We start from the raw sequence: 72,089 nt of genomic DNA, 5'->3' as shown, positions 1-72,089 counted from the left end.
TTTCACATATTGTCACTAGAACTCATATGTATATTGTGAGCTTGAGGATGCAACAATTGTGGTAGATTAAATGTATTGATGCTATTGAAAAATCTAGAACCTATTGAAGAGTCTAGAGCTTAAAAGTTCGTGCAGTTGATAAATTTTATGGTCAATTGTAAGCTTCAATAGATCGACAACATTTTTAATTGATAAAATTTACGGTCAATTATAAGCTTCAATGGATCAACAATTTTTTTAGTTTCTTGCTTCCCTTCAAATTAATAGGTAGAAGGAAGTGGAAATGCATAGAGAAAATAATTGTAAATGAATCTCAAAGAAAGGTGTGAATCAAATGGTTTTTTGCCAAAAGTATATCAAATTTAATAGTCCCAAATTATTTTAATGGGTCATTTCCTTTAGAATCACTCCCTTGAGTTGATTGTTGGACATATCCATTCCCATTATGATGCAAATTTCCCTTAAAATACAGATATACATAAAGAATATATCTTGGATGCTTCTACTAGAGAAAATTTTAAGTGACATAAAATTAATTGCATCTAGAAACTAACATATTGCATTCAGAAATATAGAGAGTGAGAGCATTGATGTGCATAAGTTGTAGGTTTTAACCCGTACATAAATTACCTGCATACGAATTCTCAAAATAGAAAATAAACAATGGCGAGAGAATAAAGCATAAAAAAAGAAATACACAGAGATTTTCCCCTGGATCCCAAAACCAGGACTACTAGATTGATTTTTTATTATGTTCCTTTGAATGTTACAATACACACACACACACACACACACATATATATAAATGTCGAAGCATCCATAAAACCCAATTCATTAACCCTGAATTAGAACACAATTGTAGTTCCCTTGACAGATCTACAAAATACCATGGACAGAAAACCATCATGCCCAAAACCATGTGTGAAATCCATGCACAAAAACATAGGTAGGTCTGCTTACCTAATATAGGGTCCAAAAAAAATTTCCCGGGGCGCTGCCCCGAACCTTATGCAAGGGGAAGTCGCCCCCCCTGTGAGCCCCCAGGAGCACCCTGCACAACATACAGGGGGGTTGTCACTCCCCTATGACCCCCCTGCGCGTGGGGTAGTAGTGGAAAGAATATAACACAACCCAACATTCTCCCAATTGTTGTTTTCTTTCCATAGGGGGCCACAGGAGAGCTTAGTCATTGATACAACCTTGAAATGCCTATTGTTTCTCTACACCAAGAGGACTTCTCAGTGCTCACAAACTTTGTCAATGCATCTGCAGTATTCTTCAAAGTGTCCACCTTTACCAGCAACACTTTTTTCTCCTCAACCATATCCCTCACAAAGTGATACTGAAAATTAATGTTCTTTGTCTTTGAATGATAAGCAGAGTTCTTTGCTAAGAAAATTTCACTTTGGCTGTCACAATTCACAATCAAATGGTTCGTCGTGTTCGCCAGTCATTATCATTGACTAGTTCTCTTCAGAAATCCGTCTCAATCCTCAAGGAGGAAGGCAACTACATGCTTCAATTTTTATTGGTTTTACTATACTATATAGTCTTCCACATATTCACAGTTTCATTTCATACTTGGGTAGTTAGTTCATTTTATAGTTGTTCCCTCTATAAAAATATTATTTTCCATTTGCTAGATTCGCGGTCAATTTTGTATAAGTTAGTCAAGTGTCCAAACTCAAGCAGATGGCATTGTAATGTTCCCTATTTTTGTGAGTGCAAAATTCACTAAGGAGTTTTTCCAATTTTTGGTGATACTAAATAAAAAGGAGAAAATATTATTTTGTGGGAGAAAAATGGAAATTATTATTTTAATGAAGAATGGCAGAAAAGAAATATTTTATTAGTGAAAGGTGGGGACAACGAAATATTTTATTAGTGCAGTAGTTGGGCAACCTTCAGCTCAACGATTTTCCTACTTGGGTTTGGTCCTACTAGTCCATTGAGACAAGCCTAGGTGCACTATTCCACTATCTATTGTATTTGGCTTGCAAAAATATAATAAAATGGCTTAGAAGTTCTCCATTTGCAGTTTTTCTGTGGGTGCTTGATGAATATTTCATTTTTGTATTTTGTTGCATAGAATATTTTCTATTATCACTTGTATTTCCTATTTAGGATCATTACAGACATGGTGGAGTCATTTTTGGTCTTTTTGGTTAAAAAATTTGTCCTACTTTCTATACTATAGACTTAGTATAAAGAAATCACTTCATTTCAAGTTTGCTGAAGTTTTGAAAAATCTCCATTGTATTATCTTATGTAGTACTTTTAGATATCAATAGAAATATTTAGACATATTTACAAAAAAAAAAATCTTTAAGATTATAAATTAAGACAAAATGGATTTAAGGTTTGATATTGCGACAAAATGGATAATAGAGGAACTTTTACTTTTTGAGAGAATTGACATTCTGACAAAATGGATAATAGATGAACCTTATTTTGAAAGGTATCTAAGAATTGTGAAAAAAAATTGGTTCTGGAAAGTTTAAAGATGAAGAACCATATATAAAATTTTAACACCAAAAAGCAAATGTACCATATTTTAAGGTTGTATTTTTCGAGTTTCTAATATTTAATTTGCAAGATGTACACGAAAATAAGTTTTTGAATAAATACATGTTGCTAAAAAATAACCATACAATTTTAACATCAAAAAGCATATGTGCCATATTTTAAGGTTGTATTTTTAGGGTTTTTAATATTTAATTTGCAGGATGTATACGAAAATAAGTTTTTGAAGAAATACGAGTAGCTATTTTTTTTAACCATGCAATAACTAACGTTAACTATCGATGTTGTTTATTTGTTTTTTTTTTTTTTTTTCGAGAAAGGAAAAACAAACAAGTTTACAGGTTCTCTATGTCTCAAGCTACAACCTTATTAATAGTTATGTCCATCAATCATCTACTAATGGAAATCAAGAGATTGGGATCATGCTCGAGCTTTGTAGAGAACCTTGAAAATATGCTTTATAGAGAACCCTAAATTATTGTGACATATTTAGGGGAGCCATTAATACGGGGAAAGATTGTGGTAAATCAACTTTGTTGATTTTGGGTTATTAATTTAGGTTAAATTTAATAGTGGTATGTTTTTGTTTTTTTAATTAAAATTTAATGATATGATTTTTTTTTTTTTATTTATTTATTCAAGTTTTTGTGATCTATAATGAATTAAACAAATTTTATTTTTAATAAAAATATTTATTTTTCTTTAACATTTTAAAATACATTAATTAATTGAAAACAAATCCACTAACATTTCATTTACATAAATTTAATAACTGAAATTTATCATTTCGATATTTTTTAACTAATTTTTAAAATTTTCCATACTTTTTAATCTATTTTTATTTTTTTTTAAATAATATATATAAAAAAAAAATATTAGGGAAAAAAAAAAACCAAAATCATGCTTTCCAACAATATTTTAATAGATTGAGCTGGAGTATGTCATAAAACTGCTTTTATTTGGCTAAGGGCTCATTTTTCTCGGACTTAAGGAAACAGGGTAACAACCTAAGACCCAGAAGCATCTGGCAAGAATGAAAGCCTGCCCATTCATACCACCAATGGGTTGTTCTAGGTGGCGTGGTTTTCCTTGAATAAAGGTGATAAATCAGCCTACATTGGTGGATAATTGCTAGAGATGGCTATTATCACTGTTGGTTTGACAACTAAGTTATGATAAATTTTCCACCTTGAAAACAATACTTTAACTAATTAAAAAAAACAATAAGGTAATCAATCGAAGGATAGACACAAATGCAATGGATGAATATGCAACCAACAATGGATATAGTACTCCAGCATATCCCAAGGTGATTAACCAAGAACACAATAAAGTTTTCATGAGCCCAATTTCCTTTGCTGAAGTTGAAATGGTGGTAATGAACATGCCCACAAATAAAGCCCCTGGTCCAGATGGATTTACAACAGAATTCTTCCAGAAGTGTTGGGGATTTTTGGGCAATGAAATTCAGGAACTTGTGGAAGAATCACAGAGAATTAGGTCATTACATCCAAATCTCAATGCAACATTTCTTACTTTAATTATTAAAGTAGGTAAGTTGGAGAAGTATGATGGTTTCAGACTGATTTCTCTTTGTAATGTGATTTACAAAATCATATCCTTAGTTATGATTAACAAATTGAAGCCTTCACTTCCTTCCCTGATATCCCTAACCCAATATGATTTCGTAGAAGGATGACAAATTTAAGATGGAATCATAATGCTGTAGGAAGTTATAAACTCTTTAAGATCATCCAAACGACTAGTTATGTTCATGAAATTGGATTTATCCAAAGCTTATGACGATTAAGTTGGACATATTTAATACAAATTTTAAGGCCTTTTGAGTTTTCTCAACAATGGATAACCTGGGTCTTCTCTCTTGTATCATCAGTCTCCTTTTCCATATTGATTAATGGATCCCTCTTGCAAACATTTCATTCAACAAGTGGTTCCCTTGTCACCATTCTTATTCATTTTGGCAATGGAAGGTCTTGGTTAGATGTTTCAGAAAGCTAGCGAATCAAGATTCATCTATGGACGTTGTTTGTATGGTAAGGATCTCCTGATTTCACATCGACAGATTGTTGATGACACAATTTTATTTTTCATCCCTACCTCTAAAGAGTTGAAAAGAATATGTTGACTTTTGAAAATATTATGGAAGCATCAAGGATAGAAGTGAACATGAATAAAACACACATTTTCTTCTTTAACTGTTCGGAGATGGTTCAACCAAGACTAAGTAGAATGGTAGGCTTTAGCAGAGGCCAACTACCCTCCAAACATTTGGGAGTTCCACTTGTATTATATTACAATATGCTTTCCACATGGGAAGAAATTTTGGAAAGAAATCGTCACAAAATAAACTACTAGGATTTTAGGATGCTCAATTTCCCAAGTTGTTTAGTTTTGATAAAAGTAGTATTATAAGCTTGATATAATTATCAGCTTTTGGTAATGCCAATTCCAGTTATGATGTCAAATCAAATGAAATCAATCTGGACAAACTACCTATGGAAGGGAATAGTTAACAAGTGTGAGTGGGCTCTCATTGCTTGGAATAAGTTGTCTTACCCAAAGAAGTAGGGAGGATTAGGTCTGTGAGATCCCATTTTAATCAGTAAAGATTATGTAGTGAAGTTGTGGTGGCTTTATGTCCAAGGTGGTCCTAAAATTTTGAAACAAATATGGTCATGCAAATATCTAAATTTATGTACTCAGGCTGAACGATTGCATTTTCATGGAGACATCAAAGGTTCAAGGATATGGAACTGGGCATTTTAGACAAAGGAATTGGTTAAACGGTGTGCATTTTGGGAGATCAGAAAAGGGTTGACGACTGATTTTTTAGAGGAATCTTGGAAACAATATCCCATAATGCAAAGAAATGAGATATTGTAGTCAATCAATAACCTCTCACAAGCCCAAGGAACCTATAATGTAGCAGATTTCTGGAAGGAAATAGGGATTGATCAATTCTAGCATCAGTGGAAAACACAAGGTGATTGGGAACTATCAGGTAAATAATTTAAGGATAGACACAAGTGAAACGAATTCCATCTGGCGTTATAAAACATATTAATCTACATTTTATATAAGAAACATATATTAATATGGGGCAAACAATCATTGGGTACATTCACATTAAAGGAAGCCTACTCTATGTTATCGGAGCACTAGTTTCAAGAGCAGATTAAATTATGAAACTACATATGGAAGGATTGTGGCTAGCCAAAAATAATGACCTTCTTATGACTCATCTCTTAGGGGCGACTGCTAACAAGGGAGAGATTCCAAACAAAGGGGTTTGAGGGCCTGTCAATCTATTCACTTTGTTACCAGGAAGAGGAGACAATGCAACACCTATTACTCCTATGTTCTTTTTCCCGCAACTTATGGGATTCATTCAACAAATACTCTGATGCTCTACCCTGAATACTTCTACAATTAAAATATGGTTAGAATACTGGTTTGAGCGTAATATTAAGAATCCCACGATATCAAAAGCATGGAACCTAGCTATCGGTTTCTCGCTATGGAATATTTGGAAAGCGAGGAACCTTAGAATCTTTGAATGTAGACAGAGGCCTTTACAGGTCCTTCAAGATATTATCCTCATGAACATCAGAGAAATGATTATGTTATCTCCACCGACTGTAGAGGATTATGCTCCTAATGAGACCAAAACACATATTTTAAAACATTTTGACATCCCAAATAATTGGGGAGTCACTGATATCCCTAAGGTTGCAAGAAGAAGTTTATCTAGACTGACCTCTTTTATCCCACCCCCACAAGATTTCATAGACCTAAGTTTTGATGGTGCCTCTAAATGAAATCCAGGTAAAGCAAGTTATGGAGGAATATTTAGGGATGCTAACTCGAATTGACTAAACATTTTTTCTTATCCTGATGGCATGGACACAAATAACATGGCAAAATTTATGGCTCTTGAAAGAGGATTGTAAATTTCCATTCAAAAGGGCTACATATTGCTTCAGGTCCATGGCGATCCTCAACTAGTAATATCCTACATTATAAAAATGTTAATTGGAAACTCAGCGGATAGAATTATAAACAGTTGGAATTTGAAGGTGCTGACCAATAATATAAGTGACCTATTATCAAACTTTGATTATATAATACCCATCCAAAAGAGGCGGGAATCGAATAAGGTGGCAAATCACTTGGACAATTGGGGTAGTCTATAGAAACCTGCATCCATTGATGAATCATGGATGGAGATGATATGAAGGGATGAATTTCAAGCGGTAAAGTAGATGATAGAACATAACAAATCAACTGCCAAGGCCTACCTCCCCAATGGGGGTGTTTTTTTTGGCAGTTGATTTCCGGTTATCGAATTAACTTGATCCTGACATGCGTTTTTACAACATGGTGGCTACTCGAACATGTCATCTCACTACACATGTATTCATCATATGGGTAGAGGTTTGGCGACCCTCGAGGCACGAACTTGGCCCTACATTCTGTCACGCATGGCTTGTGTGTGGCACCTCCACGCTTTAGGTACATGGGCTCACCTATATAGGCCCTCCCAATTTAAATGTTTGCAAACAAGACTCAATGATCTCACGCACTTTGGGATTGGTTATAGGATACGAACGACTTGACAAACAAATTATACTCATTAATGAGTTCATCATGCCATAGTGCCTTGGGATGGTGAGGCACAGGTTCAATCGGGACCCTTGGACTAGGTCGTGCAGGTCTTATGGGTTTAAATTCTCTCTTTGTACTAGAATTCTCATGTCTGTAGTTTGTTATATAAACTGTTAGACCAGGAGGTAACTCCTCAAATGTAATTGTGTTATTCATTTAGGTTGTTTATTATTATATACAAGAGGAAGTGACTGTTCAGTTCATCTCCTGATGACTCTCCATTTCCTCTATTATTTATTTACGTTTAATTATAGTTGTTCACCCAATCCCTATGATTAGGTGTCAACATTCCCCCCCTTAATCTGAAGGGATGTTGGTGAGTCCAAGCATCATTCTGAATCTTTCAAGCTTTTCTCTTCCAAGTGCTTTGGTGAAGATGTCTGCAATTTGCTCATTACTGGAACAATGTCGAAGATGGATTGTTTTGGCCTCAACATGATGTTGAATCAGATGATATTTTATATTGATGTGCTTTGTTCGATCATGGAACTTTGGGTTCTTGGCCAACTTTATTGCCGAGGTATTGTCAATCATGAGTGGAGTCGATTGTACTTGTTTTACTTGCAAATCTTCAAGAATTTTCCTGAGCCACACAATTTCTTTTGTTGCCCTAGCTACTGCCACATATTCTACCTCTGTTGTGGAATTTCTTGGAACTAATTGTTTGCATGATCTCCAGGAGATAGCTCCTGATCCAAGACTCATAGCATAACCCAAAGTAGATACCCCAGTTTCTTTGTCTCCATCGAAGTCTGAATCAGAGTATCCAATCAAGCTGAAGTTGCCCACTTGTGTATACTTGATTCCAAAGTCTTGAGTTCCTTTCAAGTACTTTAGAACTCTTTTTGCAGCAAGACCAATGTCCCTCACAAGGATTTTGCATAAATCTGGAGAGGATTCCAACAACAAACGAAATGTCTGGTCTGGTAGTAGTTAGGTAGTTGAGACTTCCTACAAGTTATCTATATTTTGTTGCATCCTCAAATTATTTTCCTTCAATGGATGTGAGCTTTAAGTTTTGTTTCATTGGAGTAGTCAAAGGATTGCATTCAGTCATGCCAAATCTGGTCAACAGATCTCCAATTTACTTCGTTTGAGAAAGGAATATGGACTTTGGATGTTGAGTTACTTCAATACCAAGATAGTAATGAACATAGCCCAAATCAGTCATTTCAAAACCTTTCCTCAATTCCTTCTTTATGGATGCAATGTATCTCTCATTGTTCCCTATCATCAAAAGATCATCTACATATACCACAAGATATACAACTATTTTTCCAACCTTATTGACAAACAAAGTTGCATCATCAAGATCATAATGTTTTAAATTGAGTTTTAGAAGATGCTCAGTTAGTTTTTCATACTAGGCTCGCAGTGCTTGTTTGAGGCCATACAAGGATTTCACAAGTTTGCATACTTTATTTTCATGTCCTTTTACAACAAATCCTTTAGGTTGGAACATAAAAACATTCACTTTTAGATCTCCATTCAAGAAAGAAGTTTTTACATCCATGTGATGGAATTTCAACCCTTCTGAGCTGCTAGGTCAAAGAGTGTTTGGATGGTATCCCATTTTGCTGTGGGGGAAAAAGTCTCCTCATAATCGACGCCTTCCTTCTGTGAAAAACCTTTTGCCACAAGCCTGGATTTGTACTTGTCAAGTGAGCCATCAACTTTATACTTGTTCTTGTAGACTCACTTGCAACCAATTGGTTTGGTTCCTAATGGAGGATCAACCAGTATCCACGTACCATTCTTTATCAATGCATCATACTCCTTTTGCATTACTTCTTTCCATTCATCATGAGAAGAAACTTCTTTGAAGGAATTTGGTTCAAAATCTGTAGACAAATTCAATTCACAATCATAAGAAACATACATATCAACAAGTGAATCAGAGTCATCTACATCACCTCCATTTTTCTGGTTTGAATTTCTAGTTCCTATCTTTCCAACCTCATCAGGATGAACACTTTTAAGTGTCTTTGTCAACCACTTTGGGGGACCTTCTCAGATGGTCCAGGCTACTCTGTTGATTGAGTTGGGATTGAATCAAGATTGAGACTCCCAATTCTATCAATCACATCAGTCAAAGTATCATCTGTTGTTGGAGTTTCATGGAGGGGAGAGAGTGTTTCAGAAGAAGATTCCACAGGTTGATCTAGTATAGTAATCCCCCCTTCAAGATGTGGAATATGATTATCAAATTGTTGAAATGATTTTTGATTTGTGAATCTATCCAAGCGATCAAGTTTTCGCTCAACAACATTGTCAGTTTTGGATGATTCAAGAAAGATTACATCTCTAGATAAAACAAACTTTTTATTGACTTCATCATAGAGACGGTATGCTTTGGAGGTGTTTGAATACCCTAGGAAGATACACTTATGACTTCTTGCACCAAGTTTGTTTCTATGTACCTTTGGTATCAAGGCATAACATGTGGAACCAAAGACCCTGAGATGCTTTACTGAAGGAATGTGCCCATACCACATTTCATAAGGAGTCTTGTTTCTAATAGCATTAGATGGACATCTATTCTTTACATATACAACACATAGAACTGCATCAGCCCAAAACATCAATTTTACATTTTTGAAAAACATCATGGAGTGCACCATATTTAAGATTGTCCTATTCATTCTTTTAGCTACTCCGTTCTGTTGGGGATTATAAGGCATAGTTGTTTGATGTTTGATCCCATGTTAGCGAAGATAGTTTTAAAATTCATTTGAAGTGTATTATTTTCCATTATCAGTGCGAATAGAGCTAATATGAGATTTTGCATCATTTTCAATCCATGTATGAAAGTTCTTGAATGTTTGAAAAGCATCAGATTTGTTCTTCAATAAATAAACCCAACACATTCTGGTGTAGTCATCAATAAATGTCATCATATATTTATTTCCATTTGCAGAAGGAATAGGCATTGGACCACATAAATTTGAATGAATGAGTTCAAGTTTTATATGTTCTCTAGAATTTGAATCATGAAAAGACTGTTTGCTATGCTTTTGTAGAATGCAAGCATCACATTGTTTAAGTTTCCTAGGAATTGTAGGCAAACCAGTAACACCAATTTTCTTCAACAAGCAGAGGCTGTCATAGCTCAAGTGTCCAAATCTAGCATGCCATAATAAACTTAATGGAAATGTACCTTCTTCATAATTAGAATTGTATGAGAGATTTTGTGCCTGAGTAGAGGTACCCTGCAGCTTGAGAAGCCTTTCTTCTTCTATCCCCGTTAGACAAGTGAGTGGTCTGATGATTTTCTCACCTCAAGCTCGCCATCAAACATATGAATGGAGTGTCTTTGCTAGCGGATGTGGACCAAGGATAACAAGTTTCTCCTCAGCTTTGGGAGATATAAAACATGATGCAGAAGAAAGTTTGGAAGACCAGGCAATTTAAGCCTGATTGTGCCAAGCCCTGATGGCTTGAGTTTTGATTTGTCTGCAAAGTATACTGCTCCATCTACATTGTCAGTAAATTCTTCAAAAAAATTTCATCTAAAAGTCATGTGGCCAGTTGCCCTTGAATGAAGAAACCAATCATTTTTCCAAGAAGCAAGTGAAGCATTAAATAAGCCTTCATTTACTCCAATATTACAATGTGCCACAACATAGTGAGTGGATTCAGGTTCTTTACCTTTCTCTTTGTCATTAGTTTTACCTTTGGGTCGGTTTCTTTCCTTATCAATTCTGTCCCAAGGCAACTTGCATGTGGATGCATCATGTGTTCCATCTCTTTTGCAGCGTATGCAGTGAAAATCTAACTTTTCTCCTTGAGAGTGTCTGCCCCCCCTACCTCTGACATTTCTTCCTCTTCCTCTTCAACCACCTCTTCCTCTGGAAGAATCTTGAGCAAGATTCTTTTCTCTATGTGCAAGACACACAGCCTCTTCAGAAGACTGAGGAGCTGTCTTCTTCCTAAAAGCTTTCTCTCTTTCACCAAATTTTTTTACAAGGGAGTCAAAGGTAATATCTTTGAGGTTTCCATTTTCTTGTAATGACTCAAGATAATTTGAGTAAGTGAGATAAAGTGCCTTGAGAAAATATATTAGAGGAATATCCAGTTCAACATTAGTGACTTTGATATCATGCATAATAGATTTTACTTCTGATGCAAGAGCAAGAGGATCATCATTTTGTAATTCAAGGGTGAACAGTTTAATCATGAGTTGAACAACTTCAAGAGCAGAGTGTGAGTCATAGATTTCCTTAAGTTTTTGTAAGGCTTCGAAAGGATTTGAAAATGGCGAAATATGGTGACTCGCCTCTTCATTTATTGATGTTGCAATCAATGCATAAGCGTTGCTGTTCTTATTTTCCCAAATGGCGAATTCCTTGTCTGAGGTAGGTTGTTCTGGCTCTTTGTCTTTGTTTCCAACACACACTCCTTTCCACAACTCATTAAAAATGAGAGTGTGTTTTATCTTTCGAGACCATTCAGGATAGTTCTCTTTTATAGAGAGGATTATTCCCACAATGGAGATGAGTGAATGCATTATAAAATTTGAACTGGGCCCAAAATACCTGCAATAAAATTCATGTGTCTCTGCAACTAATTAATTTTCATAAAATTATATCCTTAAAAATTGCAAGCTCTCAAATATATCTTCAAATATATACTATCGTATAGCACCATACCTCTCACACCTTTAAAAAATACATCGCTCATTCCTTTAAAAATACAACATTCACACTCATACACTTTATGGTCTTAAAAAGGGATATAAAACATTATAAAACATCACTCACAAGTCGTTAATTATCCACCATTTGTAATGACCATATGCCCATTTAAATTTACCCTTGAATAACTTTAATGGAACATGGCTTCACGATTTATATAATACTGGCCTTCAAAATGATTAAGGGATAGGCATCGAAAAATAGTTTCACATTACCTCATTTCGTCCTACCTGGAGGCGCCATTCCAACCATTGAAAATGGGTTAACGCACAAGCTGGTTCTGCTCACTACACCATTCTATCCTTTGAACACAACACTACTCCAAGGTTGAACGATGCACCACAGATAGGTTGCGCAGGATTTAACATAGTTAGCTATCGCTCTTCGAGGTTAAGAGGTAATAACACATTTTCATGGATACATAGTGATGGAGGTGAAGGCGAAGAATAATGGTAGATATTTTCCAAACTAATGGGTTATGTGTATGACAGTATATAATGGGCAACGTTTAATGGGTAGCAACTGTGAGGGGGTAGTGGACAGACTGCAAAAAAAGTGGCAGAAGGGAGTTACAAGAGTAGAAAGGGATGCCAAAAATGGAGCTGGCTCTGATACCATGTCAGACCAGGAGGTAACTCCTCAAATGTAATTGTGTTAGTCATTCAGGTTGTTTATTATTATATACAAGAGGGAGTGACTGTTCAGTTCATCTCTCGATGCCTCTCCATTTCCTCTATTATTTATTTACACTTAATTATAGTTGTTCACCCAATCCCTATGATTAAGTGACAACATAAACCTTCCATGGCTCGTACGGTGGTGGGATTATGGTCACTTGGTTGTTAAAGATGTGGTAGCTCTTTCTATCCAGGCTTCCTTGAATCTGTTTAGAGGGAGACTAAAGCATATGGTAGTTATAGGGTCTGAAGGTCAATGTATATTTATTTACACTCCTATTCTTATGCCTTTTCTTTGTCTTCATTGTTCTTATTGTCGATTTCCTCATGACTAAGGGTCAAGTCTTAGCTCAATTTTCTTTGTTTTTTTCATAATACGGGGATAGGTCCATCCTTTGAACTTGTGGCTATTTTATCCTTGACATATTTACAATCCTTTGATCCAACCATAGTTTCATTCAATTATTTAGTGCTTGTTTGTGGGGTTTGGTATTCCGACTCATTCTTCATTTGATTTTGAAATTAGGTTTACACTTTTATAACCGTGGCTTTTGAATATTGTGACATTTCTAGTCCAATTACCATAGTGGGATTATGAAGGATATCACTTACTCTCCCTATGCTTCTCCACACCATCATTTTGCCCAATAATTCAACTACTTCTCTGTGTTCGGGTGATTCATGTTGGGTTGTGTTATATTCTTTCCACAACTAGCCCACATAGTTAACTGGGGGTTAGAGGGGGGGAGGTCACAGGGGTTTGAGGGGCACCCGTAACCCCACTTTATGGGGTCTGGGGCAACGCCCCAGAAAATTTTGGTTTTGGAACTTATGTTAGGTTGGGTGGACCCACCTATGGTTTTGTGCATGATTTTCACACATGTTTCTTAAACGCGATGGTTTTCGGTCCATGGTATTTGATGCTTTAGCATGTATAAATATGTATTGTAACATTGAAACGAATATAATGAAAAATCAAGCTGGTAGTCCCGATTTTGGGGATCTATGGGAAAATCTCTGTGTATATGTGTTTTATGTGTTATGCTCTCACATTGTTTATTTTTTGTGTTTTAGAATTTGTATGCAAGCAATTTTTGTATGGAGTTAAAACCTACATTTGGTATCATAGTTGTTTTGGCTTCAAGGGGACGCCTTTGTTGCTGAGGGGTTTCGCTCGGGCCTGTGGTAGACCCTGTTCAGTGGGAGATGCACGAGATCGATTCTAGTGGTGAAAGAAGATGGCGAGCAGTGGAAAGATAGAGATCGAGAAATTTAATGGTCAAAGGTTTGAGTTGTGGAAACTCAAGATGGAGGATCTATTGGTGGATAAAGATCAGTGGACCGCAGTAGATCCAGGTACTAAACCAACAGGAGTGTCCCATGAAGAATGGAAGAAGTTGGATAGGAAGGCAAAGAGCACAATACGATTGTGTGTCTCAGATTCAGTATTGCTGAATGCATCAAGGGAAGCTACGACAAAGGCTTTATGGGACAAGTTAGGGACTTTGTACCAATCTAAGTCTCTGGTGAATAAACTGTTCCTGCAGAAAAAGCTGTATAACCTGAGGATGAAAGATGGAGACTCGGTTACAGAGCATCTGAATGCATTTAATACTGTGGTAAGTTAGTTAGCATCTGTTGATATTAAAATTTTAGATGAAGATAAGTGCATCAGTTTGTTGTGTTCTCTACCAGATTCGTGGGATAGTCTGGTTATTGCAATAGGTAGCAATGCAACTGCCTTGTAGTTTGATGAAATAGTCTCAGCCTTGATGACGGAGGAGATGAGACGGAAAAATATGGAGAGCCAGAATGGTGATGCCTTGTCTGTACGAGGACGGTCCCAAAACAGAAACAAAAATAAGTCATCGAGTGGGAGATCTAAATCTAGAGGGAGATCTAAATCTCCAGGAAAAACTGTAAAGGTGGTGTGCTGGAAATGCGGAAAGGAATGCCACTTCAAAAGGGACTGTAAATCTAAAGCTCTTGACAAAGGAAAGGGATCTGATGAGGCTCCTTCTCCAAAGGCGAAAACCACCTCAGATGAAGGTGGGGATGTGTACTTGGCTTCTTCAAGTACACATGTAGATCATGAGGCTTGGTTGATTGACTTAGGTGCATCTTCTCACTCCACTCCCCATAGAGAGTGGTTTTGCGAGTATGAGAAATATGATGGTGGTGACGTCTTCTTGGAGGATGACAGGAAGGCTAAAATCGTTGGTCGCAGAAAGGTAAAGTTGAAGTTGCAAGGTGGAAGAGTTAGAACACTTCCGGGTGTTCTACATATTCCTGCTTGGCCAGAAATCTAATTTCTGTAAGCGAGCTAGATGACGCAGGTGTAAAAACAGTGTTCGAGAAGGATACCTGCAAGATGGTTCGGGGAGCACTGGTATTGATGCAAGGAGTTTGGATTGGAACTCTGTACAAGCTACAAGGTAGCACAGTTGTTGATGGGTGCATCGGTTTTGTGCTTCTTGAAAGTGGAGCAGAAAATCTAATGGTCTCTAGAGAGAAGACCATACTCTGGCATCAAAGGCTTGGACATATTGGAGAGAAAGACCTTCGAATACTTCATGGTAAAGGTATGGTAGAAGGTATGAGTAATAGCTCTTTGGATTTTGATTTCTATGAAAATTGTGTATATGGGAAGTAGAATCGGGTGAGTTTCCCCTCTGGTGGTAAGAGGGCGAAACAGATATTAGAGCTTGTGCATAGTGATGTGTTTGGAACTATGAAGGTTATGTCACTGGGTAAGTTTGTGTACTATGTATCATTTATAGATGACTTCTCAAGGAATACATGGATATATTTCCTTAAGAAGAAATCTGAAGTCTTTGATAGGTTTAAAGAATTTAAGGCTCTCGTGGAAAATCAGACAGAGAAGAAGATAAAGGTGTTGAGGACAGATAATGGTGGAGAGTTTTGCAACAAGGAATTTGAAGAATTCTGTAAGAACTGTGGTATAGCACGGCAGAAGACTACTCCATATACACCTCAGCAAAATAGAGTTGCAGAAAGAATGAACAAGACATTGATGGAAAGGGCAAGAAACATGCTCAATGGTGCCCGGTTAGGACAGGAATTCTGGGTAGAGGCGGTGGATACTGCATGTTACCTGGTCAACAGGTCACCTTCATCAACATTGGAGGATAAGACTCCACATGAGGTATGGACTGGTAAGAAACCCTCTCTTTCACATCTAAGGGTATTTGGATGTGATGCATATGTACATGTTCCAAAGGAGAAACGAACCAAGTTGGATAGTAAATCTGAAAAGTGCATCTTTATTGGGTATAAGGATGGTTTAAAGGGTTATAAAATTTGGAACCCAGTAACAAGGAAGGTGTGTACAATCGAGATGTGGTCTTCAGAGAGGTGAAAGATGTTATTAAACATGAAGTCCAACCAAAGGAACCTGAGAAGATAGAGTTTGAGCTAAAGGAGGAAGAATCAAACTCTACAGCAGAGGAGGGATCAGAAGATGAAGAGCCACAAACTCTAGCTCTGAGAAGATTAGTTCAAGAAAGAAGGTAGCTAGAGAGGTATAGTCCATCTACTTTCTGTTCAAATTTTTCTTTGTCTGTTACTGATGATGATCCTAGAACTGTGAAGGAAGCAGCGGATTCAGAGGATGGAAAACTCTAGAAAGAGGCCATGGTTGATGAAATCACATCTTTGCACAAAAATGAGGCTTGGGATCTGGTGGAGTTGCAAGCTGGGAGGAAACCCATTTGCTGCAAATGGGTGTTAAAAAAGAAGACAAATGCAGAAGGAGAAGTGGAGAAATACAAAGCTTGGTTGGTAGCAAAAGGTTATTCCTAGGTGCCAAGAATTGATTTTGGTGATATTTTTCTCCTGTTGCCAAGGTAACTTCTATTAGATTACTTTTATCTATTGTCGCTGCTTTTGATTTTGAGGTAGAACAGATGAATGTGAAGACAACATTTCTTCATGGGGATTTGGAAGAGGAGATCTGCATGAAGCAACCTGAAGGCTTTGCAGTGAAGGGTAAGAAAGAACTAGTATGCAAGTTAAAGAAGTCTCTGTATGGGTTAAAACAGTCACCAAGGATGTGGTATCAGAAATGTGATACATTTATATGGGGACTTGGCTTCACTAGAAGCAAAGCAGATCATTGTGTGCATTTTAAATTAATTGGTGACTGTGTTATTTATCTGGTCTTGTATGTGGATGATATGTTGCTGGTTGGAAATGACAAATAAATTGTCCAGGATTTGAATACCCAATTGTCCTCCAAATTCGACATGAAAGATCTTGGTGCTGCAAACTATATTTTGGTCATGGAAATTAAAAGAGATCGGGAAAAGAGGAAGCTCTAGTTAAACCAAAGGAAGTATGTCGAGACAATATTGCAGAGGTTTAATATGCAGGATAGTAAATCGGTGAAGGTTCCTATTCCTATAGGTGTGAGGTTATCTGTTGAACAGTGTCCCAAGACACAAGAAGAGGAAGAGGACATGTCCTATGTTCCATATGCAAGTGCAGTCGGTAGCCTGATGTATGCAATGGTCTGTACTAGACTAGACATTTCACATGCAGTGGGAGTATTGAGCAGGTTTATGTCAAAACCAGGGAAGGAGCATTGGACATCAGTGAAGTGGGTTTTGAGGTATTTGCGTGGCACTAGTGATTATGGTTTTTGCTACCAAGGAAGACCAGGATTGGACAGAGTGTTGGATATTCGTGGCTTTCTTGATGCAGATTGGGCTGGAGATCTGGATCAGAGAAGATCTACAAGTGGGTATGTGTTTAACCTATTTGGAGGTGTAGTTAGTTGGATGAGTAAGAAACAATCTATAGTGGCACTATCAACTACAGAGGCAGAATACGTGGCAGCCACTCATGCAAGCAAGGAAGCAGTTTGGTTGTAGAGATTGTGTTCAAGTATGGGGTTAGTACAGGAAGCTATCAGGATAGACTATGACAGCCAAAGTGCAATTTTCTTGGCAAAGAACCTTGCATATCATTCAAAGACAAAGCAAATTGATGTTCAGTATCACTTTGTGAGGGATATGATAAAAGACAAAAAGGTGTTGCTAGTAAAGGTGGACACTTTGAAGAATACTGCAGATGCACTGAAAAAATCTGTGAGCTTTGAGAAGTTCTCTTGGTGTAGAGAAACAATGGGCATTACAGGGCTGGATAAATGACTAAGTTCTCTTGTGGCCTGCTGTGGAAAGAAAACAATAAGTGGGAGAATGTTGGGTTGTGTTATATTCTTTCCATGACTAGCCCATGTAGTTAACTGGGGGTTAGAGGGGGGGAGGTCACAGGGGGTTTGAGGGGCACCCGTAACCCCACTTTATGGGGTCCGGGGTAGCGCCCCGGAAAATTTTGGTTTTGGAACCTATGTTAGGTTGGGCGGACCCACCTATGGTTTTGTGCATGATTTTCGCACATGTTTTTTGGACGCGATGTTTTTCGGTCCATGGTATTGGACGTGATGGTTTTCGGTCCATGGTATTGGATGCTTCGACATGTATAAATATGTATTGTAACATTGAAAGGAATATAATGAAACATCAAGCTAGTAGTCCCAGTTTTTGGGATCCATGGGAAAATCTCTGTGTATATGTGTTTTATGTGTTATGGTCTCACATTGTTTATTTTCTGTGTTTTAGAATTCGTTTGCAGGTAATTTCTGTACAGGGTTAAAACCTACAATTCAATACTATTGTCACATATTAGGGTTACCCCTGCTTTACCCACAGTATGCATAAATATGCATAAATCCATTGTCCCAGGAATTTAACTCCCTAAGGAGTCAAATCTTTAACTATGAACTCAATCACCCCGCTTTAAACCTCCTATCGGGAGTTAAATCAATCCTCAAGCCTTCATTTACCCTTTTATCAAAGCATTCCACAAATCTTCCTTATCAGGACTCGAAAACCCATCTGAACCTTAGTTAAGCCTTTTTAAACCCTTCATTAACCTTTAACTTGCATATATAACCTTTCCCTTCCTTACCTTTGGTTACATATTTTTTTAACACATAAATCTCGTATCGGTGCATGTTTCCTTATAAACTATTTACAAAGGAAAACTATGCAAACATACCCTTTTTCGCCTTCCGTACGGTTTATGCACAGATCCTGAGGCTATACCTCTATCGCAATCGGCTATCGACACTTTCATAGGTCACATTACATATATATATTATCATCCCTTTCCTTCTGATTTGCGACTATCCCTTTAAAACCGGAAAATACACTATCGATGCTTAATTCTTTACTATCCCGTTTACAAAGGAAAACTCCACCCAAACACATATAGCGGACTTCAAATTCATTAAACCCTTGACTATATTTATCGTTGGGTTTGGTTCCTTCGAGTCCTCCCACACTGTCACTCTGATCTCCATTTCCCCGATATGTGATGGCCGATTTAATCGTGACTGTTGATCAGGTTCACGATCCGACGGTCGACGATTAATTGCCCGATCACAATCGTTGAACCATTGCACTTAACTCTTCCGTTTAAAAGATATGACCTGACTTTGTTTACGGACCTGATAGGGTTCTAGACTATATTTGATAAAGTTCGGGTCCGCTGTTTATCACATGACAGATTGTGACACGATCTGATGGGTCCAACCTTGTGATTTAATTTGGGCCATTGATATTCAAGATCCGACAACTACTGTGTATCAATTCTTCAACCCTCCACTTATCTCTTCACTATGAATTTACACTATTTCTTCATTGTTTCTATGGGTTTTGGCTTTCTTCAAAGCTCTGGTCTCTCGTTGTTTTTAACTGCGCACTCCCTCTTGAGCTTGGATTTGATCCTTCTAATGGATTCAACACTCCATTTTGATCCTCCTGTTTACGTATTTCTCTGTGTGATCGTTGCACTTCACCTGCACATATATATATTATACAGAATAATATAGTTCGCTCGTCTTTCACCATTTGATGCTTACACTTATTCAATTTGGGATTAAATCTTTGTACACATATATATAAATCAATACATAATTCCAGAATGAGTCTCTCTATCTCTCCTCGGCCTGATCTTCTAATCTACTGGCCTCTGTCCATTATCTGCCCGTAGGCTTACAAACACTCCAATCTGCTACCTATATACCTATTCAACCTCTCTAACCCCTGTTCATGCCTTTTAGGCTTAAATTTATACAAAGGGATTCTAAAACCAATTTCTGGTTTAGATCCATAAACTCCTTAACCACATTCCTAAAATCTCTTTCAAATCCACAAAATCATGAATTGACCCCTAATCTAGGATTTACAATCAATTCTCAATCCTCTCATCACTCAACTATCCTAAATCTCTCATGTTCTCCTATATTCGAGAACATTTACAATTATACCTCACAATATTCAATTAATTCCTATTCTCATTAAAATCACTCAAAACATTAATAATTACATTAATTCAATGCTTTAGGAAACCAACTTCCTTGAAACACAAGACCCCCCTATTTCTACTAGAATACAATGATAATGTTGAGCTGGATGCTCCTGCATCAGACTCCCCACGTAAGAAAATTTATGACCACCTGGTCATAAGTCTGGATAATTGTTTCCTCCTAGATCCCAGAATTTATTTTGTAACTTATCTTTGCTTGTCAATTGTTTTATTGTTGTTGTTGTCTGCTGCTGTTCTCCAAGTCTCCATACCTTATGCTGCAATGCTCCACTTGCTCTGCTTTCATAGTCTACTACTGTCTTCCTCTTGTTGTCACTCCTCTCCTTTCTTGCTATTATCTTCTTCTGAGACACCTTCCCCATTAACCTTCTTATCAGTTCAATCTCTCTGTCTAGTATATCCTCAGTTTGCTGATTGTTTTCATCTCTTTATTGTTGAACTCTCATTCTTGTTTCCACCCTTACATCCTTACCCTCTTCTTTACTGTTATCTTGCACCTTTTCAGCTGCTGTGATATTTTCTTTTAGAACAATTTCCCACTTCTATTTCCTGCACTTGTCAACTTCTTCTTGATTATTATTTATGACAACTTCTTTGTCATCCTTCTTCAGCAATTTATCTTGAACATTTATCCTCAGCTCTTCCAACTTTCTCCTTTGAAAGTCTAATTCTCTATATAACTCAATTATTTTACTTGGAGTGAACTTTGGAAATTTTACACATTCTTCCATTGCTTCATTTGTGATTGACCCATCATCACATGGTCCTTCTTCCTCTGCTAAATCTTTCTTGACATCCTTCAGTAGATGGTCTTCCTCTTCTTCTTTCATTTGGTTGTACACCTGTGCCAAATATGTTCCAGTTTCTGCAACAAAATCTTCAGTCATAAGACAATCATTATAATAAAAAATATAAGGCTTCTGTACCTCTTCTTCCTTTGGCAACACTTCAGTATGTTGCTCTGATCTCTCTTCTTCTGTCAGCATATCAGTATGCTGATTCAAACTCAAAGAACTCTTGAGACTGTCATCTAGTCTCTCCTTCTCATCATCTGTTTCAATGATGTCTTTCAGCACTTGTCCACTATAGTGAACTGAATTTTTTCCAATCTCCTTGTCATATTCTTCTTTAAAAATTTCATCTTCTGGAAGGTATTCTTTCATGTTTTTGACAGCTTTAAAAGACTACCTATCTTCTTCTAAATGTGCAATCATACACAAATCACTAGTTTTAAAAATACAAGTCCTTTCGGTCTCACTTGATGCTTTAGTCATCAAGTCTTTTGGATGCTTTGAATCATTCATATGATCCAACTCCTCTGGCTCTTCATCACTTTCAAAAAGTAATGGCTACTTTCTAGTTTACACATCGAAACTTCAACATCTTCTTCAACATCTCCCTTTTGCTATAGCTCAACTCTTTTGAGCTTCTCTATAACCAGTTCAAGTTCCCTTAGCTCCTTTATTAACTGCATATTCACCTAATGATTCCTCTTCCCTTGTAGCCTCTGCCACTTCACTTTCTTTCTCATGACATAACCATATTTCTGGTCCATCCAATTTATTTGCAACATCTCCATTAACAATTCAAGATGAACTGCTATCGCAACCTTCTCCCTCTCATATGCTTCTTTACTTAACTTTCTCTGTTTGCCATTTGCCTTGGCATCTCCTTCCTTCTGTTCTTGGCTGTGGTTTCTTTAGAACCTCTGTTATGATTGTCACTAGTCATCATCCTCTCCATCTCTATGAGTTCCTCACTCACTTCACTATGAGCTGCACTAAAGCCTCTTCAACAACAAGTCCTCCCTGCTGCCACTTACCTCACTAAGCTCTCCTCACTCAGTCTTTTGGCAAGCAATTGGTTCTCTATCTCTGGAACCTCCTTTTGAGCAACATCTTTGCTCCTTGTAGGCTTCACTCATCTGCACCTTCTCAAGAACACAATTGTCCTCTTGTATCTCAACCAGCATGAAATACTTGGTTCTGACCACATTTTGCTTTCACTCAGAAACTCTTACCAAATTCTCTTATCTCTTAGCAGTTCTACCCATATCCATTGTGGAATTGCCTTTGGGAGTTGCAACAATACTTTTGCACTAATGCAAAGACTACAATTTTCCAATCTTCAAATCCAATTAAAGTAAAACCATATCATCTTACCTTCAAGATATCTGCCTAATCTTGTCCTCCCATTTACCTGCACTTTTTAATGGACTGTCCTTTCCACTAGCCTTCAGTTGTATCTTCAAACTCTGTTACTTCAAGAACTTACAAACATTCCTCTTACAGTTTAACTACTGTAATCCTGCTATAAAATTTCATTCATTCAATATCTGCTAATCATTAGACAAATTTACATACCTTCACCTACCTTTAGGATCTCAACATTTCTGCAAATCTATTTCAACAGATCTTCATTCTTCCACTATACAAATTCTCAATATTTAGCTTCTGTCATTTAGATTTAGAATCTGATTCTTCCTTCCAACCCTTCGGCTTTATCTTGGTAAAGCTTAACTATCAGCAACAATTCCTTCTTTTCTAAGTTTCCTTTCCACTCAGAAATAATTAACAGTTCCTTCCATTACTGCTTCTTAAGGCTTGATCTCCTTCTGTATGATTTCATAAGCATTCTTCATTCACCCTTCACATTCAATTGAATCTCCATTCTCCAACATCGTTATAGATTCTTTATGTTCCTGCAATCTCTTCTTAATTTTGCCTTACCTGCCTCTAAGAACTTAACTGTCCTTCTCCATTCTCCCAGCTGTACTCTGGTTGTTTCGCTATCAGATTAGAATCCGATCTCCCTTGCTTGCATACACATATTTCCAAATATCTTTGTTCTAAATTCCTTCAAAGAAACTTTCATACATAATTTCTTTGTTCACCTTATACCAAATGGTTCATTTATAATTCTGCTCTGATACCAAATGACGTAGGGTTACCCTTGCTTTACCCATAGTATGCATAAATCCATTGTCCCAGGAATTTAACTCCCTAAGGAGTCAAATCTTTAACTATCAATGGTTAAGGCCCCTTTATTATTTCCTTTGTATTGGAACTCAATCACCCTGCTTTAAACCTCCTATCGAGAGTTAAATCAATCCTCAAGCCTTCATTACCCTTTTATCAAAGCATTCCACAAATCTTCCATATTGGGACTCTAAAACCCATCTAAACCTTAGTTAAGCCTTTTTAAACCCTTCCTTAACCTTTAACCCGCATATATAACCTTTCCTTTCCTTACCTTTGGTTACATATGTTTTTAACACATAAATATCTTATTGACACATGTTTCCTTATAAAACCATTTAAAAAGGAAAACTATGCAAACATACCCTTTTCCGCCTTCCGTATGGCTTCTGCACAGATCCCGAGGCTGTACCTCTATTGCAATTGGCTATCGGCACTTTCGCAGGTCACATTACATATATATATATTATCACACCTTTCCTTCCGATTTTCGACTATCCCTTTAAAATCGGAAAATACACTATCGACACTTAATTCTTCACTATCCCATTACAAAGGAAAACTCCGCCTGAACATATATACTAGACTTCAAATTCATTAAACCCGCGGCAATATTTATCGTCAGGTCCAGTTCCTTCGAGTCCTCCCGCACTATCGCTCTGATCTCTGTTTCCCCAATATGCGATGATCGATTTAATCGTGACGTCGATTAGGTTCTATCCGATGATCGACGATTAATTGCCCGATCGCAATCGCTGAACCATTGTGCTTAACTCTTCTGTTTAAAAGCTCCGACTTGACTTTGTTTATGGACCCGATAGGGTTCTAGACTATATTTGATAAAGTTCGGGTCCATTGTTTATCGCATGATAGATTGCAATGCGATCTAATGGGTCCAACCTTGCGATTCAATCTTGCGATTTAATTTGGGTCGTCGATCTTCAAGATCCGATAGTTACTGTGTATCAATTATTCAACCCTCCGCTTATCTCTTCACTATGAATTTACGCTATTTCTTCATTGTTTCTATGGGTTCTGGCTTTCTTCAAAGCTCTTGATTCAACACTCCATTTCGATCCTCCTCTTTATGTATTTCTCTGTGTGATCGCTGCACTTCACCTACACACACACACACACACACACACACACACACATATATATATATATATATAAATATTATATAGAATCATATAGTTCATTCGTCTTTCACCATTCGATGCTTACACTTATTCAATTTGGGATTAAATCTCTATACATATATATAAATCAATACATAATTCCAGAATGAGTCTCTCTATCTCTCCTCGGCCTGATCTTCTAATCTACTGGCCTCTGTCCATTATCTGCCCGTAGGCTTATAAACACTCCAATTTGCTATCTATCTACTTATTCAACCTCTCTAATCCCTGTTCATGCCTTTCAGGCTTACATTTATACAAAGGGATTCTAAAACCAATTTTTGGTTTAGATCCATAAACTCAACCACATTCCTAAAATCTCTTTCAAATCCACGAAATCATGAACTGACTCCTAATCCAGGATTTACAATCAATTCTCAATCCCATCATCACTCAACTATCCTAAATCTCTCATGTTCTCCTATATTCGAGAACATTTACAATTATACCTCACAATATTCAATTAATTCCTATTCTCATTAAAATCACTCAAAACATTAATAATTACATTAATTCAATGCTTTAGGAAACCAACTTCCTTAAAACACAAGACCCCCCTATTTCTACTAGAATACAATGATAATGTTGAGCTGGATGCTCCTGCATCACTATAATTCCAATACCTTTCTGTGTTTGGGAGAGTCTACGCTCTTTTCATCATAAATCTTAGGGTTGTTGGTTGTTTTTTGGTGCTCATAGGAAAGTGTTTTGTTTGCAAGCATTACATGGCTTCTTGCCAATGCTTACCTATTCGACGAGGTGGTGCTTTGGGAGCGTCTTCCTTAAGGCACATGCGTCTCTTTGAGTGAGAGTTAGTTGTGAATTTCTTTGACGCTACTTCTTTAGAGGTCATAAAGGATATCCTAACATTGGAAGCTAAGGAATTTGGAGATCGTAAATATTTCTCCGATTCAGAGATAAGTGGAAGTAATGTTAAATGGATACCACATCCAAGAAAGTTTCAAAAAACAAAGAATCCATTTTCTTCACTCCATGACTCACCATCGCCAAATGGAGACATTGCTTAACATGGTCATTCATGATAAGCAAGTCAAAAACTACAAACTCTTTGTTGGAAAAGAGGAGATAAAACACATACTATGGGATATTAGATATAATCTTGATGATATAGTGGTGAGGTTGAGTTGCGTGGAATGTTCCATAGTGTTTGATTCAGATGATAATCGAGAAGAAGCAAAAATCATCAATGCAATGGCTATTAACACTATTAATCCAAATCTTGCTATGCCTCTAAACAATTCACAAGCAAATGATTCATCATGCTCGCCAGTTGTTATCATTGACTAGTTCTCTTTAGAAATCCATCTCAATCCTCAAGGAGGAAGGCAACTACATGCTTCAATTTTTACTTTGTTTTACTATATTATATAGTCTTCTGCATGTTCACAATTTCATTTCGTACTTGAGTAGTTGGTTTAGTTTATAGTTTTTCTCTCTATAAAAGTAGTAATTTCCTTGTGTTGGCTTCACGGTCAATTTTGTATAAGTTAGTCAAGTGTCCTATCTCAAGCAACTGACATGGTTGAGTCATTTTTGGTCTTTTTGGTTAAAAAATTTATCCACTACTTTCTATGCCATGGACTTAGTATGAAGAAATCACTTCCTTTCAAGTTTGTTGAAGTTTTAAAAAACCTCCATTGTATTATCTTATGTAGTACTTTCAGATATCAAAAAAAATATTCAAGCATATTTACAACAAAAAAAAACTTAAATTTCTAAATTAAGACAAAATAAATTTAATGTTTAACATTGCTACAAAATGGATAATAGAGGAACCTTCACTTTTTGAGAGAATTTACATTCAGACAAAATGGATAATAGATGAACCTTATTTTGAAAGTATCTAAGGAGCAATAAAGAATTGGTTCTGGGAAGTTTAAAGTTGAAGAACCATATTTAAAATTTTAACATCAAAAAGCATATGTACCATATTTTAAGGTTGTATTTTTTGAGTTTTTAATATTTAATTTGCAAGATGTATACAAAGAAGTTTATGAAGAAATACATGTTGCTAATTTTTTTCCAAATATAATATAAATAACATTAATTATTAATGTTGTTTATTTTGATTTATTTTTTCCCTTTTCAAGAAAGAAAAAACAAACAAATTTTTTATTCAATAAAAAATTGTTTACATCATATTATTAAAAGTTTAAATAAATATAAACTATAACCATAAAAGTTTCCTTGTACTATGATCATCCAAATTGTGGAAGTATTTCAAACTAATTGATAGACAACACAAAAATTGGCCATTTAAAAAATTTGGCACATCATTTTAACAAAACACAATTATGTCTCAACCTACAGCCTTATCAATAGTTATGTCCATCAATCATTTACTTGTAAATCAACAGATTTGGATCATGCTCGAGCTGTATGGAGGACCCTGAAAATATGCTTTGTAGAGAACGCTGAATTATTGTGAAATATTTAGGGAACCATTATTACGGGGAAAGATGGTGGCAAATCAACTTTGTTGATTTTGGGTTATTACTTTAGGCTAAATTTTTTTTTTATCGATAAAAGACTATCTAGACTATTATATTATATTTACATGTAAACTTTACAAACAGTGAGACAGGCTTTCCAGGGCCAGCAGTTGCACCTTGGATAGCTTAGCTTTGAAACAAAAAGCTCCCACGCAGGGGCAGCACCTACAGAACTTCCAAAATCACCTACAAGACTAACAGAGTCCCTCCAAAATCTAATCGCTGCTGGAGGCCCAGAAGACATGAGTAGCAGTGTGCTAAGGGGCCTCATTGCGCTTAACAGACCCATGACTGCCCACGCAGGGGCTTTCAACAGAAACTGACTGTGTGCCATGGACCGGCAAGAACCAAACAGTGTTGAAAATTGACAATAGACCCGACAAACATAAACCAGACAGACATAAGTATAAACTGCCAGCCAACAAACATAGTGATATCCAGAACCGACATACCCGCAGAAGCTTTAATCCTGGATTCGGGCTGAGAGAGGAGGGCGTGTGTTGAGTCGTGCTTCAGAGTCCTGGTCCTCGCAGAGACTTTTGTCTTCCACAATGTAGCACCACCCCTGCCCCTCAGGGACTCCTTCCCACATCGCCTTCCATTTGTCCTCAGCAATGCCCTGAGGTGCCGACCCCATTGGATTTGAGGTGCCTTGCATAATCTCCTTCCCCGAAATGCCTGCCTCAATCGGGGGCAACACAGCAGGGCTATCCTCACCAGAGCCTCCTGGAGGCTTCTCCAACGTACCCAGAGGATTTTCAGCTTCATTTCCTTCAGGGATTTTGGTGAAAAGAACTGAAATGTGGGCGTTGACTCCTGCATTGTCTGCTGAGCTGCCCAGAGTGAACACCACGGAGCCGAATGCCGGAAGCACTGGCCCTCCCTCGCTAGAGCTACCAACCTCCAAGAATTGCCCGGCTGGGAGTTGTGTGGCTCTTGCCCGCCTATGACAGTAGCAACAACAACAATGATGGTGTTCATCTGCTGCAGGGGGTCGAGAGGAAGATCCTCTCCATGGTCCCCGTCTGCTAGGCTGTCGCTCCCGTAATTTGGCCATGTCTTCTTCGCTGCCACCCTCAAATACCTGAGAGAATAGGTGAGAATAGGCACAGTGCAGATTTCGCCCCAATCCCCACACTGGTGCGACGAATTCTGAGCGACTTCCTCCTGCGAGAGAGTTAACACTTCTCGCTTCCAGTTGTTCCAGAAATCTCTCGAATTGCACCCCCTTCCTACAGCAGCAGCTTGAATTGCAGCAGCAAGAGGCTTCAACATCCACCGACCCGAAATTTCTCTGCTCTCGCACCCTTCGAACCTCGACATGCCAATGAACCTGCGTCGTCGCTCTGGTCCATTGATATTGTACTCCATTCCTTCGTTGCAGGCGTGCATTAACTTCCTTCTGCGCCACCATCGAAAACCTCTGCCTAACATTGAATGCCCATCGCTTCGATGCTGAGCCATTATACCTTGACGGCGTTCTACCATGGAGTCGTAAGGTTAACACGGGGCGGCACATGCTGGGCATGTGGCACACCCCCCCTTGACGTATCATCACCCGCATCCGGGGTACTTTAGGCTAAATTTAATAGTGGTATGTTTTTGTTTTTTCTAATTAAAATTTAATAATATTTTTTTTCCCTTTAACCTTTTTAAATATATCAATGAATTAAAAACAAATCCAATAACATTTCATTTATATAAATTTAATAAGGGAAAGTTATCATTCTTATATTATTTTCCATATTTTTAATCAATTTTTTATTTTTATTTTTTAATTAAAAAAATATATTAAAGAAAAAAACAAAAATTAAAATTATGTTTTGCAATAATATTTTAATAGATTGAGCTTGGAGTATGTTCTAAAACTATTTTTATTTGGCTAACAACTTGTTTTTCTTGGACTTAAGGTAAGGAAATACGCTAACAGCCCAAGACCCAGAAGCATCTGGCATGAGTGAACACCTGCCCCATATCCAGAAGCATCTGGCACGAGTGAAAACTTGCCCCATATCCAGAAGCATCTGGCACGAGCGAAAACTTGCCCCATACCCAAAGGCATCTTGCATGAGTGAAACCCTACCCCATACAGACCACCACCAGGTACTTAAGGTAAGGAAACATGGTAACCGCCCAAGACCCAAAGGCATCTGGAAGGGGTGAAAACCTACCCCATACAAACCACCAACTGTTATTCTAGGTGGCATGATTTTCCTTGAATAAAGGTGATGAGTCAACTTGCATTGGCTGATAACAGCGAAAGATGGCTATCCTCACTAGTGGTTTCACAACTAAATTATGATAAGTTTTCCACCTTGGAAAAAAATAATACTTTAACTAATTAAAAAAAAATAATGCTTTAATCGATTTAAAATAATATTAAAAGAAATATATCTTAAAAAAAAAATTCTCAAATACATTTTTCCAACAAAGACTGATCCAGCAATTGCGTGTATTAGCTGGATCCGACTACGTCATTTATAAAATTGCACCCCCGCCCCATGAACTCGCCTTGTAACCCGTTAACCTTGAAAATGATTCCCGATCACGAGATGACAGGGACTCTAGAATCTTCTTCATGGTGTGGAGGCGCCACCGCTGCTTCCCCTTCCCACACATTTTGGATATTGTCAACGCGTCCTCTTGGTTACATCATTTCCTACCAAAGATCTTCCCACATATGGGATAGTGCCACCTCCTCTTCCACGTCACATCATTTTCCCAATTATCGGATGGTGCCCGTTCTTCCTTTTTGTGACGTCATTTCCACAAACCATTTTTCTACGAACAATTTAAATTTATAATATTTAAATTGAAATTGATTTTATTTTAATTATAGAAATAAACGAAAATTTTATTACGTGTAATATGATATATGAAGTGATTAAATACACTTAAAGAGTTAATGACAAACTTGTAAATGAGCTAATAGAGTCTAATTTAACTCAAGCATGGAGATGTACAAAACGATGAAGACTAATGAAAAAATTAGATTCGAAAGAACCCTTTGCATGATTGTTATTGTATTGGAGAAAGAAATGGAGGTTCAACGATATAATTTTATTATTTTTTGTTAAGATTATCCCTTACAAGATTGTCCTACTGTTATGAGAAAGAAACGGATCTCAAACGATGCAATTTTATTATTATTTTTAATAAAATTATTAATAAAAAAGTTATAATAAATCTATAAAAACATGTGTTAATAGCACAAGTTGGATAGGGAAAGAAAATATGTTCTTTATATTAATTCAAGAACAATCATAGAAATGGGGATACCATATTGACATAGTAATAGAGATGGCCTTCCAAAGCTCTTTTTGGGATCATGATATCTTTTTCGAAACTCTCTTAAACTTAGAATAATAATAGAAATGGGGATACTATATTGATATAGTAATAGATATGGCTTTCCAAAGCTCTCTGGGATCATGATATTCTCTTTGAAACTCTCTTAAACTTAGAATGGCTTAAGTAATATTACTTTTTATCTAACAACATAGAGAGGAAATTTGGGATAAGCTTGCATGAAGTGGATTTTAAAACTTCGTAACAACTAATGATATAACATTGCATAAATTGTTTTTTGAAAAATCATGGAAGATCTAGTTTATATAGTTTTCTAAAGGAGGAAATAGAGAGAAATGAAGCTCTATGTCAAATCTTAGCTTATGACTTTGCATTTTGGCCATGGATGGTTATGCACTCTCCATTGGGTGAAGAAAGTAGACTCATATGATCCATGTTTGACCATGACATTCAATGGGCCACATAATTTGTTGTGTTTCAGTGTAACAAAAAATGTGTGCATATTATACAATTTTCCACATAGTTATGAACACCATGATCTAAGAGATACAATGGTCCATTTTTATCAACTTAAAGTTTGACCTTGACCCTCTCACTTAGAGTTCCTTCTTAGCTTTTCAAGCTTCTATATATTGATTGGTACACATTTTTGTCATTTTATTATGGTTATCTATGACTAGTCAATTATATTTTTTTTCTTTTTTCTTTATTTTATGATGTTGGATATGAAAAGTTAACAACCATCATGTTGAAAATATTGTTTTGAAGCTTCAAGGTTTTTAAGGAATTATCATTTCATTTTTAATTGCAAGATTTGTGTTTTGTTCCTTTGGGGTATTACATATAGGTGTTTTTGATATATCTTTATTGTCATACATTAAACTAATAACAACATTTTTATGTGGATCAACATCAAGATGTGTTTGATATATATTTAACAAGATACACTCAATATATTTTTGGTAAAAACTTCTTTTGTGCTAAATGTTTTATTGTAGCAAGAGAAGTTTGGTTAAAATCAACTTTATCATCCTTCCCATAGTTAATGTTAATATTTTATGATCTAAATTAAATGACTAGTAGGTCAAAGTGGACCTTATCATCATTTGGCACTAAAAAATTGAGTATACACTTTGCTTAATGAAAATGAAGTGTATGAGATCTTGCACAACATCCTAATCACATCAATGAATGCATAATTAAGACCATTAATGAGTTATATGTTAATAATTAAAGCACAAGAAAAACACAATAAAAGACTTTGGTGGAAAATGATTTAAGCCATATTTAATATATTGTATTGATATTTTGATATGAATTTATAATACATGAACTTGATCACTTATAAATCTCTACTTCTCACTGACAAGTCATTGGTGGATTTCGATTTGCCTGAGGTAAACAATTTTCATACTGATTTCTCTTCCTTGGCTGTCATATGCAGATTCCATGGATTTTGGCCTAAAATAGATGCATTAAGACAATGGATTTTCTCCACATGGACAACAAACTGTGACATCCTATTGTGCTCCAAGGGTTTCTTTATTGTTAAATTTGACACGGTCAAGGAAAAAGAATTCGTCCTCAATGAGGGGCCATGGTTTTGGGGCAATGCTGGACTCTTCATGACCCCCTGGTTCCTTGGTTTTGACCCCTCCTCTATGGTGATTTCCAAAATGCCGGTATGGGTCAGGCTTCACAACCTCCCATTACACTTCTGGTTCCCCAAAGTTTGTGAAGCAATGGGGAATGCTATAGGTAAATACATCAAGCAAGACGTGGAAAGAATTGCAAGGTGCATACATACATTTTCCAGAATCTGTGTGGAGGTCGATCTTAGTCAAGGGCTACCTGACAGAATAATTCTAAACCATAAAAACACTCAGTGGAAACAACCACTAGAATATGAAAACACAGCCTACAGGTGTTGTGGCTGCCAGCAAACAAGACACCTCCATAATAACTGTCCACAAGTCAAAAAAGAAAACATAAGGAACAAGAAACAAGATCACAAACGAAGAGGCTGGCAATGCACAGTGAATCTAGAAGAAGAAACAGAGGACGAGGAGGTTGTTAACCCCACCCCCCCCCCCCCCCCCCCCCCTCCCCACCAGAATAGGATGATGAGCCTATTGGGGACAATGCCACGGCATCCACCCCCACAACTAACAATCAGTTTCACAAGTCCCCAGAATCCAGAAAAATTGCAGAACGGGATTTGATGGACTCTCTGCCGGAAAAGATACTAGACTTTGTGGACACTAGCGGAGCTAAAAGACAACATTCTCCTGATCATTCCGACACAAACAAGGATAATCCTTGCATTATGGAGGACTCTTCTCTCGTACTTTTTTCACCCTCACAGCCTCTGGGGAGTGGTGAAAGGTTGAGAAGAAAAAGGGGAGGAAAACATAATTTCCTCCCCATCTGTACTATATTTTCTATTTTTTTCTGTTTTGTGCTGCTTATCACATATGCACTTTTGCATCTACAAAATGTAATTTTGTTATTATTAATAAAATTACGATTTTTCCCAGGGGTAAAAAAGTCATTGGTGGATCATGACAACACCTCATTTATAGATAAGGATAAAAACTCATAAGTAGGTGGTATCAAACTTTGTGATTGCCTAGGGACTCACATTCTAAAATTCACTCCCTTCAATCACAAGTCTAAATAATTATACCACTAAGACAACATGAACTAGTATCATCTTCAATCTGAAACTTTTGAGTTGAGTTTCAATGAAGATACGTTTGAAAAACTACCAATATATGGAAGTTGAATAATTCATTTGGAAGTGAATAGTTTCCATGTTTGAACACTCCTATTCTTCTAATTAGCATACTAATAATTGATTTGATTGATTTGAGGAGACCATTTGTTATGTTCGTGTTCCTAAAATATAATTGTTTTTTCTAACCCATAATACTTTGAATCCTAAATCCTAGCTATCATAATTGATATCCAATATTTTCCCCTATCAAGTGCAAGGTGAGAAGTTTGTTGAAGGGATCCAAATTGAAGGGATCCAAACTTAACTTTGAATTTTTCTATTATTCAATAGTTCATAGTTGAAGGGATCCAAGCTTGAGCTTTGGATTCTTTAAGTGGTGGTTTTGTTGGTTGACCACTAATGATATTCACTTGATTTGGTGGTTGTTGGTTGAATACTAACTATCTTCCATTGATACTGGTGGTTTTTGGTTTACCACTAGCCATTTTCACTTGAACAATGTGGTGATTTTGGTTTACCAATAATTACCTCCACTCCTTCTCTTAAGTTGTGTGAGAGTTTCATCATTGTACTCCCCTCCTTGAAGGTATAAAATAGTATGTTTTCATCAATTTTCTCCCCACCTTGGAGTGTGAAGAGTATTTTGTTTTAGTCATGTTTTAATTTCATAGAGCATGTAAAATTGGAGCCAATTCACGCCCAAAATCATGTATAATAATTCTTTGAAAGTTTATTACTTTGGTCATTTCTCCCTTTTTTTGTGTCTTTACCTTTATTTTGACTAGAATGTAAGAATTATGCAACTTCTTTTCATGTTGATTCCACCTCTAAGAATTGATCCATCTAAATGTTCTTTTTACTTATTTTTATTCTTCTTTCAAAAATTTTCGAAGAGGTGATTTGTCTTCCCACTATGAAGACAAGGACGGAGATCAAAACATTATGTCTTCATATGTCCAATTTTTTGATAATGTTGGAACTTAGTACCAAGATTCTTAACTTTTTCAAGGAATCCTACCCTCACAAATTGAAACAGAATGGAGTATTAGGGACATGAAAGCTATTTCATTTTCAATATCTAAATCCATATCATTATTTCTTGAATGATAATTCTTCCTAAGGTGTGGCAATCATCTTGTAAAGGTAATTTTGTAGTTCTTAACATCAGCCATCTTAATTATATCTTGTGTGTCACAAGTCACATCCACCATTTGTATGAGCTCATTTGTATTGCATATTACACCAATCTTTTTCATTAGAGCTTCTGTGTCACAACTTCCATCAACCATTTGAATTAGATCATTTTTTGAATGTCTTTCATCAACCATGCTATCATATATATATATATATATATATATATATATATATATATATATATATATATATATATATATATCTATATATATATATATATATATATCTATATATATATCATTTTTAAAATATCTTTGAATTAATTTCCACTCTAGTTCATCCATCAATTTATCTTCCATAATAGTTTGACCATGCACTTCATGGTTGTACTCTTGCAATTCCTTGATTTCCTACGAGATATGTTATAAATGCTACCCTGGTTTACCCATTTTTTATTTTTCACTTGTCACACTTACTTATACTTGTTTCTTTTATATCATGTTTTCCTAATTTTATGTCTCAATAGGGTGACAAGTACTACTAAGAAAGCACTCCAAGTTGTGATGACAATGACTTGACTCATTTAACCTCCTTATTCATATTTCAAGTAAGTCATTTTTTTTTAACAATTTTCACAGCTGACTTTGAAAGAGTTTTGAAACTTTATCCTTTGTACAATTGAATGCTCAAAATAAATGGTTTATCTTTCATGCATAAATCAAATAAATATTACTCTTGATGCATTTAGTATTTCTGTTTAGTGTCAAATATTTGAAATGACACATAATGTTTTGCCAATTTACAAATATGGTAAGTTTGAAAATACTATCACACATGAATCTCAAGGCAAGGTGTGAATTGAATGGTTTTTTCCCTGAAAGTATATCAAATTTAATAGTCCCAAATTATTTTAATGGGTCATTTCCTTTAGAATCACTCCCTTGAGTTGATTGCTCAACATATCCATTCCCATTATGATGCAAATTTCCCTTAAAATACAGATATACATAAAATATATCTTGGATGCTTTTACTAGAGAAAAAATTAAGTGACATAAAATAAATTGCGTCTAGAAACTAACATATTGCATTCAAAAATTTAGAGAGTGAGAGCATTGATGTGCATAAGTTACATGGAAAACTAAAAATAAAACGTTGGAGGTTTCATGGTTTTTCTCCATCCATGTGGAGTGTACACATCTAAAGAGAGGAATGAATGTTTTAAATCGGCATGATGTGTAACATCACATTCCTTGTACACAATTAATATGCATGACTAAATCCCATTTCATCCCATGCACTCAATAACCATCCTATAACTCATCTAGGTCCTTTCTGTTTTGGAGTCTAATGCTTGGAGCCTATTGATAAATGTAGTCATTCACTTTAACTGAATATAGAAATGTATCTCTTTTCCTATTATTGGTTAGTAGTGTCTCTCTACAAATTGTTGGGGGTTTTCTTGTGTTATCTAGGTTCTTGAATTATTCCTCCAAAATCTTAATATTCCCTTATAAGCAATTGAGTTTTAAAACTATATGATGTCTTCTACATAAATATGGAGCACTAAGAGTTGGTCGTAGCTCCAAATATAAAAAATACAAAAAAATCTTTGATAAACTAAAATAACCATGGATTATGTACATATGTTGATACCATAAGAAGTAATCAAATCTTTTGAAATAATGTATTTTGTTGGGTGCAGGAATGGCAATTAAGCAAATTCCTTTTAGCACTTAATTTGTCAATCCATGCTTTTGTACACTTTGAGGCATAACACAGGAAATGCCAAGAAATGATATGAACCTTCTCTAATTGTAATCCTACTTCTTTGATTACAAATTGCAGAATCGAAAGGATAGATCACACGGAAATGAATACCAAGAAAACTATGGTGGTGAATGAAAAGAATGTGCTTTGCAAAAATTCAAATAAAGGAAACTACCAATTCATCATGAAAAATCTGAATCAGTAAAATAACTATTTGAGATTCCCTTCAGTATGGTTGTAAGATAGGAGAACGATCCAACAAATTAGGATGCTTGCCTTCCTTAAGACCTTCCTTCCTGTACCAAGCTGTCGTTCCTGTACTGCAATAAGGTTCCTGTACTGGAGCAAAGCTTCTATACTGGAAGTATGTATATTAGGCCCTTACTAAAGACCTTGACCTGCATACAAGAGCTCTGAGCCTTTGTACTAGAGCACTTTGTTCATGTACTCAGAATGTAGATTCCTCTACTAGAACAAAGGTTCCTGTACTAGGAAACCAGAGTTCTTGTACTTGGTTCCAAAATCTATTGCAAGAAATAAAAGTGTGTTAACTAAGGAAAATAAATGCAAGGTGAAAACAGAAATGTAAAGTGAACTTCTATAATCAAGATAATCATTAACTAATCTCATGCTCAGAAATGAAAAGTGCTTTCACAGGCAAAGGAAATTTCTATTGACATAAGAAACAATTTTACTTGGAAACTACTTTGACTCAAACATCAACAAGATTTTCCCTGAGATGTCTGTTTACTGAATAAATTAGATCTGCAACCTTATACAAATAGTCATTTTCACTCAAGGAATCCTTCTAATAAATTCAATATTAAGTCCAGCAATGAGTGCAGGTGCAAACCCAAATAACATAACAATGTTTTAGTGAAAGCTTATGGACATTAATCAAATCTAAATCTGAAATTGAATATTGGAATATGCTTCACTAAAAAGCCAAAAGCTATTTACAAAAGAATGATAGACCTGTAAAAATAAGACTGACTGGTTGCAATGAATAAAGGAAACTTTCAATATTGCTGAAAGGAAAACACACTAGTGCAGGAAGATAGATGTACATTTTCTTTGTAAAGAAAAAGGCAACACACATTTGCAAGAAAGAATGTAACAAAATACACGTGAATGAAAATGAACCACGCACACACCTGGATCCAGATCACACATCTTGCAAGAAATTAAAGTTCGTCGGTTATAGAAAGAATCCAAACGTGATCTGTTTCACTATCCTTGCATAAAAATAAATCTAAGACACCTTTAATAAAGGGAGAACGAGCTAGGTTGGATGGGCCCTAGCTAACCAGCTCGTTTCCCTGTAACGAAATGGAAACTTCAAGTGCTCAAATGGAGCATCACAATGATATCGAAATAGAGAAATTCACAACTGGCATGTTCCTTTGTATTAAGTTTCAAAAAGAGAAAATACACATCGTGGATCCCCGATCCAGCCTAGAAATGGTGATACTCAGAGATTATAAATAGTAGCAAAAGTTTAATACAACATCGCTCCCTAACATCTACAGATAAACCCTATTAAATAAATACTTTGACTCTTGGCCGTAAAAAAATAGAACAATATGACATATTAAGCTTTTCAAATGTTCGCAAAAAGTTTAAACAGGGGTTTTGCAACCGACGTCCTGCCTTCATATCCCGCTTTATTCTCTAAACTCTGAGCCCAGCGAGGAAACTGATCTCTTAGCAAGAAATCCACGTGGTCAACTGAGATGTCTCATCCATAAGCGGTGAGTCAAACAAGGAATCGAAAGCTACCTCGAAAGTGCAAGAACGCTAATCGATACAAGTATGATTCCTACTCCAATCCAATATTTCACATAGATTAACACTTTGCTTTCATCGAATTACTTAGGAAAGGAATATATATTAGTTGCAAAGACATTTTAAGATATGAAACCTATAAATGAATGATTAAGTATGTTGGAAATAATACTGAGATGGGGGGGGGGGTGAATCAGTATTATCAAATCAATAATTTTTTCATTTCAAAATCAGATTTATATACACTACTTTAGTGAGGGAACTCATGTGTGCACGAAATTGTTCTTAAGGCAACCAACATATATCCATTGAACTTATGATTCAGTTAATTCATCATATTTTGATCTTTAATTAGTGAATCAGTACTTTATTAACCATTAAACAGTAACCATGTGTAGTAATAACAAAATAAACCATCACACATAAGCAACACACATGAACACCAATATTTAAGGTGGAAACTAAATGCGGGGGAAAAACCACTTGTTGTTTTCGTGTCTGTCTTCTTTTAGTCTGAGATCTAACATAGGAAAAACCTATCTACAATCTTGTAGTGGTGCAGACTCATACCAGTACACAGGCACACACTTGCAGAAGGCTACAACCTTCTATCGTTCTCCATCTTCTACTGGAAGGGAGCTACAACCCCCTAGCTCTTGTATTAGCCTATATGTTTACTAGTACATAGGTGCCAACCTACAAAAGGCTCCAACCATCACTCATTCTTTAGCTTCTACTGGAAGGGAGATCCAACCCCCTAGCTCTTGTACTAGATGATATGTTTACTAGTACGTATGTGCCGGCCTACAGAAGGATCCAACCTTCACTTGCTCTCTAGCTACTACTGGAAGGGAGCGCCAACTCCCTAGCTCTTGTACTGGTCGATATGTTTACCAATACGTAGGCACTTTCCTATAGAAGGTTCCAACCTTCACTTGTTCTCTAGCTACTACTAGAAGGGAGCTCTAACCCCCTAGCTCTTGTACTGGCCGATATGTTTACCAGTATGTAGGCGCTAACCCACAGAAGGCTACGACCTTCTCTCTTCCTCCAGGGAGCACGTTTCATAATTTTTTAGACTCGATACCCCTGGTACACAACAACACACTATGAAGGCCACGTTTCATCAAATTTTCACACTGGACCCATCGGTAACATTGAAGCTCAAAATCAATCACCACTACAATACAACCAATCATTGAAACCCATCAACACTGAAGCAAATCACAATCAATCAATCTGAACAATCAGATCATTGTCACCATAACGCAGAGTTGAACCCAGAACTCTGCATCAAAAACGATAACCAACTACAACTTCAAACATCATATTTCACAATGTATACGCTACCTAGAAGTGTTAAACCAACGTGTATACATGCCTTCACAAAGGTGAACCAACGTATAGATCTAAGATTAATACTTATAACTTCATAGCTATTCCAGACTTCATATATACTCATATCATAACATATAAAGGATAAAACATGTGTTAGTAATCAGATCTAGACTATCCATTATCAGACCACATAATGATAATTCATTTCAGATCTTATGATCCTGATCCATCATTAGATCTCATCCATCATCGACCACTTAGGTGCATACTTAGTTCAGATCAAACAAAGTGCCAGAAACCTATTTTCTTTTGATCTAACTCTTCATAATATATTCATTACTTGCACACCTAGCCCTTTGATCTTCTCCTTCTTATATACTTAGATCCTTTTCCAATACCTCAGACCAAAACCATATTTATGTTGCTGGTATTCTTTGATGGTATCAATATTCTTTTCCGCGCTCATTACCATGGGTCAATACCATGGTAAGAACCCCTGGTATTCATTATCCTTAATTTTCTATTATGAAACCAGCTAACAAAAAGATAGAGAAGATAGATAAACGCCTTAGAAATAAGCCTCTTCGAGGGGGCAACCTCCTTTACATTACACAAATGAACAATTCTTGGATGATACAAATGATAAGACCTCCTTTCTATATATAGGAGTCTAAGGGGTCATAATATAATCAGAGCCGACATAACAATAATAATGTGAGGGCACAATAATAACAATAGTGGGCTTCTATGGGGCACAATAGTAACAATATCATAAGGGGGTTGTACTAATAACAATAAGGGGTTACCCAATACTACATGCACTTAAGAAATGGCGACCTTACCCAATGGGAAGACACTTCAAGGTAAAAATGGATCATGATAGTCTTAAATACTTTTTAGAACAAATATCATCTTTAGAAGAACATAAAAAATGGGTCACAAATATGTTGGGTTATGACTTTGACATCATCTATAGAAAAGGGAGCAAAATTTTGTTGCAGATGCACTCTCAAGAAAGGATGAGGATGTGGAAGCAATGTTTTATGTTATTTCTATTATCAAACCATATTGGATAAATGAAGCAAGGGATGAATGGAAGAAGGATGAAGAAGTGTGGCCACTCATTCAAAAGTTGCAGAAGATCCCAATTCAAACAATATTTCTAGAACTTGAAGAGGAAGGAAAAATCATATTGGAACTTGGAGCAGTCACAGAAACAAGAACCTGACAGCTACGGAATCGATCAATTTTAGAGTATCTCATCAAGTGGAAGAACTTACCTACTGAAGATTCCACATGGGAGGATAAGAATTTTATAAAGAAGCATCAAGAACTACTCAAGCGTTGAGGACAACAATTTTTGAAGGAGAGGGGCATGTTAGGTCCCTATACTACTAGTGTAACCCCTTATTGTTATTAGTACAACCCCCTTATTATATTGTTGTCAAAACAACTATTTGGATCAAGAAATATAAGTATCATCATGTACCAAGGTCTTTTAATATAATGCTAACAATGCATTATAAGAAACATATGCTCCCCCTGAACCTGTGCCAACTGTTCACTGTCAAATCTGATCATTGCATTTGTTAATGAGAATCATCAAGGAAATATCATCAACCAATTATTCATCAAGTTATTAACAACTTATGAGGGCCAAAAGCACTTCTACATATCATCAACAGACTGTAATCATCATCAATCATAACAAAAAAGATAATTGATAATTGACTGAACCATATCATACCCCTTTTCCTGAGTCTATCCCACTGCTTCTTCATCAAACCAACATATACACGATTGTGCAGCTTCTAACTCGCGTATATACGTGACTTTTCTTCATGATAATTGCGTATGAGAATTGGAATACTGAAGTTTCACACTTTCAGATCCCCCTGAGTTTGTTATGTCTGTATACTAAACTATGCCACATCTTTCTGACTATACTTCCTTCTTCTTCCATACCTTGGAGTGTGATCATGTTTTCTCCTTTTGGTATGTTAGTCGAAGTTTGCTCCTACATTCTTTTGCTAGATGCCCAAACTTGTTACAAGCATAAAATCTTATATGTTTCATATTTCCTCTATAGCAGTCAATGGATTTGTGACCAAACATATTGCAAGAAAAACAATATCCCTTAAAGTACCTAGAAGCTGAGGATCTTTCTATGTGACAGTTATTAGCTTGAACCATTCTACTTCTGCATCTGGCTGCAACATGTCCAAAATTATGACATATAAAACATTCAAAATGATTCATTAGAGGAAAGAACCAATAATCACTTCTATAGTTAGGAGTAAATGATTTTCTTTGAATTTTCTTTCCTTGGTTGTTGATGGGGTTGACCTCTTATCTCCTGGTTGATCATTTTAGAATTTGTATTAGAGTTCCTTGCCTCATCTTGTGAGCTAGATTCACCTTCAAAAGTTTCATGAAAACTATGACGAGTTATGATGGTAGGAGACCTTTGAATACTAAGAAAATTATCCAAAATATTAGTACTATTTTGAAATCATAATAGTTTATCCTTTTCTTCTAATTTACCTTTTAAGATATTTACTTCAACCTGATATTACTTTTCCTTTTCCAGATATTGCTTCTTCATGATTTCTTCAGCCTTTATTCCTTCTTCTACTTGTTTCCTTAATTTGAGAATCTCATTTTCTTGTTCTTCATATGCTTGAGGTAGTTCTTCATTCTGCTTATTTGAATTTTCAAGATATTCTTTTAGAGAGATGATCTCAGCTTCAAGAATTTCATAGTAAATGGATGTATCTTTAAGTATTTTGATTGTTGTACTCTTTTCATTTACTTCATTTCTTAATGATGTCACTTCATCCTGCAAATTTTGACATTGATCGTCCTTTTCCTTGTACTGCTTCCTTACTTTGTTTCCTTCCTCCAACTAAGATTTTAATATAGTAACTTATTCTTTGAAGGCACACTCCCTTTTTCTAAATAGATCTTGTTGATCTCTAATTTTATTTGTGAGTCTTTTAACTTATGCCTCTATGTTTCTTTCACTATCACTTTCAATATCTTCAACATTGCATGAACGGAGAAAAGTATCACCAGAATACCAAAAACCAGTACCTGATAATTCTTTTGCTTTTTCATCTTCATTCTAAGGTGATCCTAAATTTGAATATTTGCCTCCACCTAATAGCAAATCATCTCTAACACCGTCACTATTGCTTTGAGTCGTCTTATTATTTTGAGTTGCTTTCTTCTTTTACTTCTTTCCCATTCTCTCCATGGATCTACTTCAAGTGATCAAGCTTCTGCCAAAGGACCTACTCTGATACCAATTTTTGGAAATAGTAATGAGAGGGGGGAGGGGTGAATCAGTATTATCAAATCAATAACTTTTTCATTTCATAATCAAATTTATATACGCTACTTCAGTGAAGGGAACTTGTGTGTGCATGCCACTATTCTTAAGGCAACCAACGTATATTTAGTGAACTTATGATTAAGTTAATTCATCATATGTTGATCTTTAATCAGTGCATCAGTACTTTATTAACCATTAAACATTAACAATGTGTAGTAATAATAGAATAAACCATCACACATAAAAAACACACATGAACACCAAGATTTAAGGTGGAAACCCAATGCGAGAGAAAAACCACTTGCTGTTGTCGTCTCTATCTTATTTTAATATAAGAAAAACCTATTTACAATCTTGTACTAGCACAGACTCATACCAGTACGCAGGCACCCACCTGCAGAAGGCTACAACCTTCTCTCGTTCTCCAACTTCTACTAGAAGGGAGCTACAACCCCTAGCTCTTATACTAGATGATATGTTTACCAGTACATAGGCACTGGCCTACAGAAGGCTCCAACCTTCACTCGTTCTCCAGCTGCTATTGGAAGGGAGATCCAACCCCCTAGCTCTTGTACTGGCCTATATGTTTACCAGTACGTAGGCGCCAACCTACAGAAGGCTCCAACCTTCACTCATTCTCCAGCTGCTACTAGAAGGGAGCTCCAATCCCCAGGCTCTTGTACTGGCTGGTATGTTTACTAGTATGTAGGCGCCGACCTACAGAAGGTGCCAGACTACAGAAGGCTCCAACCTTCACTCATTCTCTAGCTACTATTAGAAGGGAGCTCCAACTCCCTGGCTCTTGTACTAGATGATATGTTTACCAATACGTAGGCGCCAGCCTACCGAAAGATACAACCTTCTCTCTTCCTCCAGGGACCATGTTGCATAAATTTTTAGACTTGATACTCCTGGTACATAACAACACAATATGAAGGCCACATTTCATCAAATTTTCACAATGGACCCATCAGTAACATTGAAGCTAAAATTCAATCACCACTTCAATACAACCAATCACTGAAACCCATCAAAACTGAAGCAAATCACAATTAATCAATATGAACAATTAGATCATTGTCACCGAAACACAGAGTTGAACCCAAAAATCTGCATCAACAACCATAACCAACTGCAACTTCAAACATCATATTTCATAGTGTATAAGCTTCTTAGAAGTGCCGAACCAGCATGTATACGCGCCTTCACCAAGGTGAACCAATGTATAGATTTGTAGATAAATACGTATAACTTCACATCTATTCCAGACTTCACATATCATAACGTATAAAGGATAAAACATGTGTTAGAAATCAGATCTAGACTATCCATTATCATACCACATAATGATAATTCATTTTAGGTCTTATGATCTTGATCCATCATTAGATCTCATCCATCATCAACCACTTAGGTGCATACTTAGTTCAGATCAAACAAAGCACCAGAAACCCATAACATGCATATTTTCTTTTGATCTAACTCTTCATAAGATATTCATTACTTGCACACCTAACCCTTTGATCTTCTCCTTCTTATATACTTAGATCCTTTTCCAATACCTCAGACCAAAACCATAGTTATGCTGCTGGTATTCTTTGATGGTATCAATATTTTTTGCCACACTCATTACCATGGGTCAATACCATGGTAGGAGCCCCTAGTGTTCATTATCCTTAATTTTCCATCCCATAAGCGCTTTTCCTTCAATGAAAGTGCATGCATACGTATATGCTCCTTTTTTCTGTGAACCCACGTGTATATGGTACTAAGACAAGGTTAACCACCATATACTTCTGAAAACATTCTCTTTCTTCAATCTCTGGAGTCTGATCTATAATCCTTTACTGTTACCATTGAATTGACCTGTTGCACTATCATACACCATTGAATCTTTTATGGGTATCATATTTGTGAGTTACCATCAAGGACAACACTTGTATCATAATGCCAAAAAAGTACATGTATAACCTTTGAATATGAAAAACATAAGAGGAGAGCAGGAATGTGTGCAATTGGGAAAAAGTACAGGAATAGATAGGCCTTTAGGGTTAAAACAAGGGTTAAGGTGGTATGTTTGGGATAGGATAGAGACCAAAAAGTGGGAAAATTCTAGCCACCAACATATTTGTGAGTACAAATACTTCACTAATAAATTAATCTACCTTTAAACATATCTAAACCAAATCTATGGTACTCATAAACTAGAGCTACTCATGAATCCAAATTAAAAAGATCACTTTGATACTTGGAAAATAACTTTTTGATTTTAATGAGATCACTATTGTTTTTTCTTTATATGTTCAAAACAATGTAGATATACAATTTTGTTGGAATAGGTAGCTATTGTAGCGGCTACAACCACCCTCCAAAATTTTTCCTTAGCTTCGTTTTGGAGCCTCCCTACCAACCTTTCATAGCACCATGTCTTGCTTCGTCAAGTACACAAGCTTCAATGATTTTCTTACAGAAAGGCAGTCTGTCTATCAAAGCTTGATGCATCCCCTCACAAGCTGTTTCTCTAGACATGGTCCATTTGCAGGCTCAACAACTCCATCAAGAAATTGCATAATTCTAGAGGGTAACTAGCTTTCCCTCTAGAAATTGTGCAATTCTATCTATCTGCCTGATGGGTTCCAGAATTGCGCAATCCTGCTAGCTAATCTTCATCCAAAAAATTGTGTAATTCCTCCCAACAGGGATGCTTAGCCAAGGAATTGTGCAATCCTAGGCAGCAGTCAGCTGCTCTGCCCATAAATTGTGCAAATCTTCTGGGCATCCATCCCAGCTCCCTTCCAGAAATGCACATTTTTTCCCAGTGGTTGAGCAGGCTCTTGCATGAGCAGTTGGGTTGGCCAGTTCCACCCGGGACCAAAGAAACTTGACTTTCATGCATAGCTTGTTTTTCTTGGAATAACAAAAGGCAACATGCAAAAGGCATCCCTTGATTCAGGGAGCTAGCTTTAGCAGTTGGAGGTTACATGCAAAGACCATTTTAGAATCTTTCCTCCAAGTGTCACTCTTTCCTAGATTTGTGGCATGTACATCGTGAGCTTCAAACTTATTTATTCGATTTTTCAAAGATCATTTCTTCACATTGATCTTGGAGCTCTGAAATGCCACAACACATTCAAGACTCTTCGACACATCCAGCTCAGTTATTCACGGGTAAGTGGTCCCAACTTGTCTTTTGCAACATTTCTGTCGCTTTTTGCCCGTAATTGATGTTTCAAGATATTGCATTCCTCCTAAATACAATCTTCACACTCTTGAAGACCTGCAATGCAACTCTTTCTTGGAGTTGTTTCAATGACCTTCATGGCAACCTTGGAACTTTCTCCATAAGCTTGTCCATAGCCAAGACCCAACTACTTAGGCCTTTCCTCAACCATTATTGGTTCAAAAATACCTTGTGCATGCTTTCCCAAGCCCTTTCCTTCATAGACCATCTTGGACATTAGCTTGGAACCTATGCCTCTAGTATGCTTTTCAAAAGAACCAATATAAGCATTCTCAGAGGAATTTTAAGATAAACTGGAATGGTTTACCTCTTCTTCAAGCTGATACTTGACTAAGGCTTCTTGGGCAACAAAGAGTTGTGTCTCCAACTCATGCATCCTTTTCAGGTTCATATTTGCAATATGAAGTTGCCTCTCCATTTCCTGCAATTTGTCAGAAAGCAATTGCTTCTCTTCCTTCATGGAATTCAACTGCTCTCTAAGTCTGTTGCTCTTCCTTCCATCCTCATACATTTCTCTCACCATATCCATCATGGTGGACAATTCTTGCTTCATGTCTTCATCAAAGAGTCTTGTGATGAAGAAAGAAGAATTCGAGGACTCACTTGTAGAAGTTGTCATTATACCAATGAACAAAAGAACTTCAACAAGATTAATAAAGAGCTTATTTCAACAACCTTTTGCAACAAACCTCTTGTGCTTTAAGGACTTCCTTGAGGTCCTTGGGATAGAAGAATGCCTTCATCCCTTCTTCCTTCTTTTCCTTCCTGGACTGAACTATCAACAACTTTCCCTTCACCTATGCAAACTCAGAAAATAGTCAGTCTGCAACATGCATACATCAATAAGACAATCAATCCTTGACTACCCAAACACCTTTCAGACAAGAAATCTTTGCTCTATCAATCAAGCATTCTGATATAACCTCCTTTGAAAGTGGGTTTAATCAAACTTAAGCTTTGATACCACCTGATCTGAAAATGGGGCGCTTAGGCTTCTTGTCCAACTTACAAGAACCTCTCCCACTCCCAAAGATTAAATATTCCCAAGTCTTATTGATTAACCAATGCGGAATTAATAAGTGCTTGATACTAAGGTGTATGATAGTATTTGTTTTAAACTGTTCAGGTGTTGTAAATTAATGTGATGAAACTGATATATAAATAAATATAACAGTAAATAATGCAGCAATAAAACAAACACATAAGGCAGCAATTTAACTTGGATTTCACCCAAAACTCTTGGGCTATGTCTCCTTGAGCTCTAGTCAACTTGACTAGGTTCTCTGGGATTATGGAAAAGTCATTTTTACAAGCTCTTGGCTCAACTCCACAATTTTACATAGAAACGATGGGTTTAGACACCATTTTATCCCTCGCTCTTGAAGCTCTCAACATTCTGGCTCTCAGCTCTGGCTCTTCGGCTTTGGCTCTTGCTCTTTACTTTGGCTCTTGGCTTTGGCTCTTGGATCTGGCTCTAGCTCTTCGGCTCTGGCTTTGGCTTTGGCTCTTCGGCTCTGGCTTCTTGGCCCTCTACAACCTTCAGCTCTCTGGCTTTTCACTTGAACTTCAAGTGACCCCAAAGGCTCCCTCAGCTGCTCTGCATAATAGCTCTTCGTCTCTCTCTACTCTATCGGCTCTGCAACTACTTTTAGCATTCATCTTGCTCTCAATTGAGCTCTCTGCCTCCTTTGAGGTGAGCTTCTGGCTTTTTGGCTTCCCCAGCCATTTCTCTGTGTGCAATCATCCTTCTGTGGCTCTTTGGCTTCCCTGCGCATTATCTGTTCGACTGCCATCTGGCTTTGTGGCTCTATGGCTTTAAACACATAATTGTTTGTCAAAAACACCCACCTATAGCGTGCATCAATGATCAGGAGTTGTTACGAAGGGATCATGCCCATTTCTCTGGCAAAAACCTGCACAGAGAATTTCCGAAAAATGCATTATCGGGCGTGATTTCGGGACCTGAAATTCCATCAAATCTCCCCTATAACCCTCTCGGGTCCACCATTAGGCGTAATATCGCATCGCTTAAACATATGGGCTAAATTCCTAATACATGGGAAATACATTGAAAAATCAAATTCCTGGACTTCAAAAATTATAGAATCATGCCTTATATTTCATCGAGTCTGCCTTTTAAATCACTATCACATCCCCACTGTTGATCTGGGAGATCTGGATCCAACAGCTAAGGTTCATTTCGGGCGGCCCTTTCATACAAGGGTTAACCACCCGATAAGGGTGGTTTTCTCTCTCCTTAGCCTAGACATGTGGCAGCCAATGTATGGGCTTAGGCAGAGCCCGACCAAAACCTCTTATGGCCTTCAATCCGCCCAAAATCCTGCCTGTTTCGTGATTTCCTTTGTATTTTAAAAATACATTAAAACATGGAAAAATCTCATAATTGGATTTAGACGGATTTGAAATAATATGCATTTGCATTTTAGCACCCCCTTTGAGTCTAGATTCATCGCATCGGCGCATCCCTTCACTTTTCGTTTATTAAATGAAATATGCGAAATACATAGCAAAATGCCATTGGGAGGATTTTAAAATATATCAACTATTGCCTGTAGCCCTGTCGGCTCCGACCATCGCATCACATATATATATATATATATATATATATATATATATATATATATATATATATATATATAGCACCTCACCTTTGTGTAGCCCTGATTGCGATCCACCGATATCGGCGATCGTGATATCGCATCGGCTCGGGGTCCCGCCTTTGCCTTGTGGTATCGCCGATTGCGATCCATCGATTTCAGCGATCACGATATCGCATTGGCCCAGGACCTTTGCCATGGGTATACACCACCTGCCTCCAATCCGACCCATTGATCCAATCATCGGAGGTCGCTAATCAGGGGTGCCTTCCCCTTTTCACTTAGATCCGCCTTTGACCTCCTCCGATGCGATTTTCTTCATAAAGCCTTTTAGGCCATTTTTAAAGGATTTTGCCTCTTTTTCTAAGGAACAAGGGGAAACTTCCTTTTGTGATAACTTCTCCATATGAAGTTTGTTTTTGCCCATTCAAGTTTCGTTGGATTCAGAATGAAGAGATCTCTGCAATGAGACTATTTTGAGAGCAACTTGCGACTTTCATTTTCCTCTCATTTACAAAGGATTTGTGCCATTTGGCACATTTTACCTCTTATATGAAGTATTTTAGACTTAGAAGTTTATCCAGGATCCATTTTTGGATCACACATTATTCTGCAAATTTTTCCATGCATGAAATAGGCAACTAGATAATGAAATTATGTGTTCTTAGCTGCTTGAAAATCTTTCTCATTTGACTTGATTAATGGATAAATGCTAGTGATTGATGCAATGAAGGAGTTTCAATAGTGCGGGGATATCTCATGACTAGCAGCCCCAAACTAAATTCATCCATCCATGATCATCAAAAGCCACTAAGTCCCTCACCCAATCCATCATTCCATAAGAACAACTTTCCAAGGTTGTTGAGCAAATCCAACCATCTTACAAACTCTGTTTTGAGCTCTGAAGAAGTCCTAGTCACAAAATTGCGTTGTTTCTCCCACCATTCACCTTCCCTAAGCCCTACACCACCTTCCAAATCACTCCTATTGCTCTTGGCTAGATCTTGTAAGAATACTGGGGATCCTGTAGGAGAATTAGGACATCCTGTAGGATGACCTGTAGTGGCTTGTTTTGAGGCCGAATTGTGGAAAAGGCATCTAGGAAGATAGGAGAAGACCCCTACTTGCCTCCTAAGCCATATGACCTTCCACCACCACCTCTAACCCACCTGCCACATCACCAAAAGTATTTAACATTCACATTTTCACACAAAAAAGACAAAAAGGAAAAAGAGTTATTGTGTTCATTTACATGCACACCAGTAGAATGTTTGGTTATTTCAGATTTCATGCCTAGGACAGTAGGATTAGACACATGTTAACTTAGCATTCTTTTGAAGTAAAACCTCTTAGCATTTAGTTAGATGAATGGTGTGTTTAAGCATTTGATTTCAGACTTTCATTACTACAGTAGACAATATTTCAATTAGTGAAAAATTCCCTTTTTATCATTGGTAATCAAGCTTCTTTTGTATCAATAGAAGGATAGTTTGAGAAACCATAGTGGTATATCGCTAGCTTAGTAGAGAAAAAGAGTGGACCCATTGCATCTTCTTGTGTATACAACATTGTCACCTCCAACTTTGTATGAACCCCGGGTTGATAAAGTAAAGTTGGTAGCCCCAGAAGTTGCAGCATTCCTGCTACAAAACTAGTGCTCATCACTTTTTGGCATCGTTTTCGGGGAGGTGTCTAAGTAATATGTGGCTTCTGCTTCTTTCTTCCATTTCTTATTTTTGACATTCTACTATTAGCTTCATTTCTACTAATTGTAAGTTGGTTTTCTTTCTTTTCCATTCTGCAAGTGATATTTCATTTAACAGTTAGTTTCCATTCAGTTTTTTATTTCAATTCTGCAATTAGTCTCAAAGCTTGAAAAACCACAAAACAAAACAAAAACACCTCTTTCATGCTTCATAGGAATAGTGATAACTTAGGAAAATTTCTACCAAATACCCCCACCACTTCAAACAGCCAACCTTCCCTCTTCTTCAATGGTTGTGAATCGAAGGACCCCTTAGGCGAACAACTAGAGATTTTCGAAGACCCTACATGGGGAGAATAAGAAGGAGAACCCATTCCAACTGACCTAATGGCTGAAAATAGGAATGACAAAGGAGATAGAAAAATATTTGAGGGTGCCTTTCCCATCAGAGAAACTAACGGGGATACTAAGATGAAAAACATAATCCCCTCTGCTCTTCCTCATTTTAATGGCCTGACCTCAGAATATCCAGACACTTTCTTGTTTGAGTTCGTTGTCATATGCATAACTTATGATTACACCACTGATGAGCAGAAGTTGAAATTATTCCCATCTACTCTCAAGGATGTAACTCTATGCTAGTTCATCAATTTACTTAGGGATAACATCACAACCTGGGCTCAGATGCAACTAGCCTTCAAAACAAGTATCAAGACTACTAGAGGAACAAAGACACTAAAGAGGAAATTTTTAGGATGACCTTGGGGCATGATGAATCCCTAGAGGATTATGAAGAAATATTCCAACTTAGCTACAAAAGGGCCAAGTGCACACTTGATCCTGAATCACTGAAGCTTGTCCTACTTTAAGGGGTAAGGGAAGATCTTCTGGATACCCTAAACCTGCTAGCAAGAGGGGACATCTACCAGCTACCCTATGAAGATATCAAGACTGTCTTTAGGAATCATTCTAGGGCAGCTAGGAAAAATGGTAGGGGTAGTCAACCAATGGCCAGTCCCTCCTCTTCCAACACATCCACAAAAGCTGAAATTGGAAATATGCTGGAAGATTTCAAGAGTGAAATGCTAAAAACCCTTGCCCTACAGATGGACACTATGCACATCGAGAGAAATCAAGAGGAAGCAGAGAGAGAATTAGCCATCTTCTACCCTAGATGCACAAGGAGGCACCCTAGGAATGACTGTCCATTAAACCTGATTGAAATCTGCTCGGTTTGTGGAGAAAACCACTCCACAGACAAGTGCCCTTCTCTAACTGGACTAAAAGTTGTGTATCAAGGAATTGAAGGGGTGATTGAATAGCTCTGCTACATAAATCAAAGGAGACCTCATGGGCCTCATCCATACCAGCAGGGCATGCAAGGGTCATCCCATGCATATTACAACCCTAACCAGAACACGTCCATTCCCTCTTGGGCCCCCCTACTCATCCCTCTTGGTCTACACCTCCTCCTTGGTCTTTTGCACCTCAGTACTATTCCGATCCAACCAGCGAGTCATTTCATCCATATACTCTACCACAGCCTCAGTGGAATAAACCATCCCAGGGGTGGAGGCCCCCATACAACAATGTTCCAGATTTATTGCCTTCACCTCCTACTCAACCACAACTTTTACACCCTGCTCCACCTAAACAACCTCAAATGCCTGCCCAGCCAAATCTGAACCCGAACAACAGATAGGCACATCAAGTATACATTGGAGAGACATCCTATCCTGCTTATGCTGTGGAGATTCAGGAAATCAACCTAAGATCTGGGAGAGTACTTCTGGACAACCAACCTCCACCTCCACCTAGGGAGAGTGAGGAGGAAAGAGAGGAAAGCATGCCTAGAGTGAATCCACCACCCTTTCCTGAGAGATTAACTCATCCAGTCCAGCCTACCCCAGAAGAGAATGAACTTCTGGGTGAATTGAAAAATCTGTGTCAAAATTCCACTTCTCCAAGCCATCAAGGATGTGCCTATTTACAACAAGTTGATTAATGAGAAGTGTTTCAAACATCGAGGGAGGTGAAAAAGAGACACCCCTACCATTAAAGTCATTGGATAGTTGTCTGACTTAATGCTAGGACAAGTAATTTGCCCAAAGTATTTGAACCCTGGAAGCCGTATAGTAGATGTGCACATCAATGGCACCATTGTCCCGCACACTTTGATTGATCTTGGGGCTGCCATTAATGTAATGACTAAGGACACAATGCTCAAACTCAATCTCCAAGGCTCATGAAGAAAGACCACAACAATCTTGCAACTTGCAGACCATTCCACAGTAACCCTTGAGGGGATTGTTGAGGATGTAATGGTATCCATTGACTCTTGGGAGTACCCTGTAGACTTCCTAGTTCTCTAGCCTAAGGCCAAGCTTACTGGTTATCCTCTCATACTTGGGAGGCCTTGGTTAGCCACTGTCGATGCCTACATTAGTTGTAGGGCTGGAAATATGACTATCACAAATGGGCATCTGTCTAAGAAGTTGGTCTTGTACCCTCCTGGTTAGCCATCTCTAAAACATGACTTACCTTTATGGCTAGAAGAGGAGGAAGAAGATGAAATATACTTAGCCCAACTCTATACCCTAGAATCTGCCATTGGAGGACGACAACCAGATGAAGATGATTTTATTGAAAACATACTCCAATGTCCAACTCCTAGCACCTTGTCCTTAGAGGAAATAGTAAAGGAAACCAAGAGCAACCATCAGATTGATCTATGCTTAGCTGATTCAAAACCTACCCATGTCAAAACAATACAATTCAGCCCTGAAAGAATTTTTAAAATCAACCCCTCTCTTTCTGTACACCAAGAAGAAAAGTTATGCAACATGTTAAGTGAACATCTGGATGCCTTTACTTGGAGCTACAAGGAAATGAAGGGAGTGCACCCCTCGGTGTGTACTCACCACATTTATATCAAAGAAGGTTGAAAACTAGTCCGACAACCCCAAAGGAGAATGAATCCAGCTCTCAAGGATATAGTCAAAGAAGAACTACAAAAGCTGTTGGATGCAGGATTCATTTACCCTATCTCATATAGTGAGTGTGTTTCTCCTTTGCTGTTGGTTCCAAAGAAAAATGGGAAGTTGAGGATTTTTGTCGATTATAGAGAGTTAAACAAAGCAACAAAGAAGGACCATTTCCCTCTACCTTTCAGTGATCAAGTGCTAGATGGCCTGGCAGGAAAAAGGTTTTTCTCTTTCCTACATGGGTTCAACGGGTACAATCAAATCCATATTAGCCTAGAGAACCAGGATAAAACCACCTTCACCTGTCCTTAGCGTACTTTCGCTTATAGGGTCCTTCCTTTTGGCCTATGCAATGCCCCTGCCACTTTCCAGAGGGCAGTCCTGAGTATCTTTGTCGAGTTAATCCATGACACAGTAGAAATTCATATGGATGATTTTACACCCTATGGGTATGATTTCCAGGAGGCTCTATCCAACTTGGGTAAGGTGTTGAACAAATGCATTGAAATGAACCTTTCCCTTAGTCTTCAAAAATGTGAGTTCTTGATGACTCTAGGGATTGTTCTAGGTCATTCAATATCCCAGAAAGGACTATAGGTGGACCCAAATAAGATATCCATCATCTAAAGGGTCCCACCTCTGCAAGAACAGAGGGATGTTAGAAGTTTTTTAGGTTTAGCTAGGTATTATAGGAGATTTATAAAATACTTCAACAAGTTATCTTCTCTTTTATTTGGGTTATGGGCCAAAGACTCTAAATTTGTAGGGTCAAAAAGCTGTCGAGAGGCCTTGGACACCCTAAAGGACAAGTTGACCACTACGCCTATTCTCCGAGGCCCAAATTGGGCCCTTCCTTTCCATATACATGACGATGCCTCTCACAAAGCCATAGGAGTAGCTCTAGGCCATATAGATGAAGAGTTACCTTATGTCATTTACTTCATCAGTAAGAATTTCTCAAAGGCCGAAATGAACTATACAGTGACTAAAAAGGAGCTCCTAGTTGTTGTGCATTCACTGAACAAATTTAGGCATTACATTACAGGTTCCCAAACACTTGTACATATTGACCATGCTGCAATTAAATACTTGATGAATAAATCTGATGTAAATGCCTGGATTATTAGATGGTTACTTTTATTACAACAATTTGATCTAACTATTATTGATAAGCCTAGCAAGGAGAATGTTGTTGTAGATTTTTTATCAAGATTAACCTTGCCTGCAGGGGAGGAAGGAATGGTTGATGATTAGTTACTGAATGAAAATTTATTCGCCATTTCAGTTCTCTCTCCATGGTTTGCTGACATAGAAAATTACTTGGTGTCTGCAGAGTTTCCACCAAATTTGTCCTCCAAGTAAAAAAGAAAGATTGTGAGGAAGAGTGCCCCATTCACTTGGATTGGGGGCCTGATCAAATTCTGAGAAGATGTGTGAGGGAGGAGGAAGTCTTTGACATCCTTCTGACCTGTCATGATGGGCCTTGTGGAGGTCACTTTGCAGCCAAAAGGACAACATTCAAGGTGCTACAAGCTGGTTATTACTGGCCCACTCTTCACCAGGATGTGAGGAGGTATACTAGTCAGTGTGATCGATGCCAAAGCATGGGGAAACCTACCTCAAAGGATGAAATGCCTCTGCAACCTCAAGTGACTTTCGAGCCATTTGACAAGTGGGGCATGGATTGCATTGGACCCATTGACCCTTGATCCAAAATGGATCTTGGATAGACTTCTAAGTCTAAAGTGTTCCTCACAGAGGAAAATGAAAGTCAAGGGCTGCTCCTGGAAATAGTCCCATTGCATAGATATTTTCATTCTGAATTTGATGTAATTTGAATGGACTAAAACAGACTTAGGATGATGAATTTATCGCAAAAGGAAGACTACCTTTGTCCTTTGAAAAAGGAGGCATTTCTTCTAAAAATGGGCTTAAGTCCTTATAAAGGAAAATCGCATCGGAGATGTTAAAAAGCAGACTTAAAGCAAAGGTGGAAGGACCCTTGATTAGCGATCTCCAACTTGTTGCATCGGAGATAGGGCTGCATGTGATATCGGGACCCCAGGCACTGCGATATCTCGATTGCGATTAGCGATTGGAGCCGATAGCAATGATCGCAAATATCGGCGATTGGGCGATCAACACACCCTAAAGGGAAGTACTGTAGCACTATGATATGCCAATATGCGATCGTCGATGGTGCCGATACACGACAGTGCCGACTTGCGATTGCGATGATCAGATCGGCAAATTGGCGTCAGCGATATGAGATCACATCGCAATATTCCATGGTATATGGAAAGAGCCCCCGAGCCATTGTGATTGCGATTAGTGATCAGGACCCAGACCCAATGGGATTATGGACGCGATTCTATAAATTTTGAGTTCCAATATAAAAGTGTTTTCAAGTTTTTCTGCGTATTAGCACATTTCCGTATAAAAACCGAAATACAAAAGGAAATGCCCCGAAGTGATAAATCCGGACCCAAAAGGAATTATAGGCGCGGATTTATATTATTTGAGTTCTGCAATAAGCGGGATTTTGGGTGAGCCTCAGGCGGTTAGTGGTATTGGACGGGCTCCGACCGATCCCATACACTAGCCAACACGTGGCTTGGTGCAGGAGAGAGAAAACCGCCTTTTTCGGTGGGTAATCTCCATGCACATAAGCCACCTGAAGTAGATATCAACCGTTGGATCGGAGACCATGCAGATCAATAGTGGGCTTGCGATAGCGACCAAAGGCGTCCCCGATAGGATTATAGGGCGAATGCAATATTATTTGAAGTCTGATAGAAAGCATTTTGTTAGATTTTTCAATGTTTTCTATGTATTTCTCTGTGTAGACAGAGAAACGACTTTTTGGGATTTCACCCATGCCAGTGGTCCTTTCCGTTACAAACAGGTGGCCACCATACTTTCAGCGTTTTACAATGATTGTCTAGCACTCAAAAGGGAGATGAATGGACAGAAAGCTCGAGAAACGAATGTGTTATACACAGATGGCCAGACATAGGGCCATAGAGCCGGTGAGCCAGAGGGCCAGTCGAAGAGCTAAAGAGCCGCAAGGGAATGAATCCTCATGATGGGAGACATAGGAACAACTGGGGGTTCCGCAGAGTCAGAGGATTCCACAAAAAAGTAGAGAGCACAAATGCTAAGGTTAGCTGAGAATGTGAGCAGAGGTCGAGAGATAACGCAGAGAGCGGAGCTAACAGAGGGTCATTTGGAGGTCGGGTGGACCTAGAAGCTCGTGAGAGCCAGAGCCAAGAGCCAAGAGCTAGAGCCAGAAAGCCAAAGAGCTTCAAAGCTAGTGATAAGATGGTGTTATAAGCCCATTGTGTTCTATGTAAACCAATGGAGTTGAGCGTGGAGCTTGTAAAAAGATTTCAGCCATAATCCTAGAGAGCCTAGTCGAGTTGACTAGAGCTCAAGGAGAAGTAGCCCAAGAGTTTTGGGTGAACTCCATATTATATTGCTATGTGTGTGATTGCTTCTTGCTGCATTGTATTTGCTGCTTTATTTGTTATTATATGTTTTATATCAGTTCAAGCAAATAAACTTAAAGCACATAAATAGTTTAAAACCAAACACAAGCATACACCTATTTCAAGCACTTTTTAATTCCGCAATTGGTTAATCATAAGATCTTGGGAATGTTTAAGCTTTGGAAGTGGGAGAGGTTCTTGTAAGCTTGACAAGAAGCCTATAGCGCCCCATTTTCAGATCAGGTGGTATCAGAGCTTGAGATTGATTAACCCCACCTTCAGGAAGGTGATATCAAAGTTGGTTATACCAGAGCAAGTGATATCAGATCAGATTGTTTATCTGAAAGGTGTTTAAACAGTCAGAGGTTGATTGTATGCTTGTTTGCAAACTGACCATTGTTTGAGTTTGTAGAGGTGAAGGGAAAGTTATTGATAGCTAAGTCTAAGAGAGGACAAGAAGGAAGAAGGGTTGAAGGAATTCTTCTTATCCCAAGGGACCTCAAGACGATCTTTGAAGCACAAGAGGTTTGTTGCAAAAAGCTGTTGAATAAGCTCTTTATTAATCTTGTTTGAAGTTCTTTTGTTCATTGGCATAATGACAACTTCTACAAGTGAGTCCTCAAAATCTTCTTTCTTCACAAGATTCTTTGATGAAGACATGAAGAAAGACTTGTTCATCATGATGGACAAGGTGAGAGAAATATATGAGGATGGAAGGAAGAGCAGCATACTTAGAGAGAAGTTGATTTCCATGGAGGAAGAGAAGCAGTTGTTTTCTGACAGATTACAGGAAATGGAGAGGCAACTTCATATTGCAAATATGAACCTAAGAAGGATGCATGAGTTAGAGTCACAACTCTTTGTTGTCAAAGAAGCGTTAGTCAAGTATCAACTTGAAGAAGAGGTAAACCATTCCTGTTTGTATTCAAATCCTTCTAAGAATGCTTGTATTGGTTCTTTTGAAAAACATACCAAAGGCATAGGTTCCAAGCTAATGTCCAAGATGGGCTATGAAGGAAAGGGCTTGGGCAAACATGCACAAGGTATTGTTGAGCTAATAATAGTTGAGGAAAGGCCTAAGTATTTGGGTCTTGGCTATGGACAATCTTATGGAGAGAGTTCCAAAGCTGCCAAAAAGGCCATTGAAATAGCTCCAAGAAGGAGTTGCATTGCAGGTCTTCTACTTCAAGAGTGTGAAGATTGTATTCAGGAGGAATGCAATAGCTTGAAACATCATTTGCAGGATTCAAGTGTTCTGAAGTGCACACTTGAACCAAAGAGTTGTGGAAACTCTAACATCCTTGAAGAGATTGATGGTGTTCCAAAGGGAGCCACTTCTTCATTTGATCCACCTCCTCATGAAGGCAATAAAGGTTAAAGAGAAAGGTTTAAATCTAGTTCTAAACATTTTCCGTTTGATTATGTTTAGCATGATAAACTCCCATGTAAGCATTGGAAAAGAATTGCATGTTCCTTTTTTGGTTTGGATAACCATAATGATTTTAGATGTTGGAAGAGAATGGCCACATACTGGAAAATTTTGAAGGAAAGGAAGAAAGAATCCAAAGGTACATTGGACAAGGCAAGTCATGCTGTTAAGAGGATGCACATGCAGTGCACTTACTGCCATAAGCAAGGACATCTTGCTGCAAAATGTTGGACTCTGAATCCAACAATGCTCCCATGAAACTTGAAGAAGGTGGAAGGAGAAAATGGCAGAAATGGAAAGGAAGATTCCATGAATGATGTGTTTCAGGATGATTCACATGTTGATGCTAATGTGCAGACAAAGGAAAGACCTTTGAAATGGATTGGTAAGAAATGGTTAGAGTTCTTATCCAATTAAGATTGCATGCCTATTGATGCATCTATTTGCATTTCTTTGTTAATGGGATGCAAGTTGCAGGATTTTACCAAGAAGGTGAATGGGAAAAGTAGAGTAGGAGACTCACTTTGTTGCTGCAACATTATATTTCAGTTCAGCTTCGAAAGTACAGTGTGCTTAAGCGAAAGTTGAAGGATGAAATGCATGCATGAGAATGATATGCATGAACACAGGGATGTTGATGATTTCCTTGTTTTTGAACATGTGTGTGTGATTAACTTGAAGGGTTGATTGCTTTGACATGCATGTGATGCAATGTTGACTTGGGAGAAGTTAACTTGGTCTCCAAGATGGAGATAATGATGAAGTGTTTCATCTTTTGAAAAGAATCCTTGAGATCTTTTCCTACATGCTTGACTTGAAGGGTCAGTTGTTTTAAAGGCATGTTTTGTGGGCTTGTTATCTAGTCCATCATTTGTATGCAGATGTAAAGACATGGAGGTGTTCACAAGATGTGAAATCTGTTTCTTTTGTTGAAGCAGGAGTTTTAGGCCATCCAGTTGTTGTCTGTATTTCTATTGTTGTTAACAATTGTTGTTGATAGCTTATCAAATAGGTACAAATGAAAATTTTGTGAAGTAGATGTAACTTCACATTTGTTTGAGCCACCTTGGATCAATGATCAAGGCAGAGAAGTTCAAACTACCTTCTGTGACCATCTCAGTAGGAGTTTTGCATGAAGTCAAGGAGGAAAACAGTTCTTCCCAAGAGGACCAGCACATCCAGGAAGGAGAGTAGTCCAAGGCTTTGGTTCAGAGGCACTATAAAGAGGCAAGTGTATGGAGGCTGAAATAAGAGGGTGAGGTACTCTCATTTACTATTTAGATCAGTATGTCAGTCTTTTGGAGACCAAAAGCTCTTTAGTGGGAAGGCATAATCCAAAATGGATCTTGGATAGACTTCTAAGTCTAAAGTGTTCCTCACAAAGGAAAATGAAAGTCAAGGGCTGCTCCTAGAAATAGTCCCATTGCATAGATCTTTTCATTCTAAATCTGATGCAATTTGAATGGACTAAAACAGACTTCGGATGATGAAGTTATCGCAAAGGAAGACTGCCTTTGTCCTTTGAAAAAGGAGGAATTTATTCTAAAAATGGGCTTAAGGCCTTATAAAGGAAAATCACATTGGAGATGTTAAAAGGAGGACTTAAAGAAAAGGTGGAAGGACCCCCGATTAGTGATCTCCAACTTATCACATCAAAGATAGGACTGCATGCCATATCAGGACCCCAGGCACTGCGATATGCTGATTGCGATTAGTGATTGGAGCCGATAGCGATGATCAGAGATATTAGCGATCAGGCGATTGGCCGATCGGTGGATCAGTGATTGCCACACCCAAAAGGGAAGGACTGTAGCACTACAATATGTCAATATGCGATCAACGATGGCGCCGATACACAACAGTGCCGACTTGCGACTACGATGATCGGATGAGCGGATCAGCATCAGCAATATGAGATCGCATCATAATATTCCATGGTATATGGAAAGAACCCCCGAGCCATTGCGATTGCAATTAGCGATCAGGACCCAGACCCGATGGGATTATGGACGTGATTCTATAAATTTTGAGTTCTAATATAAAAGTGTTTTCGAGCCTTTTCTATGTATTAGCGCATTTCCATATAAAAACCGAAATACAAAAGAAAATGCCCCGAAGCGATAAAGCCGGACCCGAAAGTAATTATAGATGCGGATTTATATTATTTGAGTTTCGTAATAAGTGGGATTTCAGGTGGGCCTTAGGCGGTAAGTGGTATTGGACTGGCTCTGCCCAATCCCATACATTGGCCAACACATGGCTTGAAACAGGAGCGAGAAAACCACATTTTCGAGTGGGTAATCTCCATGCACATAAGCCACCCGAAATAGATATCAACCGTTGGATTGGAGACCACGCAGATCAACAGTGGGCTTGTGATAGCAACCAAAGGCGGACCTAGTAGGATTATAGGGCGGATGCAATATTATTTGAAGTCTGATAGAAAGTGTTTTGTCGTATTTTTCAGTGTTTTCTGTGTATTTCTCTGTATAGATAGAGAAACGACTTTTTGGGATTTCACCCGCGCCAGTGGTCCTTTCTGTTACAAACAGGTGGCCACCATACCTTCAACGTTTTACAATGATTGTTTAACGCTCGAAAGGGAGATGAACAGATAGAAAGCCCAAGAAAGGAATGCGTTATATGCAGATGGCCAGACATAGAGCCACAGAGCCAGTGAGCCAGAGGGCCAGTCGAAGAGCTGAAGAGCTGAAAGGGAATGATTCCTCATGATGAGAGACAGAGGAATGGTTGGGGGATCCGCAGAGTCAGAGGATTCCACAAAAACATAGAGAGCACAAATGTTGAGGTTAGCTGAGAATGTGAGTGGAGGCCGAGAGATAACACAGAGGGCAGAGCTGACAGAGGGTCATTTGGAGGTCAGGTGGACCTAGAAGCTCGTGAGAGCCAGAAAGCCGGAGAGCTTCAGAGCCAAGGATAAGAAGGTTTTCTAAGCCCATTGTGTTCTGTGTAAACCAGTGGAGTTGAGCGTGGAGCTTGTAAAAATATTTCAGCCATAATCCCAAAGAGCCTAGTCAAGTTGACTAGAGCTCAAGGAGACGTAGCACAAGAGTTTTGGGTCAACTCCATATTATATTGTTGTGTGTGTGATTGCTTGTTGCTGCATTGTATTTTCTACTTTATTTGTTGTTATATGTTTTATATCAGTTCAACCAAATAAACTTAAAGCACATAAACAGTTTAAAACCAAACACAAGCATACACCTATTTCAAGCACTTTTTAATTCCACAATTGGTTAATCATAAGGTCTTGGGAATGTTTAAGCTTTGGAAGTGGGAGAGGTTCTTGTAAGCTTGAAAAGAAGCCTATAGCGCCCCATTTTCAGATCAACGCTCCATCTAGGCAAAAGAAGTACATCATTGTGTGCACTGACTATTTAACCAAGTGGGCTGAAGCCAAGGCCATCAAAGAAACAACAGAGGAGAAAGTGGTTGAGTTCTTAAGGGAAAATGTATTTTATAAGTTTGGGTACCCTAGAGAACTAGTCACTAATCAAGGCAGCCAGTTTACATCTCACATGATTGAAAATTTGTTAATCCAGCACAAGATCAAGCATAGAACATCCACTCCTTACCACCCACAAGCTAATGGGAAAGTGGAGGTAACCAACAGAGCGCTGGAGGGAATTCTGACCAAAGTGATTAGCAGCAGTAGAAAGGACTGGGCAGATAGATTAGTTGAGGCCACTTGGGCCTACAATACCACTTGGAAGACCACCACTAGATTCACTCCTTATGAGCTGGTCTATGGGAAGAAGGCCCTGTTGTCCATTGAATTTGAATACAACACCTTAAGAATGGAAGCACAACTAGATCTAGATCTCACCAGGGCACAACAAGAGATATTGCTCCAGCTGAATGGGTTAGATGAGTTTAGAATGTAGGCCCTCCTGCACATAGAAGTGACTCAGGTTCAAAGGAATATCTGGAATGACAAGAACATAAAGGATAAACAATTTCAAGTAGGTGATTGGGTTGTGTTTTATGATTCTAGATACAAGAATTTTAAAGGCAAGTTAAGGACTAGATGGTTAGGGCCCTATGTCATAGAAAAATGTCATGATAATGGTACAGTGCAGGTAAGAACCATTGATGCAGAGGCTATTCCATTTTCAATGGGCACAGATTGAAGGTATATAAGAGGACCTTGTCAAAGCAAGAATTCATCAATGGCATCAAAAAGACAATGATGTTGGTGGAGCAAGTCTCAGCTTCTACCCCATCAAGTCCCTAAAAAAAAAAGAGAAAAAAATAAAGAGACTCAAGCGAAAACCTCCATGAGGCACCTAAGTCCCACTGTAGGGTTGAAAACCTCTTGAGGTGGCCCAATGGTTTCAAAAAAAAAAAAACTCTGGGTGAAAACCTCTTTTTAGGCACCTAGAGCAAGCAGCTAGGATGAAAGCCTATTGGAGGCAGACTAGTTGTTTTAAAAAAACAAAAAAACAAAAAAAAGATAGAAAATGATAACTTTGAAAATGTTGTTTGCAGGTCAGCAGGTGGAGGATCAGAGCAATAAAAGAGGATCAGAATGACCTATACAATTCATATTTTCATTCCTCCATCCCATATTCTTCATCATCCCATCAATCCCTCCATTTATGAACTCCTCCAGCTCAGTTTACACAGGCTATGTGTTTTCTACAAGATTCCCTGAAAACCTACAAGAGGATCTTGTAGGAATTACAGTGGCTTGGGAATCCTAAGGAAAGTGACCCTAGAGCAAGGGGATGACCAACCTGTGTCAAAAATAAAATGTTTACTTCACCACCTCATCACCATGCCTCTCACCACCATGATTACCCCTGCATTCAGCCAATAAGTTAGTTCCAAAATAATTACAGATTTCAAAATAATAATAATAATAATAATAAAAATAGAAGAAGTTGAGAATAGAGGATAGGGGGACAATACCTGAAGGTTATACCCCTCACCTACCAATAACTAGACCCCTTCTCTACCCATGACAACAATCCTCATGCTCCAGCAGTGAAGAAAAGAATAAAAGTTTAGGGGAGAGGCAGCTACAGGACATATAGTAGGTTTGTTGTAGGAAATCCTATAGCAGCCTATCCCACAAAACAAAATTTCACAGGTTGTAGTCATCTTCAGTAGAGAGATCCCAATGTCAAGGAAGCTCCTCCAGAGCTTAGCAACAGCTACAGGATCATCAACATCACTCTCCAATACCTGCACATCAAAGAAAAAAAGAATCAAAAGAGACCAATAAAAAACAAAAATGCAGCAAATATACAAGCACAGGGACATCATTCTCCAACAAGCAGCATCATCAAGCATCTTACCAACATGTATGTCATCTTGCTTAAGCTCTCTCATTAGCATAATATGATCAAAGATGTAGTGTTGTGTAAGAGTTGGTTTTATAAGAAATGGTGGCCAGTTAACTTTCCCACCTTCGGCTAGTCAACGAGGAGAATACAGTTAGATCACTCCACACGTGGCAGTAGTCAAATTAGAAAAAAGGAGATGAGGAAAAAAATGGTTAATTTACGAATGATTGAAGTGGGAGATGATTACGAAGTAGGGGGGAATGATGGAGTGGTATTGGGACCAACGATCCAAAAGTGGGTGCTCGTACTTAGGTACCCAGCACACCATAATGCACAATCACGCATATGAGGAAATAAAACACTGATTTCCATGCAAAGGAGGCATTCGCAATCTCGAGGATTCATCGAAGCAAGGTTTATCTCGGCTATTGAAGTAGTGTCTACAGGAAAGATAGTGAGCAGTTTTCAGTGCAGGAGCACCTACAGGATCCTACAGGATCCTACAGGAGGATCTACAGGATACAGAGCAGTCATCTACATGATTATCAGTGGGGATTTAAAGAGGAAAGATCAAAGGTTGGCTTCATCAGACAGTAACCAAGAGGTAGGAGCTACATCTTCCCACATTTTCCAGTTAAGAGATATAGAAAAACCATCCATTTGGTTAAGGAAATTGCATTATATGGGAATTATATTATAGAGTTGTCATTTAAAATCTCTCACCCACTAGAATTTGGAACTATACCCATACAAGCCTCCATAATTACCAGAGGAAAAATGACAGGGGGATTTAACAAGAGGGAACCCACAAACACAGTAAGAATTCATCAACACCCTCTTGTAGTAGAAATCTTCACAAGGCACAATTGGATGGGTTTCTTTGAAAAAATGAGGGGATACGATGATGAGATGGCAAGAGACTTTGCTCTCTCACTCATACCACTAACTAGGACCCATGTCACTACTGTGGTGAAAGGCCTCTCAGTAGAAATCACCCCTGAAGTCATAGGCAGAATCACCACACTTCCTTTAGGGTTGCCTTAGAGAAAGGAAGATAAGGGAAACATCACCCTTGCAAAGAATAAATTCTTTTAGAAGGGGATGAGGCAATGGAGGACAAGAATGGGGTTAGAAGAGAAATCCTTCCATACCCTAGGCATGAAATTAGCTACCACCTCATTGAATATATATCATGTGAAGGGAGATACAGTCTGGTATATGGATACCATTTCAGGCTTCTCCAAGAGCTGAGATTTGGAGCAGACACACCTCCTAAAAATAGACTTAGCATACCATACTTTCTTCTTCAATCAATGATAGATATGAGCATCAAAGTGCAGGAAGGAAAACATCAAAAACTAGCCCATCATGGGTTAATCAAACTTATCCTGGAAGATTCTCTCCAAAACCTAAGACTCCCTATTACATAGACAACTTTCAGAGGCATGCAGGCAGAGGGAGAAATAAAAGCTCTTGAATATGAAAAAAGCCCCATTGCTAGTGAAAGGGATGAAGAAGAAACAAAGGAGGAAGAAGGGGAAGAAAAGTAGGAGGAAAATAAAGAAGAGACAGAAGAAGATGCAAAAGAAGAAACATATGAACAGAGTGAGGAACTAGAGAAAGAAGAGGATGAGGAAGATAAGAATGAGAAGGAGAATGGAAAAGAGAAAACAAAAGGCAAGGAGGAACAAAGGTCTACAGTTCAAGGCAAAGAAGGGGAGGAATCACCAAGGGTATCTCTAGAACCCACTGAGAAAGAGGCAACAACTTCTCTTACTTCCCTATGTAAATCCATCAAGAAAAAGCACAAGAATCGGGCACAGAAGACCTCAAACACCCACCAAAATTCCTATTGTCATTGAAGACTCACCAAAGCAACAAGAAAAGATAGCTCCTCTCGTGAAAAATCAAGGAGAAGGATCATGAGTACAAGCCTCTCCCAAATCTCCCATCACTTATGTTAGGAGGCCTGTCACAAGGCCTGCCTCATCAAAAGGAAAAGGTCTCCTACAGGAGACATAGAAGGACCTACAGGAAGCAGAGGCCATCCTACTGGAAACTCTGCTAAACCTACAAGAAACTCAGAAAATGGACCAAGAAGGTATCACTCATAAAGAAACAAAGAAGGAAGATCTAGAATTGAGGAAACCTAGTCCTCAACCCAACCTTGACTCTTACTACATGTTCATTGAAGGGGGTAGGTTCATTCCATGGAAATTTTCCATCCCCTTATTCTTTGAGTTTGAAAAAGAAAGGGCAAGAACACATAGGTGGATGCAATTTTCCAAATATAAAGGAGTGGAGGATGTAGGCCACATGGAGGAGAAATTAAAGGAGATGGGCAGAGAACTGAGCAACATAAGGGACAGGGAGGCAATGATGAAAGCTTAGTTAGAAGCAGAGAATGCATGGCTAAGGGGAAAGCTATAAGAAAGAGAAATTCAGTTGGCAGTTATGGCCAATTTATCCCTAGAGGCAATCCAGTGTAGGATGACAACAAAGTCTTATGCCTTGTATCTTAAGGAGTAATGGCTACAGTTCCAAATTAAGACTTTAGCACAGAGAGGCACTATGCCTTTCCAATACTATAGACAATTCATTAATCTCTATGATCAAATCACCTTGGAAGATAGAGCTAAAATGTTCGAGTTTTACCTACACAACTTGGCCTTGATAGATTTGAATGTGTGGGACCCAAATTCAAAACTAGGGGACTTGCAATTGATGGCCTTGGAATCATGCATGAATCATAAGGAGGAAAGGGCTGCATAGATGAAGAAGATAATGGCAAGAAAAGAAACATAACCCCTCATGATAAGAGCTGAACAATCTAACCCAATGGTTGTCATCAGCACCCACAACCTGATTGCAAATGATCCTAAGCTTGTACCTAGGTACCTTGCTGCCCAAGAGCAAGAAGTCACACACTTTGAAGACATGTTTAGACTATTAGGAGATGGCAGCATGCAAGATTTCCAGAGGAGATGGAACACCTTGCCCTACAGCTTGAAAATCAGAGAATTCCATTCTCCTCAGAGAATTCCATACTCCTCAGAGAATGAGAGAGACACTAAATAGAACACCCATGTACAAGAAAACTCTACAAAGACTCAAAGTCAATTGGATTTCTTTGAGACTCATTCCACCACTACTCTTAGGAATTTTGGAAGGAAGTAAGGAAGAGGAAGGAATAAAGCAGTGGGAAGAGACAGAGAGGAAGGCCGGACTCTATTCATAGGAAGAAGAAACTATAGCAAAAGCATGGGATGTCAGGGAGGCCACTAGAGCAATGAAGGACATGGATATAGATTGAGTTTCTCAGAGGATGAGAAACACTTTCAGTAGGGGGTGATGATGAGCCTCATCATTGGGTAACTATATGGACCTTGATACACCTCCAAGCTTATTTAAAATTCAACTCTTCTCATAATTCCTTACATATTATGATTATAGTTTGCTTAATGAGATGAGTAAAAGTGAGATGTTTTGCCTAGTGGACTTATGTGCATTGATTGAAGGTTTTTGAGAGATAATCATGGCAATTTTGGCTAATTAAGAGCATAAACTTGAATGAGACAAGGAGGAGAGATTGTAGGAGATAGATCCTCCTCATTTAATCCTCACTCATTTGAATATTCCTCCATCAAATCACACTAGATCAGAGTTGCAAGCAGCCATGTCATAAAGATCAAAAGGCAGTCAAGCCAGTGACAGTCAAAGAGCCAGTTCATCTTGAGTTTGGAAGCTGAGCCTCCCTAGATTTAAGGAATTAGTTGGATACTTCAATTGTATAAATAAAGAGGCCTAGAGCCTCATTAGGATTCATATTTTTTATGTAAGAGCACTAAGCATTTTTTGAGTTCAAGACTTGTGGAAGAAATTGTTATGTACTTTTCTAATATGATAATGATAATGAGCATTTCCTTGATCTAGCACTGAGTTGAATCAGAGGGTTGAAGCTCTTGGGTTAGGGCCCAACACTAGCAACAAAGGCTCCTCTTCTTGTATTTGTATGTTTAGTTGATTTCATAGATTAATGGTTGAATTGGTTTTAGCATTATTTCATTGCAAGTAGTTGTGGATTTAATTAGTTTGCTTCCATTTGTGCATTTCTTTAGAAGTAGCCTAGGAAGATAAAGGAATACCAAAAAGCTAATAGTAGTAAGGTTTTGCCTCACTCCTCCCTTCAAGGACCATGGTTTAAGGAAAGAACTCCTATGCAGCCCCAAAAAGACAAAATTTTGATTTCTTATGAAATTTAGGGTTTTTTGTTACTTAGGGCAGCATCTTTTTAGTTTTCAAGAATATGATTTAATTGTCATTTTTGATATCATCAACCTTGCATTAGATCTCATAAGGGTTTCACATTATTCTGCAAATTTTTCCATGCATGAAATAGGTAACTACAAAATGAAATTTGGTTTTCTTAGTTGCTTGAAAATCTTTCTCATTTGACATGATTCATGGATAAATGCCAGTTATTGATGTAGTGCAAGAGTTTCAATAGTGCAGGGATATCTCATGACCAGAAACCCCAACCTAACTTCATCCATCCATGATCATCAAAATCCACTAAGTCCCTCACCCAATCCATCATTCCATAAGAACAACTTTCCAGGGTTGTTGAGCAAATCCAACCATCTTACAAACTCTGTTTTGAGTTCTGAATAAGTCCTAGTAGCTTTATTTCCTTATTTATCCCACCATTCACCTTCCCTAAGCCCTACACCACCTTCCAAATCACTCCTATTGCTCTCGGCCAGATCCTGTAGGAGCATTAGGACATCCTATAGGAGGTATTATGACATCCTATAGGACGACCTGTAGTGCCCTGTTTTGAGGCCAAATTGTGGAAAAAGCATCTAGGAATATAGGAGAAGACCCCTACTTTCCTCCTAAGCCATATGACCTTCCACCACCATCTCTAACCCACCTGCCACATCACCAAAAGGATTTAGCATTCACATTTTCACACAAAAAAGACAAAAAGGAAAAAAGAGTTATTGCGTTCATTTACATGCACAACAATAGAATGTTTGGTTATTTCAGATTGCATGACTAGGATAGTAGGGTTACACACATGTTAACTTATCATCCTTTTGAAGAAAATCCTCTTAGCATTTAGTTAGATGAATGGTGTGTTTAAGCATTTGATTTCAGTCTTTCATTACTACAGTAGACAAGATTTCAGTTAGTGAAAAATTCCCTTTTCTCATTGGTAATCAAGATTCTTTTGAATCAATAGAACGCTGGTTTGAGAAACCATAATGGTATATCGCCAGTTTAGCAGTGACAAAGAGTGGACCCATCGCATCTGCTTGTGTATATAGCACTATGACCTCCAAGTTTGTATGAACCCTGTGTTGACAAAGTAAAATTGGTAGCCCCGGGAGTTGCATCATTCTTGCTGCAATACTAGTGCTCATCAACAATCCAGTGTAGGATGCCAATAAAGTCTTATGCCTTGTAGCTCAAGGAACAATGGCTACAATTCCAAATCAAGACTCTAACACAAAGAGGCATTATGCCCTTCCAGGACTATAGACAATTCATTGATCTTTTTTATCAAAGCACATCGGAAGATAGAGAAAAAATGTCTGAGTTTTACCTACACAACTTGGCCTTGACATATTTGAATGTGTGGGACCCAAATTCAAAACTAGGAGACTTGCAATTGATGGCCTTAGCATCATGGATGAATCATGAGGAGGCAAGAGCTACAAAATTGAAAAAGCTAATGCAAGAGAAGAGACAGAACCCGTCATGATCAGAGTTGAACAATCTAATCCAATGGCTGTCATCAACACCCACAACCTCATTGCAAAATGATCCTAAGCTTGCACCTAGGTACCTTGTTGCACAAGAAAAAGCAGTTATAAACTTTGAAGATATGTTCAGATTGCTAGGAGATGACAGCATGCAAGCTTGCCAAAGGAGGTGGAACACATTGCCTCACAGCCTAAAAATCAGAGAATACCATTCTCCTCAGAGAATGAGAGAGGCACTAAATAGAACACCCATGTAGAAGAAGGATCTACAAAGACTCAAAGTCAATTGGATTGGCTTGAGACTGAGTCCACCACTTCTTTTAGGAATGTTGGAAGGGAGGAGAGAAGAATAATAAAGAAAGCAGTGGGAAGAGATAGAGAGGAAGGTACGATTTTATTCACAGGAAGAGGAAACTATAGCAGAAGCATGGGATGTCAGGGACGCCACCAGAGCAATGAAGGACATGGATATAGATTAAGTTTCTCAGAGGATGAGAAACACTTTCAGTACGTGGGTGATGATTAGCCTCATCGTTGGGTAACTATATGGACCTTAATACACCTCCAAGCTTACTAAAATCAACTCTTCTCATAATTCCTTACATGTTTTAATTATATTTTTCTTAATGAGATGAGTAAAAGTAAGATGTTATGTCTAGTGGTCTAATGTGCATTGATTATAGGTTTTTGGGAGAAAATCATGGCAATTTTGGCTAATTAAGGTGCAGGAACTCGAATGAGACAAGAAGGAGAGATTATAGGAGATGGATCTTCCTCATTAAATTCTCACTCATTCAAATATCCCTCAATAAAATCACACTAACTCGGAGTTGCAAGTAGTCGAGTCATGGAGATCATGGGCAGTTGAGCCAGTGATAGTTAAGAACCAATTCATCTTGAGTTTGGAAGCCAAGCCTCCCTAGATTTAAGGAAGTTGTTGGAGACTTCAGTTGTATAAATAAGGAGGCCTAGAGCCTCATTAGGATTCAGATTTTTTTATGTAAGAGCACTAAGCATTTTCGAGTTAAAGGATTGTGGAAAAACACTGTTATGTAATTTTTGATATGATAATGAGAATGAGCATTTCCTTGATCCAGCACTGAGTTGACTCAGAGGGCTGAAGCTCTTGGGTTAGGGCCCAACCCTAGCAACAGAGGTTCCTCTTATTGTACTTGTATGCTTAGGTTATTTCATAGATTAATTGTTGAATTGATTTTGACATTGTTTCATTGCAAGTAGTTGTGAATTTGATTGGTTTGCTTCCATTTGTGCATAGCTTTAGTGGTAGCTTTAAAGAGATAAAGGAATACCAAAAAGGCTGACATTGGGTGGATCTGGCCTCACTCCTCCCTTCAGGGACCATGGTTTGAGGAAAAACTCCTATTCAGCCCCAAAAAGACAAAATTCTGATTTCTTATGGAATTTAGGGTTTTCTGCTAATTAGACCAGCACCTTTTCAGTTTTCAAGAATAGGTTTCAGTTGTTCTTTCTAATATCTCCAGCTTTGTGTTAGATCTCATGGTGTTTCACAATATTCTGCAAGTATTTCCATGCATGAACTAGGCAACTAAATAATGGAATTATGTTTTCTTATGTTGATTGGAAATCTTTCTTGTTTGACATGATCCATGGGTAAATGCCAGTGATGTATGTATTGTAGGAGTTTCAATAGTGCAAGAAGATCTCATGTCAGTAGCCCCAGCCTAACCTCATTCATCCATGATCACCAACAACCACTAAGTCCATCAACCAATTCAATCATTTCCTAAGAACAACTTTCCAGGTTTGTTGAGCAAATCCAACCATCTCACAAACTTTGGTTTGAGCTCTGAGGAAGTCCTAGCCACTCCCTTGCCTTATTTCTTCCATCATTCACCTTCCCTAAGCCTTATACCACCTTCCAAACCCCTCCTTATGCTTTCGGCTGGATCCTATAGGAATACAGGGGATCCTGTAGGAGCATTAGGACATCCTGTAGGTGCATTAGGACATCTTGTAGGACGACCTGTAGTCACCCGTTTTGAGGCATGATTTCGGTCGGATCCTATAGGAATACAGGGGATCCTGTAGGAGCATTAGGACATCCTGTAGGTGCATTAGGACATCCTGTAGGATGACCTGTAGTGGCTTGTTTTGAGGCCGATTTGAGGAAAATGCATCTAGAAAGTTAGGAGAAGACCCTTGTTTGCCTCCTAAGCCATCTGACCCTTCACAACCATCTCTAACCCACCTGCCATACCACCAAGAATATTTAGCATTCACATTTTCACAAAAAAGGACAAAAAGGAAAAAAGAGTTATTGTGTTCATTCATATGCACAACAGTAAAGTGTTTGATTATCTTAGATTGCATGCCTAGGATAGTTAGGATTACACACATGTTAGCTTAGAATTCTTCTAAAGCAAGATCTCTTAACAAATAGTTAGATGAGTGGTGTGTTTAAAGCATTTATTTCAGTCTTTCATTACTACAGTAGACAATATTTCAATTCTCTCAATTAGGGTAAAATTCCCCTTTCTTCATTGGTAATCAAACTTCTTCTAAATCAATAGAAGGTTGGTTTGAGAAACCATAGTGGTCTATCGCCAGCTCAGTAGTGACAAAGAGTGGACCCATTGCATCTGCTTCTGTATATAGCACTGTCACCTCCAAGTTTGTATGAACCCCGGGTTGATAAAGTAAAGTTGGTAGCCCCACGAGTTGCAGCATTCTTGCTGCAATACTGGTGCTCATCATAACACTTCCTTCCATACTGCAGAAAAAGTAACCCCATTTATGGAACTTTAGAGATATCATCCACCATCCATCATATCATCTTTAGGAGGAAATTCTAAGATTCAAGCACTAGAATATGACATTGAGCATCAACAAGAAGTTCTACAACTCTTAAAGGATAAGCTCACTCTGGTGCAGAATCAAATGAAAAAACAAGCAAATTAGCATCACAGTGAATGAAGTTTTGATGTAGGCGAGTGGGTATTTTTACGGCTACAACTATACAAAGAAATTTCCCTCAAGCAAGCTAAGAAGGATAATAAATTATCAACCAAGTACTATGGTCCTCACAAGGTGTTGCAAAAGATTGGTACTATTGCATACAAATCGGAGCTTCCTGCATCTTCTCAAGTACACCCTATTTTCCATGTTTCATGCTTAAAGAAGGTTATCGATGACAAGCTCCCAATTCAAACAGTGTTGCCAAAACTTGAAGAAGAAGGAAAAATCATATTTGAGCTTGAAGCAGTCATGGAAACAAGAACTTGACAGCTACAAAATCAATAAATTTCAGAGTATCTCATTAAGTGGAAGAACTTACCCACTGAAGATTCCACATGGGAAGATAAGAATTTTATACAAAAGCATCCGGAACTAATCAAGTGTCGAGGACAATGCCTTTTTGAAGGAGAGGGCCATGTTAGGTCCCTATAATACTAGTGTATCCCCCTTATTTTTATTGTTAGTGTAGCCCCTTATTGTTA

Source organism: Pinus tabuliformis, chromosome 2_2, assembly GCF_031772625.1.
Source record: "Pinus tabuliformis cultivar Carrire ecotype Pingquan chromosome 2_2, CPIR1, whole genome shotgun sequence".
Lineage (NCBI taxonomy): Eukaryota > Viridiplantae > Streptophyta > Pinopsida > Pinales > Pinaceae > Pinus > Pinus tabuliformis.
The sequence above is the reverse complement of the archived record's forward strand: the minus strand, read 5'-3'. Positions refer to the sequence as shown.